We start from the raw sequence: 71,641 nt of genomic DNA, 5'->3' as shown, positions 1-71,641 counted from the left end.
AACTTACCATCCAATGGGCTCACCAAGACTTCCTGATTTTACCTCTGAAATATTTCTGACTCCATTCTCTTTTCTTCTGACTCACGGTCACTGCCCTGGTTGAGCTGTTCATCATCTGTTGATTGAACCACTTGCAGCAGCCTCCTCCTAACTCGTCTCCCTGCCTCCATTCTTGCCCTTGTTTAATTCTATTGCAAATGGATCTAAGCCCGTTTAGCCTCTCACACCGTCAGGTACTTTTCAGCAAACATCAGCAGCTTCCAATGAGTAGAGATAGCTGTGGGTTGCAGTCTTCATCCCCTACAATCTCCATACCAGGTGGTATGTTCCACTAAAAACAGGACTTCGACCCAATTCTGCCAAGCGTACATTTATTAGCAGTTAGACATAGTCCTGCAGCCTGTCCTCAGAAGATCTGTTAAGCCCTACTCAGGAAAGGTTCACTTGGAGCACATTTAGCAATTCTCCAGCCATAGCATTTTAGCTAAACTTCTGGTCAGATCAGGCAACAGACTCATCCATTAAGTGTGAAGAGGCAGGACCTAATGGATGCCTAGACCTAGGATGCCACTCTGGGATCACCAGTGTTGTAGGCCCCATTCATGCAAGGGCAGACAAGAGTGTCAGTCCATAAATCTGGAACGCTATTTATTTAGCCAGTGAAAGTGTATTTCTAACATCCCTTACAGAAATGAGCAAACCCTCTTGTGTAGATTTAGGTAGATTGGTTGAAGCTTTCCAGTAGCTGCCTATGGAGTGTGGACTCATCATTAGTCTTCCAGATGCAAACTAAGCACTGCTTCAGTTGTGTTCCTCTTTGAGGTGCTTCAGATACTAACTGTCCCTAGAGTATATATTCATGTACACGTATAGGTGTGTGTGTAACTTGCACTGTCTGTGCTGAGTTCTTGTCTGTTTTTGTTTGGCCACATCGCATGCAGAATCTTAGTTCCCTGACCAGGGATCAAACCTTCACCCCCTGCAGTGGAAGCACGGAGTCTTAACCACTGGACCGCCAGGGAAGTCCCTGTGCTGAGTTTCTTAAAAGTAAATTTTAGGCTGTATAACAAATCTGCCCTCCCATGTACATCTGTCCATGTTGTTCTCCTGCATAAAACCCTTCCCTTTCATGGTTCCCTGTTGCCTATAAAATCAAGTCCACACTCCTTCAAGTGACATACAAGGCCTTGCCAGACCTTCCCGTTACCACTTTCTTTTCTGCACTTTACACTCTAGTCTAGAATTACCAAGCTGCTGGTAGTGTAGCCCCACCGATGATTCTCTCCCCACCTGCCTAGCCCACTTTTCCCACTTTCCTTCACCTGGCTAACTCTTGCTTATCCTCTATGACTCAGTTCAGGCATCAGCCCTTTCAAGAAGCCTTCCCTGGAACCCTATTCAGAGTTAAGCTTGTTTATTTTATTTAACATATAAATAGCACTTATGTGCCAGGAACTATTCTAAGCACTTTTCATCCTCATGACAACTCTATGAATTAGGTTCTATTATTATCCCTCTTTTCAGATGAGGAAGTTGAGGCATATAGAAGGTTAACTTGTCCAAGTTCACATAATTGATAAGTGACAAAGTCACACTTCAAACCCAGGCTGTCTGGCTCCAGCATCTGTGCTTATAGAAATCCATATGCCATACTCTGTATTTCCATAGCACGGTACGCATACCTCTATCTCATCATTTAGCATAATAGTTTGAAATTCTTTCTTTGAGTATGTCTTTGCTGCTTCACCGTCAGGGTCTTAAAGCTTAATAGTCTCTGAGTTACGGTATAGTGGTTAGATGATGAAGTTTGGAATTAGACATAGCAGGGGTTAAGTCCCACCTCTGTTCTGTACTAGCTGTGTAACCTTAGGCAAATTATTTACCCTTCCTATGCTTCCTTTTCCTTATGTGTAAAGTGGGAATAAGAATACCTCACAGGCCAATGGAAAGAATGAAATGAGATGAGATATCTAAAGCACCTCTAGCAGAGGGTCTGACATAGTAAAAACAAAACAAAACAAAACAAAAAAACCCCAAAAACTCTTGGTAATGCTTCACTATTACAACTAGTTATTATTACCTCTGCATCTGTAGCAACTAGCACAGTGCCTGGAAAATAGACATTTGAGAAATACTTGTTGAACTGAACTATTGTGGAAATCTGTAGACTGCCATGGATGTATAAAGATATCTTAGTGTGTACGACTTCAGAAATGGTCCCCTGCTGTTAAGCAGGATATGCCACCTCATTTTGCTAGGGCACCCATGAGTTTTACCTCTAAAGGATAGATAGCCCTGGAGCTCTCCAGTCACATAACTAATAAGCATATGATTCTGGTCCTTGCAACCACTAGTTTTATTGTAGCTGAAGCTCAAATAGGATAGCTCATCACTTTGAAGTGTGTCTTGTTATCCTAAGTCATCTTATCATCCTTCAAAATGTAAGAGAACGCTATTTCATTTCCTTTTCTTAGAACAAGGGCTTCAGAATTCCCTAAGGCCATCCATTCTCTTCGGATCTCTGACCTTTCGGTCAGAGATGCAAATTTCTTTCCCAGTATCCCAGAGCTTTGAGCCCTTCTGTTATAAATTTCACTTGTCAAATGAATGAAAAATGCAGTTATCAGGCATGCCCAAATCACCTTTGGATAGTGTTGTGACAGAAAATGTCCCAGGTATCAATTACGTACCCATCTTCCTGCACCCAAGAGCAGTAGAAGATGCTACTTGAAAAGCTGAAATAGGCATATATATCACATCCAGATAATATTACAGCCCCCTAGAATACTAGGGGAATGGAAGCTCCTAAGGCAGAATCTTTTGATTAACTTAGGGCTAAGGAGAAACCTCATTTGGGTTCAGGTGGCCAATCTTTCTACAATATCTGAATCCATTTTCCTCCATAAAGGAGGACAGCTTAATGACCACTGATTCTTCCATGCGGATCTTGCAAGATCTCTAGGCTAATCACTTTTCAGAATTTTAAGTAGGGAGACAAAGTGGAAGAAATGGAACTGAATTTTTATTGTTGATGAAAAAAATCAATAGTCAGTCTATGAAAGGGATGGAAAATTTTATTCAGGCCAACGTGAGGATTAAAGCCTGGGACACAGTCTCTCAGAGAGCTCTGAGAACTGTTCTGCCCATTAGAGGTCAAAGCACAGTTATATCCATTTTTAGGACAAAGGGTTATACGTCAAATGTATTGATGGTTTGCACAGATCAGATCTGCACGTACAAAGTAGTGGGTCATTGTGACCCATTATAGGATTAAGAAGGAATGTTACCCCCTAAGGAGTTATCAAGTAATGTGTCACTGTGACCTCTTACAAGATTAAGAAGGAATGTTGTCTCCTAAGAAGTGATCTTGCTGGCACCAGGAGAACAATGCTCTTTATGGTTGAGCAGGTATCTCTGCCATTGGGGAGGTCTGGTTTGTGCAGAATGCAGGTACACAGTGCACACTAGAGGGGAGGGAGGAGGCCAGAGGGCAGAGGAAAATTTTATGTTTACATTTTTCTTGACTTGCCTTAAAATGTGAATTTTTATTTCATCAGTATTGATCCTGGTCATAGCCTAAAATCTGGCAGTTTGATTAAACCTCTGATTGTTATGTTGTCATTTTTCTCTTTTTTCAGAAAAACCCCACCACCTAACACACAAAGAATATCCAACTAACTGAGGGTTCTGGATTCTCAGGTGCTAAGGGAATAATGACAGGAGTGTGAGTTTTGTGGGGAGAGGCTGCCCAGAGAAGGTCTGCAGCCGGATGGTGAAGGGTTGGTAGACTTTCGATGGAAAGGGCTTCCCAAGTTGAGGAAGAGGGCTTGGGCCAGAGCACACAGCACATATAATAAGCTAGAGGCAAGGCTCATGGTTTTTTTTTTTTTTTTTTGGGCACACGGGCTTAGTTGCTCCGCAGCATGTGGGATCTTCCTGGAGCTGGGATCGAACCCGTGACCTCTGCATTGGCAGGCGGATTCTTAACCACTGCGCCACCTAGGAAGCCCTAGGCTCATGGTTTTATGCTTAGAGCAAAACCGGGGATTCCCCTCTTTTTCTGTCCAGATGGTCAAAAATAAACCACAGAGGTTCCAGAAACAGAGAGATCGGAAATGTTCACTCTAGGAAAGTGCAGTGGGCCAGAAGTGAGGAGATATGATCTCTGATCCTGGTTCTACCATCGATTTATCCCACAATGGTGGGCAAGTCGTATAAACCTTATTTAGACCTTTTCTTGCCAGTTAGATAGAGATAGATATATGATCAGGCTACCACACAGAGCTGGTGGGAGGATTCAGTGAAAGCTTACAAATATATATCAGATATAAGTTACTGAGATACTGTTATTAAAATGTATACACCAGGCTTCCTAGGTGGTGCAGTGGTTAAGAATCCGCCTGCCAAGGCAGGGGACACGGGTTCGATCCCTGCTCCAGGAAGATCCCACATGCCGTGGAGCAACTAAGCCCGTGCACCACAACTATTGAGCTTGCGCTTTAGAACCCGTGAGTCACAATTATTGAGCCCATGTGCTGCAGCTACTGAAGCCCAGGCGCCTAGAGCTTGTGCTCCACAACAAGAGAAGCCACGGCAATGAGGAGCCCGCGCACCGCAACAAAGAGTAGCCCCCACTCACCGCAACTAAAGAAAGCCCGTGCACAGCAAAAAAAGACCCAACACAGCCAAATAAATAAATAAATAAATAAATAAATTTATTTTTTTAAATGTATATACCACAGAAAAAGAAACCATGTTCAACCTTGTCAGCTTGCATGTTATTGGATGATAAATGCCGGCTGCTCAGAGGTTCCAAGAAATAGGTGTTGGGCGCAGAGAAGAGAAAGGATTTTTTTTTTTTAACGAATGAAGAAACCAAAGTTCAGAGAGCTTCAGTCAATCACTCCCCAGTTATTGAGCAGGGACTGTGCTAAAGCCAAATGTGAACTGTTGTACTTCACTGCTTTGCTCCAAGAGCCTCGGAACCTAGTTGGATCCCTTTGGAAGGCCCTTTAAGAATGAGAATTGGTGAGAATTTCAGGAATAGTGGAAAGCTACTGAGGGCAGTATTTCGGAGGTTGGCAGCTGATCTCAGATACAAGTGGTTTAATCTCTTTGTGTGCCTTAACCCACTCTGACCTCTAGTACTTATGAACTATATGTCACTCCTTTTGAGCCTCACTTGGAAGAGGGAACTGAGAGTTGGTAACACTGAAAAGGGAGGTAACGTCTCTTTAAATTAGTATTTCCTAAGTGAGGTCTTGACAGAGAGAAAGCAAGTGAAAGGAAAGCGAGGGGTGAAGATCTGCACTCCAGTGGATCAGTGAGCAGAGTGAGAATTCAGGTCGATATAAGAGGGCCTGTTCATGGGCACTGGTGCAGAGAGAGAGAGACACACACAGAGACAGAGAGACCGAAACATCTTCACTGTCCAAAACATCTGTCCCCTGGGAAGTAGAGTTGTGAAGTCCCAGAAGACCTTCCAGCCGCTCTGCTGAGACACTAGTACAGTTCTTCCTTCCATTCTCTTTGGCCTCTTTAGCCAACACTCAACATGAATTTCACGAGAGGCTGTTGGTTGCTTTTCTAAAACATATTTAACCAGTTTCTTCATGGTCTTCCAAAATTTAAAGGTAGAAATCCTAAACTTTATAACAATCTAAAAAGGAATTTAAGTCAATCTTATGACCCTGTTGTGGAGATTCCAGCCTTCCTTTCCCAAGTTTTAGTAATCACAACCTCTTCTCTACCCCCAACCCACCCCCACCCCAGCCTAAGCGTGATAGCTGCTTCTTGCAGTTTTTACATTTGTGATACCTTAGAGCAGCACTATCCAATAAAAATATAATGTGAATACTAGTTTTTAATTTTCTAGTAGCTGCATTAAAAAAAAGTGGTGAAACTAATTTTCATGATATATTGTGTATAACCTAATCTGATCTGCTTTCATTTCAGCATATGATCACTATAAAAATTATTGAGATATTTTTATATGAAGTCTTTGAAATCTGGTGTGTATTTTACACTTACAGCACATTTCAATTTGGAGGATAAATTTCACCAGAAGTACTTGATCTGTACTTAGATTTCATAAAATTTACAGTTGAAAATATAGATTCACCAGCTCACATTGTTCCAAACATAAAAGTTTTCTAATGACTGAATTGAGTATCAGTTTGTAACTTTTTTTTTTTGGAAATAATTGTGTACTCACAAGCAGTTGCAAAAAATACTACAGAGAGGTTCCATGTACCCACCATCCAGCTTCCCCCATTAGTGACATCTTCCATAATTACAGTCATTGTCAAAACCAGAAAATTAATTGACACAATATAATTAAGTAGATTACAGACTGTAATCAGATTTCCCCAGTTTTTACATGCACTTATTTTTTGGTATGTCTTTGTGGTTATATGGCATTTTATTGCTTGTACAGGTTTGTATAACCACTTCACCACCACAATCAAGAGACAGAACTGTTCCATCACCACAAAGGAAATTTCTCATGCTACCCCTTTACTGTTACTTCTCCCCTCCCCTACACCGAGCCCCTGGCAACCAGTTATATGTTTTCCATCTCTATAATTTTGTCCCAGAGTAATGGAAATAAAAATAAACAAATGGGACCTAATTAAACTCAGAATCTTTTGCACAGCAAAGGAAACCATAAACAAAACGAAAAGACAACCCACAGATTGGGAGAAAATATTTGCAGATGATGTGACCAACAAGGGATTAGTCTCCAAAATTTACAAACAGCTCATGCAGCTTAATATCATCAAAACAACCCAATCAAAAAATGGGCAGAAGACCTAAATAGACATTTCTCCAAAGAGGACATGCAGATGGCCAAGAGGCACATGAAAAGATGTTCGACATCGCTAATTATTAGAGAAATGCAAATCAAAACTACAAGGACAAGTCAAAGATTATCTGCACTCTGGCTGTAGAATTCATAGAAGTTTTACTTCAACCAGAGTGCGGATAATTTTTGACTCACCCTCACACAATGAGATATCACCTCAGACCAGTCAAGATGGCCATCATCAAAAAATCCACGAACAATAAATGTTGGAGAGGGTGTGGAGGAAAGGGAACCCTCCAGCACTGTTGGTGGGAATGTAAATTGGTGCAGCCACAATGGAGAACAATATGGAGGTTCCTTAAAAAAACAAAAATAGAGCTACCATATCATCCTGAAATCCCACTCCTGGGCATATACCCAGAGAAAACCATAATCCAAAAAGAATCATGTACCATAATGTTTATTGCAGCACTGTTTACAATAGCCAAGGCATGGAAGCAACCTAAATGTCCTTTGACAGAGGAATGGATAAAGAGGATGTGGCACATATATATATAATGGAATACTACTCAGTCATAAAAAAGAATGAAATAATGCCATTTGCAGCAACATGGATGGACCTAGAGATTGTCATACTGAGTGAAGTAAGTCAGACAGAGAAAGACAAATATCATATGATATCACTTATAAGCAGAATCTAAAAAGAAATGATACGAACGAACTTACAAAACAGAAACAGACTCACAGACTTAGAGAAGGAACTTATGGTCACCGGGGGGAAGGGTGGGGAGGAGGGATAGTTAGGGAATTTGGGATTGACATGTACACACTGCTATATTTAAAATGGATAACCAACAAGGACCTAGTGTATAGCACAGGGAAGTCTGCTCAATATTATGTAACAACCTAAATGGGAAAGGAATTTGGAAAAGAGTAGATACATGTATATGTATAACTGCATGACTTTGCTGTACACCTGAAACTCACACATTGTTAATCAACTATATGCCAATATAAAATTTAAAAAATCATTCCTTAAAAAAAAGAATGTTATATAAATGCCATCCTATAGTATGTAATGTTTTGAAATTGGCTCCCCCCCCAACTCAGTATAATTCCCTTAGGAGCCAACCAAGTTGTTGGATATATCAATGGTTTGTTCCTTTTTATGGCCGCGTAATATTCCATAGTGTGGATGCACCACAGTGGGTTTGACCATTCACCTGTTAAAGGACATTTGGTTTATTTTCAGGTCTCAAGCTGTACAAATAAAAGCTGTATGAGCATTTGAGTACAGGTTTTTGTGTGAGCATAAGTTTTCATTTCTCTGGGATAAATGCCCAGGAGTGGGACTGCTGGATCATAGGATAACTCTATGTTTAATTGTCAGAGTGATTTCCAGAGTGGCTGTACCACGTTTCATTCTGACCAGCAATGAAAGCGAGATCCAGTATATTGGCATCCCTATCAACATTTGGTGTTATCAGTGTTTCATTTTAACCATTTGAATAGGTATGTAGTCGCATCTCATTGTGGTTCTTATTTGAGTTTGCCTAATGACTAGTGATGTTGGACATCTTTTCGTGCATTTATTTGCCATCGTATATCATCTTTGGTGAAGTGTCTGTTCAAGTCTTTTCCCATTAAAAAATTGGGTGGTTGGTTTCTTACAGTTGAGTTTGAAGAGTTCTTGATATATTCTGTATACAAATCCTTTGTTAGAGATGTGATTTGCAAATATATTCTCCCAGTCCATAGCTTGTCTTTTCATCTTCTTAACAGGGTCTTTCACAGAGCAAATTTTTTTCATTTTAAGGAAGTTCAATGTATTGATTTTTTTTTCTTTTATGTATTGTGCTTTTAGAGTCATGTGTAAGAATTCTTCACCTAGCCCTAGGTCATGAATATTTCCTGCTATATTTTCTTCTAAAATTTTATAATTTTACATTTAAATCTGTGATCCAATTTGAGTTAATTTTTATGTAAGTTATGAGGTTTAGGTCTAGGTTTATTACATTATACTTTTGCCTATGGATGTGCAGTTTCCCCAGCACCACTTATTGAAAAACAATAACCACGTTTCTGGGGTTCAATAACCATCCAGCTTCAGTGGTTCGCTGGATGGACTCACAAGACTCATTAGCAGGCTTTACTCACAGCTGAGGTTTATTACAGGCAAGGCTACAGACCAAAAGTGATAGGAAAAATATACGCATTCAATAGAGTTCAGAGGCGTCATCTGAACCATCTGAAGCCACACAGGGATGTGCTTTCTCTGTATCAGTGCACTACAGGTGTGGAATAACTTTGCCTGTTCAAGACAGGATCTGCAGCTTTTCTGTGTAGGGGAACAGCTCTGTCATGGCAGTCTGGTGACATTGGTCACATAGGCAAAGGCTTGACCTGCAGTTTATCTGAGTCTTAGCAGAACTCCTTGTGATCCACTCAGAACACGAGAGGATGGGAGGCACTTCTTGTTTTGCGGTCACCGCCTTTTTGGTATGTAGGACAGGAAGCACGGGTTGCTGGTACATGTGGCTACTCTTCCTTTCGTTTTCCACGTAAGTAATAATCTGAATCCAAGAAGGGCTCGTTGTGTTTTTATTGGCTGTAGGTGTCAGACCTTAGCCTTTCCTCACACTCCACTGAATTGCTTTTTCACCTTTATAAAAAAATCAGTGGGTATATTTATGTGTCAGTTCTTTTCAACAGCTTTATTGGGGTATAACTGACATACAATAAATTGCACATGTTCAAAGCATACAATTAAGTTTTGACATATGTATATACCTATGAAACCATCAGCACAGTCAAGATAATGAACATACCACAAAGTTCCCAAGTGCCCTTGGTAAGCCCTCTTTCCCTTCTGTCTCCAGGCAATCAGTGATCTGCTTTCTGACACATTATATTAGTCTGCGTTTTTTAGAGTTTATATATTTTGAATCATACATTGAATCGTATATCTTTTTTTCTGGCTTTCTTCGTTGAGCATAATTAGTTTGAGATTCACCCATGTTTGAGATTCAATAGTTCATTCCTGTTTTTTTTTTTTTTTTGCTGAGTAATATTTCACTGTGTGGTTATATATACAACTAATTGTTTATCCGTACACCTGTTGATGAATGTTTGGGTTTCCAGTTTTTAGCTATTGCAAATAAAGCTTCTATGAACATTTGTGTAGAAGACTTTCTATGGATAATGTTTTCTTTTCTCTTGGGTAAATATATATGAGAGGAGTGGCTGAATCATTTCATGGGTGTATGTTAAACTTTTAAAAAAAACTACCAAACTGTTTTCCAAAGTGGTACCATTTATATTGCCACCAGCCGTGTAGTAGACTTCTAGTTTATTGGCATCCTCAGCAACACTTGGTATGGCCATTCTTTTTAATTTTACTCATTCAAATTGATGTGTAGTGTTATTTTGGTTTTAACGTGCATTTACCTAGTGATCAATGATGCTGAACCGCTTTTCATGTGCTTATTTGCCACCTGTATATCTTCTTTGGTGAAGTGTCTATTCAAATCTTTTGCCCATTTTATATTGTCTGGGTTGTCTATTTTCTTATTTTTGAGTTTTTAGAGTACTTTATATCTTATGGATACAAGTCCTTTATCAGATGTATGCTTTGCAAACATTTTCTTCCAGTCATTTTCTTCCATTTTCCTCCAGTCTATTGTCATTCTCATTATCTTAACTATTTTTCAAAGAGCAAAAGTTTTAATTTTTATGAAGTCTAATTTATCTATATGTTTTTAATGGCTTAGGCTTTTGGTGTCATATCTAAGAAATCATTGCCTAACCCAAGGTCATGAGATTTTTCTCCTAAATTTTCTTCAAGAAATTTTGCAGTTTTAGTTTTTATACTTAATGCTGTGATCCATTTTGTATATGGTACAAGGGTGAATCCAAGTTATTTTTTGCATATGAATATCTTGTACTTCCAGGACCATTTATTGAAAAGGTTATTCTTTTTCTAATGAACTGCCTTTACACCTTTGTAAAAAAAATCAGTTATCTATATTTGTGTGAGTATATTTCTGGGCTCTCTGTTCTGTTCCATTAATATATTTTTCTCTTTGGACATCAATCCCACATTGTCTTGATTATAGTGTAACTTTATAACATATCTTTGGTTTTGTTTTCTTTTTGGCTGTGCCGTGCAGTTTGTGGGATCTTAGTTCCCTGACCAGGGATCAAACCCGGGCCCTGGCAGTGAAAGCACCGAGTCCTAACCACTGGACCACCAGGGAATTCCCTATAATACATCTTAAAATCAGGTAGTGTTAACTTTCCAAATGTGTTCTTTTCTTAAAGTATCTTTGACAATTCTAGGTCATTTGCATTTACATATGGATTTTAGAATCAGCTTGTCATTTTCTATAAAAATTCCTGCTGGGAATTTGAAAGGGATTATATTGAATCTATAAATCAATTTGGGAAGAATGATCATCTCAACAATATTGAGTCTTCTGACCCATGAACAAGGTATAAATCACTATTTAACTTTTCAATAGTTTCTCCCAGCGAAGCTTTATAGTTTTCAGCATACAGGTTTTGCACATCTTTTCTTACCCAAATGCTTTGGCCAGAACCTCTAGTATAGTGCTGCTTGAGGGCAGGAACTGTATTACTTGCTTTTCTGTAGCTCCTTCAGCTATCTCTCACAGTTCTTTAAACATCTCATGTGCTAAATGAGTAAATAAACAGTAGGTGGGCAGATATGTTTTTCTTCCTACCATCTCTTGCCCCTTGCTTTTTTAAAAAAAATTATTTATTTATTGGCTGCATTGGGTCTTCGTTGCTGCGCACAGGCTTTCTCTAGTTGCAGTTAGTGGGGGCTACTCTTCGTTGTGGTGCATGGGCTTCTCAGTGCAGTGGCTTCTCTTGTTGCAGAGCACAGGCTCTAGGTGCGCTGGCTTCAGTAGTTGTGGTGAACCAGCTTTGTTGCTGTGCGGCATGTGGGATCTTCCCAGCCCAGGGATCGAACCCGTGTCCCCTGCATTGGCAGGCAGATTCTTAACCACTGTGCGACCAGGGAAGCCCACCCTTTGCTTTTTGAGCTCACTGGGCCGGACTCTAGACAGACTTGTGAAGCAGATGAAGTTTGTCTTTGGTGCCCGTTGGCCACCACATGTTCCTGTCTCCTGAGTGCCCAGTGTGTCCTCCTACTCACTATCGTTTCACTCTAAATCCGAGAAAGGCCTGCTCTTCCCAGGCAGCATCCTATGCCTCATCCCAGCTTCCTCATTATGTGTCCTATGTCTTGCTTTCTTTAACGATTCCATGGAGTTAGGGTCAGGCCACCTAGCAGATGAGGATTACAGAGAAGAGAGCCTTCAAACTCTTGCCTGAGCGTGCATCTAGGGTATTGATAGCACTTTCCTCCATCTCTCATCATCTCTAAGTACCTCACCCACCCATGGTGGACAGTACTTACCTGCCTCCCAAGCTCCCTTTCCCCTCTCTGAAGAAAGTTTTGTGTGATCCTGGGGTTGTTTGGTTTTTAAGGGCGGATAAGCCACAGAAATAGAGCAAGCCCGTCTTGGATCACCATATCTCCCACTGCTCATGGTTGCAAGTTACTGTTTTCCAAGTTGATATATTGAGAAAAGTATAAGCTTCTGCCAGAGTAGCCATTTCTCCCCATGTGTGGGTTATCCTATCCTACCTTGGCTAACTGGAAATAAAGGAAACAAACTATTTTGTTTCACTTAGGGAGAATCAGTATTAAGGATTTAGTCCTTACTTCATTTGTTATACAGATCATCATCATGTGCCCACTGTATACAAGTAGATTATGATAACAGGGACTTCCTTAGATATTGGTTTGTTTTCTGTTTATTCCATCAGCAGAATTCTTCAGGGAAACTTGAAGAACCGTAAATGGCTCAGTAACAAAAGCAAACAACACTCAAACATATTTAAAATTAGGCAACTTTCAAACTATCCTCGACACATGTTTCCAGCTCTCATTTAAAAACAAAAACAACTTGAGTACCAGGTGTGAACTTAAAGTAATAAGATTATTATCTTCTAAAAACAAACCTGAGAAGGTGTACCCATCCAAAGACATAATCTCCCAGTTAGTATAGCCACCTTGAGAGTCCAGGCCCTTGTTTTATTGGTGTCTTTTGGGACTAAAATTAGACCTCCTTGTCTTTTGGGACTAAAATTAGACCTCATCTCCTCCTTCAGGAAGCTGGCCCTCACCCCCAAGTCTGGGTTTGCTGCTCTTCTGCTGGACTCCCTGAGCATCCTGTGCTTACATCTGTCACAGCACTTGTCACACTGGGTTGTATGTCGCCCTTATCTGAAGGTAGGGAAGATGACTTGTCTGACTTTGTATCCCAGGGGCCAAGCAGTTGCTCAGTAAATGTTTGTTAATTGAAAAATGTCTCTGCGTCATATTTTTGGACCATCTTCAATGATAGCAAATCTTTCTTCTTTTACTGGAGAATGTGATTTTTGGCAAACAGATGTTATTCGGAAACATGTTGGGCAAGTAAGGTATTCATCAAACTGAATAACACTGTCTTTATTTAAAGATGAGCTGTGATCACAATGTATTGACTACTTTTCTTCTGCGATTCATAAACTGGCTCTGAAAACAATTCCAAGGAAGGAATTACAAAAGGTTTTGAGCAATAGAAGGTTCCCAGGGCAGTATCTTTGAAAGACTATGTTCATTTATATGTTTAAGGTGGAATATGTGTTTAGAAAGAAATCAAACAAATATTTGTCCTGAAAATGATCGAACACCTACTCTAGGGAGCAGAGCATGCCATTTAGAGGTTAAGAGCGTTACTCTGGAGCTGGACTGCTTGGCTTCCAGTCCTGCCTCTGCAGCTAAGTTAGCTGTATACTCTTGGACGAGTTACTCAACCTGTTGTTCCTCATTTGTAAAATGGGGATAGTACCTCCCACATAGGGTCGTTGTGAGGATTAGTTGAGTTAATCACACAAAGTGCTTAGAATACAAGGCCTGGTCCATAGTAAGTGTTATCATCATAACAATGTTTGAGGCACTGTGTTAGAAAATGCTAAACATAATACTTAAAAAAAAAGGCACATCCCTACCCTCAGGAAGTTCGCAGTCTAATGGGAAATATAGACCGTAATTTACGTTGTAATACAACTTGATGGGTGCTCTCAGAAATGCCAGCTGTCACGATGGCAGGAACAGCTGACACGGGGAGGAGTCTAATATCAAGAGCATCTCAGTACAGTTCTATAAGCACCAAATGCCCTCCACTCCATTCAGAATATTCTGTCCTGAGAATAGAAGTGTCAGTACGACCAGATGCTTGATATTCATGGTAGTGATGAGAACAGAAGGACCTGAGAGTAGAGATCCCACTTTTTTACTAAAATACTTCCTTTTTTTTTTTAAAAAACAAAGAAATGGTATGTGGTGTCAGTTCCTGTGAAAGTATTCAGTGCTCCTTACTTCACTCCGAATAGAAACCCGTCTGGACAGAGAATTCATAGACTCTATCATCAATATGTCTGTCTGTTTAAAAAAAAATTGGCTCCAGTTTCAAAAACTAAGATACAGTGTTGCTCTGATCCTGAAAGAATGGAATAATCTGAAAGGATTTGCCATTTTACCAAGAGTGTTTAGAGGTTTACTATGGATTAGAATTGCATCCAAATTTAAGCATAGTAACATTAAATAATGATATAATTTACACTTGGGGGTGCATTGTTTCATTGATGTATCATTTCTTTTACTGTGCAGAAATTAGTTTTTTCAATTAAAATATTGGTTGCCTTTTTTGAAACCAGAGTTTCCCTGTCTCAGAAATAGTTATGAAGATGACAATTTATGTTGCAATCAGTTATTTTGTATGATTCACGAAGAAACACTTTAAAAATAACTTTGTAATAAAGACAGAAAACTGTTTCTTCACGATTGTGAGTCATCATAATTATTTTTGAACATTTGGTAAATCCTATTTCTGGGAATTTTTAAAAAGTACTTTAAAACTCTTTCAGAGCCTAAGGCCCTCCTTTATGAATTCTGCAAAAACTTCACTTTGTGAAGAAAATGGGCTTGAGGTAATAAACATAATGTGAGACAATGTGGTTATATGTGTTTCTTCCCTTTCCTCATCTTTTCAGTTTCTCCTCTGAGAAGTTGAAAGTCAAGGGATTATTTTGGGGGAATTAAAGTAATTGCAAAGTGAGACAGCATCGGCCTGCAGCCTTTCCAACATGGCATGTTCTATGCTTCTGGGCCCAAGGGGCAAAGCAGGGGGTGGGGTGTGGACCGAAAGGTTTCTTTTTCTCGAGAGAAAAAGGTGAGGTTACCATGCCAATTCTTAAGAGATCTGTGGCAGAGCCACAGACGTGTTTTCTTAAGAAAGGGAGAGAGAATATGGCAGTGGTAACTGGAACTGCCTGCTATACTTGGCATTTGTTCCAGGTTTGCTTAGTTGAACTGAGTTTCCTGCTTAAAGTTTGTAATTACCATTTGGGGAATGGACAAGATACCTTCGGTGTTGTATAGCACGAGCACACAGCTGTCATTTTCATTTTCCCCCAAAGGCTATTAACAGTTGGTCCTAAAGTGAAGGATTTTATTCTGTTACCTGGGTCATGAGTAGAGTGATCATAAAGTGTGTTGATGTTGGGAAGAGCTGCATTCTGAGCATGCATATGATTAAGACCCTTATTGGACACTAATGATGCCGAAAGTTTCCAGCCTCACCTGGAACTTCCTAACGCTTATGGATGAAGTTTTCACTGCTACAGCTATTATAATCCCTGGCGCCCTTCTTTTTTTTTTTTTTAAGCTCTTTATTGGAATATAATTACTTTACACTCTTGTACCCGTTTTTGAGGTACACCAAAGTCAATCAGCTGTATTTATACACATATCCCCATATCCCCTCCCTCCTGCGACTCCCCCCCACCCTCCCCGTCCCGGTCCTCTAAGGCATCACCTATCATCGAGTTGATCTCCCTTTGTTGTACACTTCTTTTAAAAAAAAAATCATTTATTTAACTATACTTGATCTGCAATATTGTGTTAGTTTCAGGTGTACAGCTTCAGATTCTTTTCTATTATAGGTTATTACAAGATATTGAATATAGTTCCCTGTGCTACACAGTAAATCTTTGTTGTTTATTTTATATACAGTGATGTGTATCTGCTAATCCCACACTCCTAATTTATGCCTCCCCTTTCCCTTTCCCCTTTGGTAACCAGAAGTTTGTTTTCTATGTCTTCGAGTCTGGTTCTGTTTCGTAAATAAATTGATTTGTATTATTTTTTTAGATTCTACATGTAAGTAATATTATATAACATTTGTCTTTCTCTGCCTGACTTCTTTCACTTAGTATGATAATCTCTAGGTCCATCCATGTTGCTGCAAATGGCATTATTTCATTCTTTCTTATGCCTGAGTAATGTTCCATTATATGTGTGTGTGTGTGTGTGTGTGTGTGTGTGTATGTGTGTTTGTATACACATATATACCACATCTTCTTTATCCATTCAGCTGTCGATGAACATTTAGGTGTCCATGTCTTTGCTATTGTGAATAGTGCTGCTATAAACATTGGGCTGCATGTATCTTTTCGAATTAGAGTTTTGCTCTTTTCCAGACATATGCCCGGTAATGGGATTTCAGGATCATATGGTAACTCTATTTTTAGATTTTTAAGGAACCTCCAGACTGTTTTCCATAGTGGCTGCACCAGTTTACATTCCCACCAACAGTGTAAGAGGGTTGCCTTTTCTCCACACCCTCTCCAGCATTTATTATTTATAGACTTTTTGATGATGGCCATTCTGACCAATGTGAGGTGATACCTCATTGTGGTTTTGATTTGCATTTCTCTAATAATTAGTGATGTTGAGCATCTTTTCATGTGCCTGTTGGCCATCTGTGTGTCTTCTTTGGAGAAATCTCTATTTAAGTTGGACTTAGTGACTTGATTCTAATGTATAGAATATGACAAATGTGATGGGATGGCACTTCTGTGATTAGGTTACAAAAGACTTCCATCCTGCTGGCACTCTCTCTTGCCCTCTTACTTACTCTGATGAAGCTTGAGGCCGTGTTGCGAGATGCTCTATGGGGAGACCCACATGCCAGAGACTCAAGGAGGCCTGCAGCCAACAGCTTATGAGAAACTGAATCCTTTGTCCAACAGTCTGTGAAAAACGGAATCCTGCCGACAACTATGTGACTGAACTTGGAAGCAGATCCTTCTCAGTAGAGCCATCAGTTGAAGTGGCATCCCTGGCCAACACCTTGATTGCAGGCTTGTGAGAGGCCCTGAAGCAGAAGACCCAGCTAACTCATGCCTGGATTCCTGAAAGTGTGTTTTAAGCAGCTAAGTTTTGGGGGTAATTGGTTTTACTGCTCAGTGACTAGTACACCTCCCAAGAGTTAACCACTGTCCTAAATGTGTGCTGTCATTCCCATACGTGTCTTTATATATATGCTACATTTGGATGTATCATTCCCATGTATGCCTACGCACACACTCACACACACGTACAATTACTATATATACATATGTATTGTATTGTATTCAATTACAATAATTATATATATATATAGTAATTGTGTTGCATGTTCTTAAAATCCATATAAATGATATTATAATATTTGTATCCTTCTGGAATTGGAGTTTCCCTTATTCATTTTTCCACTGCCACCATTCCATCTGTGCCTCTCTAGGTCTTTCTCTGTGTCTCAGCCTCTGTGAGTTCTAATCTCCACCCCAGCCCAACCCTTTCTGTCCTGTTCTGTTTACCTGCAGTAGTCCCAAACTGGTGACTTAAGCCTGGTCCACCTTAGGTGAAGCCCAGCTTCTTCCCATATGGCTCTCTAAACCAAAATCTAGGCCTTGCTCTTCAACATTACATGGGCCTCTAGGCAAACCTGGATGATCGCTTGGGTTTCCTTTGATAATGGTGCTTTCTAGAGCAGTATGCATCTAAAAGTTTTATGTGCATAGGAGTTGCCTGGGAACCTCGTTAAAATGTGATTATGAGGGTCCGGGGAGGGCCCGAGAGTCTGCATAGCTACAAAGCTTTCAGGTATTGCTGTTGCTGTTGATAAATGGACCCCATATATAGTAACAAGGTGCTAGAGGCTAGATGTCTATCTGTCTCTTTACAAAACTTGTTTTAACATCCATTTTAATTTATATTAGATAGCAATAAAGGAATTCAAACTAGGTTTACCCAATGACAGAAGGTGATGGCTTTCAAAGGAAGTAAGGTGGGCCAAAACAAAATCAAATAATGTAAGGAAAGACTTTACTCGGTGTTATTTACCTAAAAAGAAATCTGTTCATACTCGAGCTCTTTTACGGAAAACAAGCTTTTATTTTTAACTTGAACAAATGCTGACAAATATATATGTAGAAGGGAGGATAAAAGTCAGATATCAGTGGCTATCACTTTTGGGGGGATGAACTTTGAAGTGATATCAGTGTTGATAAAATTCCCTTGGGCTTCTAGAAAACAAAAAACCTAAAGAGTGAAGAACAGATTCTTTCTTTTTTCCTCCATCCTTTTCTTCCTACTCCTCCTAACTACAGAATAAAATAAGAGAAAATTAACAATTATACAACATTAACCTGCACCGGTGACTTTCTAAATCTAAGAAAATAGTTTTATGTGTGTATACACTATATCTCAATAAGTGTGTATATACTATATCTCATGTGTCTTATCACATAAGTCTTATGTGTATCACATAAGTCTTATGTGCATATATACTATGTCTCAATAAGGAAAGAAGAACAGTACATTTTCTTCTTGTAACTTGGAACCCTGTGTATCTGATGGCTTCTACCACCTGATGACCACACCAGCCTTGTCTCTGTTGCCCACCAACACAAATGCTTGCCCCACCCCTCCTTCACTCCTCTCCTGCTCTCTTTCTTTCTTTCTGGAGAGGCCATTCTGAAATTTAAGTAAAGCTTTCTATTAATACTTACTAAGACTTTGCACAATTTCCACTTTGACCAAGTAACAGGGACTGGATTTACCCTCTCACTTTAAACAACCAAAACAAAAGCAAACAAACAAACCCAAAACAAACCAGGACAGAATGTGTAAGCACTACCTGACTTGGCTCCCTGAACTCTCAGATCAGTGTCTACACCCCAGGGAGTCTTCCGAGCTTTGCCTCAGCTCCCCTTCCCCACGTTCTATCCTGGAAACTTTATGAAGGATTCGATCAAATCTTCCACCTTAAGACACTGGGGAAAGAAGGGCAAACTAAACCTCAAGCAAGCCAGAAGGAAATCATAAAGATCAGAGTGGAAATTACTGGACTAGATAATAGAAAAAGACAATCAAGAAAAATCAGTGAAACCAAAAGCTGGTTCTTTGAAAAGATCAACAAAATTGATAAAACTTTAGATTGACCAAGAAAAAAAGAAGACTCAAATTTCTAGAATCAGAAATGAAAGGGGATAGTATTACTACTGACTTCACAGAAATAAAAAGGATTATATGGGAATTCTATGAACAATTATATACCAATAAATTAGATGAAGTGGACAAATTCCTAGAGACATAAACTACTGAAACTGACTCAAGAAGAAAAAAACAATATGAATAGACCTATAACAAGTGACAAGACTGAATTAGTAATTTTTTTTAAAACTGCCGACAAAGAAAACCCCAGACCCAGATGATTCACCACTGAATTCTAACAAACATTTAAATAACTAATACTAACTCTTCACAAACTCTTCCAAAAATAGAAGAGGCTGGAACACTTCCCAGTTCATTCTATGGGGTGAATATTACCCTCATACCAAAACCAAAGACATCACAAGGAAAGAAAACTACAGATTATTATCTCTTATGAATATAGGTGCAAAAATCCTCAACAAAATGCTAGCAAACTGAATCCAACAATATATAAAAAGAATTATACACTATGAAAAGTGGGATTTATCCTAGGAATATACAGTTGGTTTAACATCTGAAAATAAATTAATATAATACATCATAATAATTAAATGAAAAACAAAATCACATGATCATCGCAATAGATGCAAAAAAGCATTTGACAAAAGTCAACAACCTTTCATGATAGAAACACTTAACAAACTAGGCATAGAAGAGAACTTCCTCAACTTGAGAAAGGACTTCTATGAAAAACTAACATCATACTTAATGGTGAAAGCATAGATGCTTCCTACCCTTAAAATTAGGAACAAAGCAATGTCTGCAGCTCAAAATTTTATTGGAGTTCTATCCAGGGCAATTAGGCCAAAAAAAGAAATAAAGGGCATCCACGTTGGAAAGGGAAAAGTAAAGTTATTTTATTTGCCGATGACATGATCTTGTATGTAGAAAATCTAAAGGAATCCACAAAGAAAACGAAACCCCTATCATAACGAATTACAAAGTTCAGCAAGGTTGCAGAATACAGGATCAATATACAATAATCAATTGTGTATCTATACACTTACAGTGAACAATCCAAGAAGATTACAAAAACAATTCCATTTACAGTACCATCAAAAAGAATAAAATACTTAGGAATAAAGCTAAGAGAAGGAATGTAAAACTTATACTCTGAAAATTATCAGACACTGTTGAAATTAATTAATGATCTAAATAAATGGGAATACATTCCATGCTCGTGGATTGGAAGACTTAATATTGTTAACATGGTGGTACTTCCCAAATTGATCTATGGATTTGATGCAGTCCGTATAAGAATCTCAGCTAGCTTCTCTTTAGAAAATGGCAAGCTGATTATAAAATTCATGTGGAATTGCAAGAGACCCAGAATAACCAAAGCAATCTTAAAAAAGAAGAACAAAGCAGGAGGATTCACATTTCCCAATTTCAAAGTTTACTACAAAGCAATGATGATCAAGACAGTGTGGAACTGGCATAGAGACAGACATATAAGTCAATGGAATAAAATTGAGACTCCAGAAATAAACCTGTGTGTCTATGGTCAACTGATTTTTGACAAGACTGACAAGTTCATTCAATGGTGAAGGAATAGTTTTTTCAAAAAATAATGCTGAGACAACTGGATAGCCACATGTAAAAGAATGAAGTTGGACCATGCCCCATACCATATACAAAAATCAACTTTAAATGGATCAAAAACTTAAATATAAGATCTAAAACTATAAAACTCTTATAAGAAAGCATAGGGGTAAACCTTTATGACCTTAGACTTGGCAAAGGATTCTTATTTATTGCACCAAAAGGATGAACAAGAAAAGAAAAAAATAGATAAATTGGACATCATCAAAATAAAAAACATTTGTGCTTCAAAGGACACTCATGAAAGTGCAAAGACAGCCCACAGAATGGGAGAAAGTATTTGCAAATCATTAATCTGATGAGGGGGTTGTATCTAGACTATATACAGAATTTTTACAACTCAATAATAAAAACATAAATAACCCAATTTAAAAAATGGGCAAAGGATATGAAATGATTATTTCCCTGAGGAAGATATACAAATGGCCAATAAGCATATGAACAGTTGCTCAACATTGTGAGGGAAATGCAAATCAAAACCACAATGAACTGCAAACCACTGTTGATGGGTGTGTAAAATGCCACTTTGGAAAACAGTCTGGTAGTTCCTGAAAAGTTTAAACATAGAGTTACCATATAATCCAACAATTCTCTTCCAAGAATTGAAGAATATCTTCCTTCTAAGAGAAAGGAAAATATACGTCCACCAAAAAAAAAAAAGTGTTATTGCAGCATTATTCATAATAACCAAAAGGTGAAAACAACCCAAATGTGCCTCAACTGATGAACGTATAAGTACAATATGCTGTATCCATACAATGGAATGTTATTTGGCCATAAAATGAGCAAAGTGCTTACAGATACATGCTACGGCATGATGCATGTTGGAAAACAGTATACTGAGTCAGAGAAGCCAGTTATAAAAGACCACGTATTATACGGTTCCATTTATTTGAAATGTCCAGAATAAGGAACTCTATAGACAGAAAGTAGATTATTGGTTACTTACGGCTGGAGGGAATAGGGAATAGAAAACTAAAGGGTATGAGACTTCTTTCTGAGGTGATGAAAATGTTCTAAAATTGGTGATGGTCGCATATGTCTGTGAATATACTAAAAACCATTTAATTGTACACTTGAAATGGATGAATGTGAATTATAATTGTTATAATGTGTGTGGTATGTGAATTAGATCTCAATAAAGCTGTTTTAAAAATAAGCTGGTCATTCACAGGGCTCATCTTGTTTGCTTTCTATCTCTCTGGGATCACTGTCCTTTGTTGCCTAATATATAGTGTCTTGAAAATTGTTGCTTCATATTGTCTGACTTTATTTTTTTGGTTGTTTCATGCAGGAGGGTACATACAATTCCTACCACATCATCTTAGAAGTAGCAGTCTCCTATTTTTTTAATTGGGGAAACCGAGGCCAAAAGCAGCCGGCTTACCAAAGTTCATGCTAGTTAGTGGCAGAGTCAGGTCTATAACCAGGATTTCCTGATCACTAATCTGAGGTTGGAACAGGATTGCTTCTTGCCTATGCAGCTTCTGGGGCAACTTGAGAGCTGAAGATTAGTTGAGTCATAGCCGCAGTGAATGTCTGGGGCTTGAGGATCCTTGAAAGGTCCAGATTGGTTCTCTGCCTTCTCCCAATCAGCAAGTATTTACTGCACAACTCTGTGCATTACCTTTTGGGAGACATTCCTGGGGACAGAAAAGCAGGTGCTACCGTCTCTGGCAACAAGAGGCTCACCATCTATTTGGGAGAAAAGGCTGCACATGAAATATCTCTATGACTCAAGCATGTTTATCTATAATATAATGAATGACTCATTCAACTGTGCAACCAGGAGAGGCAGGAGGGGTCACAATATGTAGGCTTTTCTCAGGAAAGGCTTCCAAGAGGAGAGAGAACTTGAGTTTCAAAAGACAGCAGCATCCCCTGACAATGGGGCAGTAAAGGCAGGATGTTGTCTTCATAGGGAGTGTGTTAAAGTGCACATGAGGCCTCAGAGAGTCCTTGGCAATAAGAAAAGTCTGAGTCTTGGGGTGGGGGAAGGAAGGGGGTGTTGTCCTGGCCAGAGGGCAGACCTGGGGGATTTGATGGAAGTCATGTGGTGAAAAGGGTGACTAACAGCGCAGCTCCTTTGCCTACTGCAAAATCCAATGCTCCCAGGCAGATATTTTTTAATGAGAAAACAAGTGTCTTCTTGGGTCATGAAAAGCTGGGTTGTCCACTTGAAGTTACAGGACAAATGTTCCAGACCCTAGCTATTCAACCATTCACTGAGCATGTACTGAGCACCTACTATATACTGGGAGTTGTGCTAGGGGCTGGGGATTGACAGGTGCCCAAGACTTGTGGCTTGCCCTAGTTCATGGTCTAGAGGCAAAGACACTTGGACAACGATGACAGATTTCCTGGAGGAAAGGTGTTCTCTTTTCCCCACGCCACTCCCTGTTAGTCAATAGAAGTGGCCACGTCTTTTCCCTTTGCAGATCCATCATCAGGGTCAGGGCAGGGAGGAACAGGGAAAGGACCCAAGGCCACAACAGCTGGAAGGGGTTTCCGCTTCCTGTCGGGCATGGCAGGGCACACTCCTTGAAGACCAGTCCAGAGCTCTCCTTTACATCCCGGCCCCAAACTCGCTGCCTCGGGAAGCCTTCTCTTCTGTATCTGTTCCCCCTGCTACCCCCACGGGCTCTCCTGGTTGCACTGAGGTGTGCAGACATTGTTTGGCTCTCCTTGAAAAGCACAGGCCCTATAGGGGGACAGTCCAGATCTTCTTCAAGTTTGCGACCCCCATGGTGCCTGTACAGGTAGGTGTTTGTTGACTGAATCATGAGGGCTTTGGAATCACTCTCACCGTCAATGGTGCTTCGCTTCTACCTGCCCAGGGCCTGACTGTCTACAGAGGGCCTTCCCATCCTCCTCCTGTCTTTTCTTGGCTCCTCTGCAGGGCCTCCAGGGAGGTTTCTGCTCTTGTGGCTGGGTGTGATGCTTATGGTGCTGTGATGGCTACAATGAGGGACTGCACCCCCAGGTGAGGCTCCATGCCACCCCCCCCCCTGCCCACACACACACAGGGAGTGACTTGTCCTGTCCCTGGCCTCCTAGACCAGTATGTCACAGCCAGACCGGGCTGTGGGTGCTCACCGAACAGAAGCACCCACACAGGGGTGCTATCTCCCTTTAGGAGCCAAAAGCACTGGGGTAAGGAGCACAGGGTCCTCAAGCCCAGCACCCCCTGCTGTTCGTGGAAGCCACAGGAGAGGCAGGGGACTGACAGGAGTGCCGGAGTCTCAGGACTTGACCTTGCGGGTCACTGCCCAGGCCTGTGACCTGGAGCCCAGCCCCTGGGAGTGGGGTGAAGTGTCAGGACCCCATCCTTCCTGTTGAGCAGGAGCTGCAACCCTGCCGGGCCCTGGTCCTGGCCAAGTTGGCACCGACAAAGGCCCCTTGTCACTCACAGGCTCGCCCAGCTTGTGGGGTTTGAAGCAAGAATAATTTTGTCATCTCACAGTCCAGGTGCAGGGCCCTGCCACTCACAGGTACTGCTCTTTTCCCGTCTCCTCCATGCCTCAGGATAGGCAGAGTGCGTGGTGGGCTTTTTCCATAAACCGTAAATTCACCTTCTTCATTCATTTTGCCTCTTCCTGCTGGTTTTATAACAGAGAATTGCACCTCCCCCCACCAAAAAAAGAAAAAATCTTACCAGGACAAGTGTCTGAGAGAAAACCAAACATACCCATGCATCTTGGTCGGCAGTTTAAGTCTGATAACACCGTGCTCAGCAACTACAGAGCAGGGACATACTCCCTGGTGAGCAAACAGTTGAGTGTCAGGGAAAATCCCTAACACCTATGAGTGTCGTATGCAGTCAGAAACTCACTTTACCAAACAGATTCATGAGAAAGTGGCTTTTCACAATTTGAAGGTATACTTATTTTAAGAGATTCTAAAAGTATTGAATCCGAGTGACTATGCATTTGTTTGTTCTCTTCCCCTGGGTTTTCGGATAGGAGTCTGTAGAAAGTGACTCATTCTATCCCACAGCTAATTAGTGACCAACCTAGGACTTGGGCTCACTCTTTCAGAGCCCCGGACTCTTCTTTTGAGCCTCCCTGGCATGGAAGGGTTTGCTTCTGGGCTGCTGTTTAAACACTAAGTACAATGGAAGGAAAAGAATGTCTTGAAGCTCAAAGATGTGAAGCCTTAGGACACTGACAACCAATTAAAAACTCAGATAAAGTGCCTCAGAAAGGATTACATGCTGCAAAGCAGTCAATGGGGAAACAGGACTTGAATTCCTGAAAGGGGATTTACACATAAAGATCTAGGAACTCGTCTAACAGCATATTCAGGAAGAGTGAACAGGAGATGTCAGGGTGGAAAGACAGAGTCCTGATCAGATTCTTTCCAGCTCTGGGACCTTGTACAAATCATTTAACCATCTTCAGCCTCTGTTGCTCATCTCAAATGAAGGAATGATGCTAATACCTGAGTTGTTCCCACACAGTCAACTGAGGTCATCCAATCAGTCCCCATATCTGCTCCATTGTATCCTAAATGTCTCTTGAACCCTCCACTTATCTCTGTCCTCATAGTTCCTTCCTTAGTTCATTGTTCTACCTGGTCTGCCCCATGCTGTGTCCTTTTCATTCCACTCTACAAACTGTAGCCAAAGAGATCTTTCTAAAAGGCAAAGCCGGTTACATGGCGAATCTTAAAACCCTTCAATGGCTTCTTTAAAAAAATAAATAAATTTACTTATTTTTTTATTTTTGGCTGTGTTGGGTTTTTGCTGCTGTGCGTGGGCTTTCCCTAGTTGCGGCGAGCAGAGGCTACTCTTCGTTGTGGTGCACAGGCTTCTCATTGCAATGGCTTCTCTTGTTGTGGAGCACGGGCTCTAGGTGTGCAGACTTCAGTAGTTGCGGCACGCGGGCTCGGTAGTTGTGGCACACAGGCTTAGTTGCTCTGCAGAGTGTGGGATCTTTCCCAACCAGGGCTCAAACCCATGTCCCCTGCATTGGCAGGCGGATTCTTAACTACTGCACCACCAGGGAAGCCCCTTCAATAGCTTCTTATTACTCTCAGGATAAGATCTAAGCCCTTGCCCTGGTCTGCAAGGCCTTTCATGGTCTGGCACCTGTCTGCCTCTCCAGGTTTATCTCACACTACTCCTCTCTGTTAAGTTCCAGCCTCCAGCCATAATAAACTAATAGCTGTTCCCCAATAAGCCAGCCTCTCTCACCTCCAGCCTTTGCAGTAGCTTTTTCCTCTGGAACACTCAGTGCCTTCCCACACCCCATCCTCCCCCTAACCCTGTAATCCTGTAGAATCCGGTATCCATACCACCCACCTGGGAAGTCCTCCCCCAGCCTGACCTGCTCCTCCTCTGTGCACCCCAGCATCCCATGCTTCTGACTTCTTAGCAATCATCGCCCTGATTGAAACGGCCTTTTGCCTTGTTGGTTTCTCCCACTCAGTTCTGCAGAACTGTCTCTTACTCATTATGTTTCCAGCAGAGTCTATTGAATGAATGATGCATGTTTAAATGCTTTGTAAACTGCAACTTGCTACACCAGTGTTAATAAGTATTATGTAATATTACTGTGTTCAGATTGGTTACTTAATACTGTTGGCCTACTCACCCATTTCATAATAACTAATATCATATTTCAGTTACATCATTCTATTTCCTTTTTATGCCCAATACTAATAAAGGCTACCACTTATTGAGCATTTAACCTGGGCTAGATTCTGTGGTGAGATTTTAGATGTGTGATCTCATTTATTCCTTATTATGGCAAGCTAAGCACTATTATAAGCATTATTCCCATTTTTCAGATGAAAAAATTAAGGCAAGCTCAAAGAGGTTAATTAGCTTTCCCAATATCAAATAGCCAGATTTTGAATCCAGATACTTTGAGTTCATGATCCAAACCCTGATTCTAATCATTTCCCAGTTCTGCCAAAGTCTTCAGATAAGGACACAGAATGGGAGAAAATATTAGCAAATCACATATCTGATAGGGGATTAATATCCAGAATATATAGAGAGCTCTTAAAACTCAACAACAAAACAACAACCTGATTTTTTTTCATTTTTATTTTTTATTGAGTTATAGTTGATGTACAATATTATATAAGTTACAGATGTACAATATAGTGATTCACAATTTTTCAAGGTTATTCTCCATTTATAGTTATTTAAAGAATTGGCTATACTCCCTGTGTTGTACAATATATGTCCTTGTAGCTAATTTTATACGTAATAGTTTGTGCCTCTTAATCTCCTATCCCTATGTTACCCCTCCCCCCTCCCCTCTCCCCACTGGTAATCACTAGTTTGTTCTCTATATTTGTGAGTCTGCTTTTTTATGTTATAGTCACTAATTTGTTATATATTTTTTAGATTCCACATATAAGTGAGATCATACAGTACTTGTTTTTCTCTGACTTATTTCACATATACCTTCCAAGTCCATCCCTGTTGTTGCAAATGGCAAAATTTCATTCAGCCACAAACAAGCCTATTTTTACATGGGCAAAAGACTTAGACATTTCTCCTAAGAAGATATACAAGTAGCCAATAAGCACATGAAAAGATGCTCAAATCACTAATCATTAGGTAAATGCAAATCAAAACAACAATGGTATGCCACCTCACACCCATCAGGATGGCTATTATTAAAAAGAAAACAACAGAAAACAAGTGTTGGCAAGGATATGGAGCAACTGGAATGCATGCATTGCTGGTAGGAGTGTAAAATGGTGCAGCCTCTATGGAAAACAGGATGGTGGTTCCTCAAAAATATTAAAAATAGACTTACCATATATCCAGCAATTCCACTTCTGGGTATATACCCAAAGGAAGTAAAAACAGGGTCTGGAAGAGGTATTTGTATACTCATGTTTATAGCAGTATTATTTACAACAGCCAAAACCTGGAAGCAATTCGAGTGTCCACTGATGGATAAATGGATATACATACAACAGAAAATTATTCGACCTCTAAAAGGAAGGAAATGTTGACACATGCTACAACATGAATGAACACTGAAGTCATTACACTAAGTGAAATAAGCCAGTCACAAAAGGACAATACCATATGATTGCACTTATTTGAGATACCGAGAGTTGTCAAATTCACAGAGACAGAAAGTAGAATGGTGGTTGCCAGGGCTGGGGGGAGTGGGGAATGGGGAGTTGGTTTTTAATGGGTACAGAATTTCAGTTTTGCCAAATGAAAAGAAGTTCTGGAGATGGGTGGTGGTAACGGTTGCATAATAACGTGAATTAATACTAAACTGTACACCTAAAAATAGCTACAATGGTAAATTTTCCATTCTCTATATTTTACCACAGTTTATAAAAGAAGATCCAAGCCTTGATTTTAACCATTCCCCAGTCCTGCCAATGTCTTCAGATAATCTCCTTCTGACGAATGTTTGCTGCTTTCCCTCCAGATAACCTGCCTTTTCTTTCTTTTTCCCCCAAAGACCCGTCTGCTCTCTGCCAGGATCTCTAGAGCCTCACATTGGTCAGTGCCCCCGAAGAGGGCAGAGTCCAGCCTCAGGCCTCTAGCCCACCCTCTTCCTGGGAAGAAAATGCCTCTACTCCGAAGGCAGCCAGCACATATTTTACTCACAACAGTCGGCAGACTGTTGAGCAACTGTGGACCCCTTCTGTTCCCAGGAATCACATTGGGACTAACTGCGCTGTGCATTTTCCATCACTGGTAGCTATCCCAGCAGTGACGTGGGCCATCGTTATTAATAGGTGAAGGACAAAGAGAGAGGGGAAGTGGCTTGGGCTGAGTCACACAGCAAAGTTAGAACTCCCAGCTCCCAGCGACTAACCTCCCCCTGGGCTCTGTCCCACACACCTGGCAGCTCCAGAGACTTGCTCCTTTTTGTACTCTGGGCAACGAACTCTCTGGCTAACCAAGCGGGTCTGACTTGTCTTACAGAGAAATGAAGCAAAATCTTCCTCGGGATGGTATATTGTGATCTTTCTGTTTCTACTGGTTGTCAGGAAACCGAGTCCCCGCTACTTACTGAATGACCTTGAGCACGCCACCGAAAGTCTCTGGACCCTCAGTTTTCCCTTCAGTAAAATGTAGACAAGAATTATCGCGCCCACCCCCAGGGAAACTGGATGAGCTATGGAGAGGATTGGGGTGCCCTTATCCAATCTGTTCTGCATTACCCTTTACACAGGTGAACTCCAAACCTGGCTGAGCATGATAATCACATGGGTGGCCTTTAAAAATACAAATTCTTGCGCCTTGACCAGCCTGGCCTACTTGGATTTCTTCTCCTTTCTCCCGGCCAAGTGGCCCCCAGTGTGAAGAGAACCCCCTTGGTTTGAGCAGCAGGGTGGTCTTTAACTTTTCTATTTAAATCCTCTCCAACTCAGCGTAAAGGAACCTTCACTACGAGACGGAAAGCATTGCATTCTGGCTCCTTTGAGCTCTCCCTTGGACTCGCTGTTCCCCCAATTTTGGCACTTCTCACATACTGCTTGTTATTTTTACTTAACTGTTTCAAATCTTTGCCTTTTGTTTCCTCAGTTAGCTACTGGAGGATAAAAGCTGTGTCCTACCCTTCTCTTCTTGCCCCACGGATGCCTGCTCCATTAGCACCTAGTATCTCTTCAATAAATACTTGTTGAATGGCAAATCTTGTAATTTGGAAATCTGAAATGATTTCTTACTTATTTGGGAGACGTTCTGTGTCCTTTGGAAGCTTTCTAGTCACATGGAAAGAACTTTCAACAAAGAGGCAAGAGCCCTAGCTTCCAATCTTGGCTCTGTCACAAACTCCCATTATGACCTGCAGCAAGTCGCTTGCCTTCTCTATGCCTCAATTCCCTCATTTGTGAAACCGGGGCTGATCTGTAAAGCTTCTTTTAGCTCTGGATTTTTTGGCTACTCTAGATAGTAAGGGGCAGCCTTTTTCATGTCAGTGTCTTTAATGCCCACCAGGCCTTATTTTTCCCTGTAAGGACTACATACTTGATGGGTCACCCCTCAGTTTATAAAATGAGAAACTCAAGTAGAGAACAAGTAAATGCTTTGGCCAAGCTTCCATCCATAGCGTGAGAGAGAGAGAGAGAGAGAGAGAGAGAGAGTGGGGGGGGGGGGAGAGAGAGAGGGAGCGAGCGGTCACTCATTCCTCACTGCAGCTCCCTGTCTTTGACTGGATTCTTCCATCCCAGAGCTGTTACCAGTCCTTCCCAAGTGTAGGACTGTTAACCCTTAATTATCTGCATGCCCACTCTCTCTGTGAACAACCCGGGGCAAAGGTATGACATACTCCAGCTGGGTTTCCTCTTGTCCCTCTGCACACTCCCAGGGTCAGAATGTCCACTGCAGTACAATCTGATCAAATACCATCCCCCAAGGAGGAGAGGAAAGACATAACATACTAGTCCTTGCCCTCTAGTCGGCCTGGGAGGCCGGGACAAGAATGTATGGGGAAAAGCTGTGCTACCCTTTGTAAGGGAGGGCCTGGGAGCCAAGTTCTGCTTTGATAAAATACATGACCTAGAACAGTACATAGAAGATGCTCCACAAATATGTTAAAAGAGGTGAAAATTGCCACCGTTTTCAAACTTTTTAATTTTAAGGAAGGGCAAGCCTTTCTTCAGTGAAATCAGCCCCAAAGCTCATTAGGTGAAACAGCTGGATGCAAGGCTGCCCTGGCTGAGGGCAGCTAGAGTTGAGCCCTGCCTGTTGTCTCCTCTGGGCCCTGGAGAGGATCCTCAGAGCCCAGTTGGAAAACTTGCTGTAAATCAGTTGAAAAGGAGGGGCAGATCAACTCTTGCCCTTTTTCGGGTTAACCTTAGCCAGGAAAGGATCCTAGCAAAATAAATGGAGGTTTGAAGGACCCAGCCCTCTAAAGGGAACATTTGCATCTGAAAAAGCATCGTCAATTTCTCCTCTCCCCTCATGTCAAGTTCTAGAGAACTTCAATGTTTAAGGGCAGAGAAGTTTTGAGCAGATTTGTGAGTCGGTCCACAAATGAATACCAATGGAATGTTTGTTTAAAAAAAGAAGGAAAGACAAGCACTGTGGTAATGTTCTCCAGTATTCAATAGAAACCCATTGGGTGTTATCCTACAGGCAGTCCTGATTTGAAAATGCAATGTAAAACTCTCCTGTGGTCTGGTCAGTGAGTGGATGGTGCTGCCTTTTGCACCATTGCACCCTGCATCCCCCTGACAGCTTTTAACATTCTTAAGTTCCTGGTTAGCCATGGCACCCACAGCTGCCCAGAGGCACTACCTGATGAGAGCATCTCTACTCCAAGTCTGTAGCACTGAGTGAAACCCACTGCCTGACTTGGCCTTCTCACTGCCTCCTTGCCATGACAGGTAAGGGAGGGAAGCCAAGTCTGGGGATGCTTACTTGTCAAGGTGGTTCAGGGAGCAAGGCACATCCCAAATCTGCACCTGGAAGACAATTTTGGATAACCGATATCTATTTTTAAAACCTATCAAAGGGATAAAATTCTTGAATTAAGAGGTTTTCATCATTATCCATCTCATGGCCCTTTCATATACATCTCCTTACCTGTCCCACAGATTATCCCTCCTCACAGGTGCCAGAAGGGACAGGCAGAGAATTAATGCTGGGAACCCTGCTACCGACTGTGTCCCTCACCGAAATTCATATGTTGAAACAGTCCCTAATGTGATGGTATTTGGAGGTGGGGCCTTTGGGAGGTGATTTAGTCATGAGGACTCCCTCATGAATGGGATTCATGCCCTTATATAAAAGACTCACAAAGATCCCTTGCCCCTGTCCACCATGTGAGGCTACAGCAAAAAGACAGCTGTCTTGAGCCAGGAAGAGGGTTCTTACCAGACACTGGATCTGCTAGCACTTTGATCTTGGACTTCCCAGCCTCCAGAAATAAATTTCTCTGTAAGAAATAAGTGTTTGTTGTTTATAAGCCACCCAGACTATTATATTTTGTTGTAACAGCCTGAACCGACTAAGATAGACCCCATTCAATAACAGGGGAAACTGAAAGGTGAAAGGAGCTCCCCTTAGACAGCAAGTCAGCAGGAGCCCCAGCTTCTTCCCAACTGCCTGGCCTAGCCCTCTCCTCCACGTCTTGGCCAGTCTCCTGACTTCCCTAGCTTCAAAATCGTGCTCAGGCCTGACCTTGAAGAAGAGGACAGCCGTCTAGCTACCCCTGCCCTTCTACTACTGCTGACTTCACCCCCTTGTCCAAGCTGCCACCTCCCACAGCATCTGGACTAGTCTTTTGCACTTAAGTAGTTGAGTTGGGTATCATGACATCTAGTCTTAGGATAGAAGTCGCTCAAGGTTCAAGCTGGAGGGAACCTTGGACATCAGGACAAGACCCTGTCAAACTAAGACCTTGTTGGGAGGACTCTCCCAAAATCTCACAGCAAGTTATGACAAAGCCAGAACTGCAAGCGCAGTTTTCTTATATGTGCCTTCTTGGCTACATCCTGAGTTCCTCTGTTTCTTTTCTTGGTCCCTTTCTCCCATGTGTCCGTGTCCCTTCTCCCTTCTGACCCCCTGTCCTGTCTCAGAGGGAGGCTCCAAGGATCCCTGCACAGTGCCTGTTCTCTGGGACCTTGGTGTTGACTCAAGGCGGATTAACGACCTAAAGAGACACAGCCGGGATAGAGCCTGTGGTTCCCAGCTCTTAAACATAACTTGTCATCCTTGACACTGGTTCAGAAGCCAAAACGATGGCTCCCAGAGTTTTAGATCACTTGCCCAAGGTCACTCAGCTAAGAACTGACCACAACAGGCGCCTATGGTAGGTCCTCCGGCCTCTGCGGCAGCACTCTGCGCTGGGCACGGCTCCACGCACTACCCGCAGCCAGAGACAAGCGCAGACCCCACCTCCCCGCTTGGAGCCGCGGGACCCTGGGGGAAGTGTGTTACTCCTTTAGGTCTCTAAGCCTGTCCGCTTATTTGTGCGAGTGGCTCCCGTCCGAAGTGTGGGGGTGGGAGGGAGACGTAGTGTGGGCTGTTCACTCTGGCCTTCCGGAAGTAAGCGGGGCGCCCTCGAGGCCCCTAACCACTGTGAGCCAAGCGCCGCAGCTCGTGCGCAGCCCCCCATTGTGACGCGCCTGTGCCGGAACTCTCCGCTCCCCTCCCGGGCGGCAAACCGGCAGGCAGCCGGGCCGGCCGCAGGAGGCGAGGAAGCGGGCTGCTCTGGGGCCTCCCGCGGGCCCGAGCCGACGAGCGCATCTTCTCCGCACGTCCCTCTCCGCTCAGCGAGCGCCGCCAAACTGCTGAGCCCGCCGGGCCCGCTGCTCCGAGTCGCTCCGGCACAGGAGACCAAGCGCCCTCGGATAACTGCACTCACTACCTTTGGGGGACTCCCCGGGGAAGGGGGCCAGGGACGCCGGATGTGAGGGGCCGGGACCGGGTGGGGGGCTGCCCAGGGACCCTCCCAACACGCTTCCTTTCGCAGACAGCCGCCGTCGCCCCTGAGAAGGCAAGCCTCCGGTGTCCCCAAAGACCTGGCGGACTGCGCGCCTCGAGGTACCGGCCTCTTGAGGGGAGGAGGGGCCGCTAGCGAGCGGCTGGCAGAGGGGACCTGTTTGCTGACGGGTTTGGAGGTGGGATGGGGTAGGGTTTGCAGACCGAGAAGCCCAGGAGAAGACTCTAGGTTTTTTTTTTTTTCCCTCCCCCTCTTCCCAAAAGGAACCACACTGCTAGGGGGAAATAAGACAGAGTGTAAACACAAACAACGGCAAAAAGAAGCCAAGAAGAGCGAAGCCAAAAGAAGCAAGCGCAACACTGTTACAAAACTGTCTGGTTTTGTAACAATCGCCCCGCCGCCGGCCAATGAGCGGCGTGGCGGCACGTCACGTGGTGCCGTTTTATATAACACTTTGCTGAGACAAGACAGTTATTAGGCGGCGCGGGGCAGCCGGCATGGAGCTCGCGGAGGCGCGGCAGGGACCGGCGCGCGGCAGAACGGCGGCCGTGGCAGCCCCGGTTCTCTCCAGCCGCCGCTCCCTGCTCCGCGTCCCCGGCCCCTAAACGCCTCTTCGCCACGCGTATCATTCTCCTTATGGATTCATTTCAGGCCGAACAGATGCTTAGCTTGCCCGCCGAGCTCAGCAGCAACAACTTAGAGCTGGCGGAGCCGGCGGCATCAGCGGCCCGCGGAGACACGGGCCCCCGGCCGGAGGCGGCTGCGGAAGGCCCCGCACCTCTTCCGACTCAGCCGCCGGAGCAGGAGCAACCTCCGAGGACCTCGACGCCGGAGTGCAAAGTCCTGCTCACGCAGGCCGACGCCCTGGCGTCTGGGGGGCGCCTCCGGGAAGCCCTCGAGGTGTACCGACAGCTCTCGGAGCGGCAGCAGCTGGTGGCCGAGCAGCTGGAGCAGCTGGTGCGCTGCCTGGCCGAGAACGTCCCGCAAGGCGAGGATCCGGCGCCGGGGCCCCCGGACGGTAGCCGCGGGGCCAGCTGCGCGTTGGCGGCGGAAGAGGCAGGGGCGGCCGTCGCCGCCCAGGCCACCGAGGTGTGGGACGGCTTCAAGTGCCGGAAGTGCCATGGGTTTCTCTCAGACCCCGTGTCCTTGTCCTGCGGCCACACCTTTTGCAAACTGTGCCTGGAACGCGGGCGGGCAGCCGACCGGCGCTGTGCGCTGTGCGGGGTCAAACTCTCCGCGTTGATGGTGGCCACCGGGCGGGCGCGCGGAGCCCGGCGGACTGGACAGCAGGCGCCGCCGCCGCTGCGGGTCAACGTGGTGCTCAGCGGCCTCCTCGGCAAGTTGTTCCCGGGCCCGGCACGGGCGTCGCAGCTCCGGCACGAGGGCAACCGGCTGTACCGCGAGCGTCAGGTGGAGGCGGCGCTGCTCAAGTACAACGAGGCAGTCAGGCTGGGTGAGCCCACCGTACTGCCGGGGCCGGGGCGGGCGGGGGCACGAGCCCGGCGGGGTGCTGGGGGGTGGCCCCGGGCGGAGGAGGGCGCGCGGACCGTGGGATGCACCGCGACCGGAGTCGGGGAGGGGGGCTCCGGAGTTCCGCCTCCGACTTTTTCTCCGTCTCTCCCGGCTCGTCGCCCTTTCTCCGGGTCTCCGGCTATCTCCCTGCTCTTTGTCTTTTCCTGTGTCTCCGGTTAGCGTGTGTGTTTCTGCGTGTCTCAGTCCCTGCTTCTGTTTGTGTCAATCCGTTTCTCTTTTTTCTTTCTCTTCGCATCTTTGTCACTCTGGCTCTTTGCTCGGTGTCACCGTCTCTGTTTCTCGGGCTCGCCTTCTCCTGCCTCCGCGCGCCCGGGGCCCCTCTTACACCTGCCCGCATCTTGCGGGCCAGGAGGGGAACTTCGCACCCTTCCCACTCGCGCGCCGGGGCCTCTGGGCTCCCGCCCGCCGGGGATGTTCGGTCGGCGCCTGCGTCTGCCGCTCCCGCCCGGCCCGGGGCCGCCGCGGCGGCCGGGAGTTGTCCCTTCCGGGGCCGCGGCTCCCGGTGGGGTGGGTCCGGCGTGGAATTAGGTCAGGAGAGCACTGGTTGCATAAGGGCCGCGAGCGGCCCGGGCCGGGCGGCCCCTCCTCCGCGCGGGCGGGATTGTGTAACGGCTGAGGTAACCAAAGTGGGCCACTGCTCGCCTCGGAAACCATCCCGCGAGCGTGTGCGGGCGGGGCGGGGGGGAGCGCTCGCGCCCCGCTGCCCTGTGACTCATTGTCACCGCTTCCTATCACACGATCCTCAGCTGAAATAGATGCTCCCCCGCCCGCCCTCCCGCAGCCTGCGCTCTCGCCTAGAACCCCAGCCCGAGAGCCCCAGAGGGCGACCCGCCAGGCGACGGCTCAGGGATCCCCGGGGACCGTGGGCTGGCTGCCACGGAGGCAACCTCTGTCCCGATTTCCCGTGCCGCCCGAGGAGGGATGGGTGGGCTTTGCGGCCTCAAGGGCGAGGTGGGCAGTCCCGCGCCTCTGGCCGCACTAGGGCGCACTAGTCGTTCCCTAGTGAATGACTCCCCACTCCCCGACCCCCCACGTCCGGACCCAGGAAGTGGCCGCCGAGCCATGGGTATTGCCTAGCTCGGGCCGGGTGCCAGGAGCTGGGCGGCGGGGCGCGGTGTCTGGCGAAGCGTGCCGGGGAGGAGGCGACAGGGCTGGGCAGACAAGGCTCTGGGATCCCAGGGTGCCCCCTGCCCCACTTGGATGGGTGGAGGAGGGGGTGGGCTGGAGTCTCCACGTGTTGACTCTCCACCCGAGCTTGCGACAGCTAATGGGGGAGGGGGAGGAAAAAGGGGGGACTGGGGAATAGTGGCACGACCCCCACCCCCACCCCGTGTGCCCAAGCAATGCAGTGTGAGCTGCCACCGAGCTGGCGTGTGCTGCAGGAAAGGGACAGAGGAGACTGTAAACTCTTGACTGATGTCTTAAGAACAAGTAATGGGCACCTAAGTGAACCCTCTGCACACCCCTTGGGGAAAAAGACCAACAAAGCCTCTTCCCGCAGCAGAAGCTAGAGCCCAGTCCCTCTGGAACGAGCAGGGTGGTATGAAGGAGAGAGGTGGAGGTGCTTAAGCCCAGGTCTCCAAGGGAGGTTCCATTCCTTTCCGCCAACCCCCAAGAGCCAGGAAAGCCCCTTCCTGACCTCCTCCTCCTCCCCCTTTGTTGCCATCACCTCTTTTCTCTGGGGGTTCTTCCTTGCACCGCCAGTAGAGTCAGGGTGAAAAATGTCCACCTCTTCACCCTTCTAAGAGGAAAGGGGCCTCCCCAGCAAAGAGTATCTTTGTGCTGGCAGATGGCCAGTCTCTCTTCCTTACTATTCTAAGTACTACACTCCCCTTCAAAAAAAACAAAAAAAAAAGGGACCTGTCTCCCACCCGAGATTCAGGGTCTGGCAAGTTAGCAACCAGTATGGCCGGCTAGCTAGACTTTGAGCAGATGCCTTCCCCTCTCTGGGCTTGACTTTCCTTGAAGAATGGGTTGACTGAGCCAAATGATCTCTAAAGGCCTTTCCAGCCCTGACATCTAGTGGTTCAGAGTATTGATGAGAGCCAACTTCGCTTTATTCCCAGAAGTCTTGTCCATTCACATCTGCCCATCTGTAATGAGGCAATGAAGGCTTGCAAATGCATTTCTCTTTTCTTCAGAAGAACTTCCTATGTGCTGGGGTTTGTAGACAGAGACATTGCTGACATCACTGGGAGACTAACTTGGACTTGTCTTCCTGGTGGCAAGGATGGGGGTCACCTCTGGCCATCCCCTTCTCCCTCCTCCCTGGCCTGTTTCCTTCTGAGCAATACCTCACCCAGAAGCCAGGCTGCCAGTTGCTAGCCACGGCCATGAAGCAGGGCACTAGCGTTTCCTCTATGTCAAAGTTGCTAATGCACCACTGACGCCACAGGCCCTCTGAGGAACTGCTTGAGAGAGGGGAAAAAATGACTTCTTTACAGTTGGGGAAGCTCAGACCCAGAGTGGCTGGGGGTGGGCACGGGTGGGGGGTGGAAGGCAGGGCAATATTAGGGCTGGAGATTGAGCTTACCCCTTTGGGTCCCTAGTAGAAAAGTCATAGATAACTTGCCATTTTGCTCAAGGGTTTTTTTTTTCTTCTCATTTTGGCAGCTCCAAATGACCACTTGCTTTACAGCAACCGGTCTCAAATTTATTTCACCTTGGAATCTCATGAGGACGCACTGCATGATGCAGAAATAGCATGTAAGCTCCGCCCCATGGGGTTTAAGGTGAGTGTGGGATGGGAGGGATGGGAAGGAATTATACTGTAGACAGGAATTGGCAGGAAGGACTGCCTCCCTCACTCGGAGCAGGGAGAAGGCTCTGCAGCGGAGCTGGGGGGTCCCTTGACAAAGGGTGACTTAGAGGTCTGCAAGGGAGCTGGATTCCTCCCCAATTTGATCTGCGACTGATGACCTGCAGAGCAGCCTGGGCTTTGTGCTTCTCCTGAGCATGGACTTGGGAGCCAGACTGCCTGAGTTTATGTCCCAGCTCTGCTACTTTTACTAGCTGTGTGGCCTTGGGCAAATTACCCAACCTCCCTGTGCCTCATCTCCTCATCTGTAAATTGAGGATATTCAAAGCATCTACTTAGCAGGGTTTGTTGTGACGATTACATGAGCTAATACATGCAGATACTTAGAACAATGCCTGGCATATAGCGTTATATGTGTTTGCTGCCACCACCATCATCATCATTTTCCCAGGACAGTAGAAGGAGGAGGGTGAGAGAAGTATTGCTGGCTGGTTCTGCCATCTCAAGTCCTTAATGTAGTCAGCCAGCCTGCCGCTTTCCCTAAACATGTAGGTCACATGGAGGGGTGGGGAGAAAGACAGGTTCAGCATCTCTCAAGATGCTAGGATGCAAAGTGTCACTTTCTGCATCTCTGTCAGGCCTCAGGACTGGCCCTCAGCCACATGTCGATATTTTGCTTAGAAGATTAGATTTGAGCCTGGGTTCTACTACCTGCAAGCTAAGTGACCATGGAGAAGTCACTCCACCCTCTGAACCCTAGGTGTCCTAGTTTGCAAAACGAATATCTTGCTATCTGCCCTGATCACCTCACAGGGATGCAGTGAGGGTTACAAGTGAGCGTGGCCAAGAGGCTGTTCTGTGAGCTGTGATGCTGGCTTTTGGTGTAGGGCTCTCTCTAACACACCCAGCTCATCCAAGGCCAGGTCCATGATCCCTTATCTGAATCCCATGGGGCCAGATATGTTCAGAATCCAGAATGTTTCCAGTTTCATGAAGACCAGGTATTAGCTCTGGACAGCACCCCGTAGTCAAACACACTATTTCCGCAGCACATTACATGAAAATTCATACTAAGAGGGACAAAGACTGTAACACACATCATTTTAGGGCAAATTTTGCCACCTAATGACATTTGATGTCAAGCTTATGAAAATATTGGATTATCAGACTTTTTTTTTGGATCTGGGAACTTCAGATAAAACATTGTGGAGCTGCATACTGGGCCATTAATGTCAGGGTGAGTCTCGTATGTTCTTATGAGAAGGTTTTCATGAGTGATGATGGATTAGTACATTTTCTTTCCCAAGGAATGCAATTAAAGTTTATTCAAAGTCACCAGAGTCTTAATCCAAAGGAGCTTCAGGGGGAGCATTTCAGGCCTTGTAGCAGTGCAGGCCAGTGAGCTGCCTGGGGGTAAGAGGACTTCTCTTGCAACGCTTTCTGTTCCCATCCTATATCCAGGCCCAAAGGGTGGGGGCCTCGATAGTGCAGTGGGAAACAAGGCTAAGTAAGCAGGGGACCATTTTGGATGAAATGGGAAAAGGACTTCTCCAGTGAAGGAAAAGTTGGTGGAAATATTAAACAGTTCATTTCCCCAAAGTGCTGGAGTGAGCAGAGAGGCAGTGATGAGAGAACTCTACTGACTTGGGGGTTGAGAGGAGACTTGAACTGATGCTTCTGATTTGAAACCATCTCACACCCCGATTTGCGTATTTCCCACCATTTCTATATGAAATGCCCCTATGGGAGGAGTTCACCTCGTGCAGCCCCATTCCAGCCACCCAGCCAGGGCTCAGTGGTTCTCAGACTCTCCTGCAGGTGGTAGAGCTCCCAGTGGGATTTGCTGGCTGCCCTGAGCAGGTGGAGTACATGGGTTGCTACCTGGAATGATTGGTCAGATCCCAAAAGCCTCTCCAGTCTCCCAGCACGTATCCCCTCTAGCCGCTCTGAAATGTCATGCAAGCTGTTCTCCTGAGGGCCCCTGGCAAGCACTGCTGGGAGACACAACAAGCCATCAGCATCTGGCTCCAGAAGGAGGGAGGATTTGGGGGGAGGCCGCCAAGAAGCTTGGAGCAGGTGCCACTCCTCAAGAAGGCAGATCCCAGCTGGCCCCTGTAGCCAGGCCCGAGCTGGAGGGCACTGGGGCCTGTAGAGCCGTGTTGGAAGGGGAGGCCCCGCATATTAGAGTGCCCAGCAGCTGCACCCTGGGTTGTTTCCTTCACTAAGTTAGACTTGGGGTCAGCCGTGGAGGCAAGAGAGTGGGGAGCAGGCCCCTGAGGGGCAGCCTCCAAGCCAAGCTGCCAGGACCACCCGTCCTAAGGCGAGGAGAGAATGCAGCCCTCTTCCCACCTCTTTCCTTTTTCTTCCCTCTTCCCCAGGATGCTTCTCTTCTATCCCTTAGGGTTTCTCTCCCAGGGCAGTTGGGCTTGGACCCTGAGGAGCCCTAAAACTTCTTATACTATTTCAAGATGTGATGAGGGAGCAGATGTGAGCTGAGCCCACTGGAACCAAAGCGTTTGTGCAGCCCCTGATTGGCCCTCCGAAGGGCGGTCTGCTTTGCGGGGAAGGGCACAGTTCTGGTTCCAGCTTTGCCACTAGCTACCTTTGAGGTCTTGGAGAGATCACGTGCCTTGGCTTACTTGGGCCTCTTCTGATAAATGATGAGTGACTGTGGGTGGTCACTCAGCCAGTAACATGGACTAGGTCTCTGCTTGACAGACTAAATAACAGGAAGGCCTATCTGGGCAGGTCCTGAAAGCTGGTTAGTATGTGCTCAAATGGGGGTTCTTGTTACATTTGGTACCTCCTCTAATACAACGGTGGGGCGGGATGGGAGGGAGGCGGTGAGGGAGGTAGTATGGCATGGTGGTTGAGAATTTGGGCTTTGGTATCAGTCGATCCCAGGCTCAAAACCTGACTCCACAGTTTACCACCCGGGTTACTTTGAGCGAGTCACTTACCTGGGTCTCAGTTTTATCTCCTTGACAATGGGTTTCAGAACAGTTGCCTACATAATAGGGCTGTAGATAAGATAGTCTTTTTAAAATCCATCACACGACAGTGAACATCCACGAAGTATTTAGCTGGTGTTGCGAATGAGAGCAGCGTCAAGAGGTGGCTAAGAATGGGGTTGAATGCTCATATTTCCTTCCAGGCACACTTCAGGAAAGCACAAGCCTTAGCCACCCTAGGCAAGGTGGAGGAAGCACTAAGGGAGTTTCTATACTGTGTGTCCCTCGATGGAAAGAACAAACGAGCAAGAGCTGAAGCCCAAAGGGTGAGTTGAGATGACGTCAGGTCCAGCTGCCCAGTGGGCTCCCACCCCTCTGTCTTCTCCGCGAGTTGGGGGAGTGAGGGAACTGCCCTTCCTAGGATTGGGGGTCCTGAGTGGGTGGCTCCCTGGGTTGAGGGGACAGCAGCAAGACACAAGTGCCGATTGATGGCCCGGAAGCACCATCCTTTTGGCATGTACAATCAGATTGAGTAGTTCCTGCATTTCTGTAGAAGCCTGTGAGGAATGTTCTTGCTTCTTTGACTCAGGGTCTGGGTTGTCAGTGGGAAGACAGACAAAACAAAGTAAAACCAAACAAGTTAACATGGGGATGGAGGCCCACTGAGGAGATTCTGGCTGTTGCCAAGAGGTCCTGGGTGTGAGGCTGCCTGCAGTTGTAGAAGTTTTCTTTGGCTGAGTCACATCTTCACCAGCCACACAGGGCAGCCACCCCTCAGAAGGGGTGTTGGGTCCCATCTGCCCTGCCATATGCAGAACACCAGCCTTCAGCTCCTTGGCTAGAAATAAAACACATACACCATATAAATCGGGGACCATTGCAATATAATCCAAACAGTCATTCCAGCTCTTGAGTCCTGGGAGAATGTGGTTGTTACTTTTTCAAATTGTATGAAATATTGGGCGCATTAGTGAAGGCTCAAGCATCCTCAGTGCGTGGGCTTTGTTGCTTACTCTTCTGCAGTGTGCTCTCGTGGTGTCTGGCTAATTGGCCTGGAAGTTGGATGCTGACAGTCAGTGGTGGCCTCTGCTCTCCCACTCCCTATTCATCACCACTCCCCAAGTGCCTCTGTCCCAATGCAGTTTGGCGGAGCAGTGGATGAAGAAAGGGAGCAAGAGACAGGACTGGTTTCTGAAGGCTCCAGAAAGGAATCTCTAGCAAAATCAATGAACTAGGGGAAGCTGAGCTCTGGAGGTTCTGCCTCTCACAGAAGGTTTCTTTTCTGGGAAGTTGCTTTGGCCTGGTTAGTAGGAGCACTGGTGGCAGAGAATTGCTCCAAGCTGTGGACCCTTTCCCAAATCTTAACCGTACTCCATAGTGTGAGTAATAATAACGATACGAGCTAACACTTATTGAGCGTTTCCTGCGCACCAGGCACTGTGCTGTGGGCTTTATGGGGAAGATATAATTTAATCCCCACAACGTCGCTATGAAGGTAGACACTGTTATTTATCCCATGTTACAGATGAGACAGATGAGGAAGCTGAGGCTTGGTGACTTTCCTGAGGTCACGCACCTAGTGATTGGTGGAAGAGTAGTCAAACCCACCTCCACCTGCTTCCAGAGTCTGCCTTGTGAGTGGCTCCACCATCCCGCTGTCCCAGCAGGCCGCGTCAGGAGTCTCAGCATCCAGCGCTGGGGCTGGTGGCGAGGGGAGCAGCAATAGAGTGATGCAGGTCTGGGATGGAGGGACAGAGGCGATTACAAGAGCCTTGACTTTGGGGGACAGTGTGTGCAAAGGCCAAAAGGGGCAGGTGTTGGGCCCGGGAGCAGGTGGTTTCTTTATACTCGTTTGTCCATTTCCCAGGTGGCCTGAGATGCTCTGCTATCGTTAGTTGGGTTGATCCCTCTTTCCAGCCCGATGTCACAGACCACCTAGTGTCGTTTCCACAGCCGCCTTAACGGGGCTGGGCAAGACGTTGTGCTAGGCTCCGGAGACCCAAAGCGGCATAAGCCACAGTGTCAGTCCCCCAGGACCTTACAACCTTGCACTTGTTATGTAATGTAATATAAATGGCAGACAATACAAGGGTGCATTTGCCTGTGGCGAGTGTTCCAGGGTTCTGAAGCTAGGGTGAGAATTTCGAGGCGAATTTCCACTGAGTGTGGTGAGGGCATGGCAGTTACTTAAGAACACTGAGGACCCTCTGCTGTGCTTATTTACTGGATCGTTCCCGTTCCAGGGCTAAAGATCCGGCAGAGATGGTCCAGGTTCACTTGGGATTAACTGGCTGCCTTAGCCACTCACAGGCCTGGGTTTCTTTTTAACGTTTGTTTTTACGTCAGATTCTTTTTTGCCCTCTTGACCCATTTGGGCCCTTCAAAGGCTGATGCTGAAGTGGAATTGACCTCCATTCGTGTGTGGAATGCTCATTGCCACTGAGAGTTGACCCCAACATTTGTTTTAACAAAGCCACTGAGAAGGCCTGGGATGAGATCTTAGGTAGTGAAGAAAGAAGCTCAGTGCTGCTGTTACTTCGTCTTTGTGTCCTTCGAGTTTCCCTCGCTGCCTCTCTTCCCCTCCCACCACGCTCTGCCCTTTTATCCTTATACCTTGGGATGCCCTGTGGCTGGCGCTGCTCTTTTTCAGAGAATTCCAGGGAGACTGCTTCAGAAGTGGGTTGGTCCTGGTGGGCCACTCAGGAGGGCTTTGGAGAGCCAGCTTGGGCTCCCGTAGAGGAGGAGCCTCTGAAAGCTGGCATTTATGGCCCTGGGCACTGTGAGTACCTCCCCACCTCACTTCGTTCCCAACTTAGAGCTGGGAGGAAACAGAAGCATCTGTCTGAGGACTTTGGGCCTGAACCCTAGGCCTCTCCCTGAGCCCTGGGATGGCTAGTGTCTTAATTCAGTTCCATCCGGTGTGATGAGTATTTATTGGACATCTGTCATGTGCCCTCCAGAAGCTGACCATCTGGTTAGAGAGAAAGACTGACATCTGTGACGCAATTTGAGGCTAACACAAGACTGTGTAGTATAAGGTGCTGTCTTATGGTGCAGTCGAGAACACGGAAGGACAGGAGACATCAGGGAGGCTGGGGGAGTAGGGGAAGGTCGCGCTAGAGCTGAGCCTTGAGGGATGAGCAGGGCTTGACTATGTGGAAAGTGCTGGCATCAGAAGGAACGTCATGAAGTGACTGCTGGGGGGCAGTGAAAGAACAAATCAAACCAGAGAGAGTTGGCTCAGAGTTTCGGTCAGATTTTCCTGATCAATTAATACCCTGTTACCCAGAGCAAGGGGTGGAACGCCCTTCAGTGCGTCTCAGCGGTAAACGTGTGAATGTGTTTCAGAAGAGTGAGACCTGCCTTCCCGTGTTATGTGTTACGTACAATAGATACATACGTATATTGATAATTGGCGCTTTCACAGGGGAGCATTGAAGCAAGGATGTGGGCAGCTGATTTGCAGCCTCCACCCAACCACACATCTTTTAACTCCCAGTCCCTTCTGGGTCTCCTACGTGCCCCCGCCCCACTGCCCTCAGCTTATCAATTGCAAAGGAAGCCAGCCATCGACTGGAACCGGCCTGCCCCCAGTCCTTGAAGTTACCTGACATTCTCTGGAAAGCGAAGGCCAGAAAGGGGGAGGAGAGGCTGGGAGAAGAGGGAGGAAGGTCGAGTTCTACTTTTCCTAACACTTCACTGCTGAAGTGATTCACGATCCAGGGCAGAGGGAGCATAATGGGCCGGCAGGGAGGAAAGAAACATCGAGGAACCTCGATGACATTTGTCACCTTCTACCCATGGGGGTGTCCCGGACACGACTGCAGGTCCCCCAGCTGACATTTCTCTGCCGCCCGCACCTCTGCCTCTTTCCTCCTGCGTAGGTTTTGAAATCCCTCTGCCGAGATTTCTGTGGAATGGTAGCAGGTACAAATGGTGGTTTGTGCCTCCGGCTAGGGTGACAAAGGCATCTGTAGTGCCTTTTCAAAGTCCAGATTCTCGGGCCACACTTCAGACCTGGGGGAGCCAGGCATGGGAACTTGGAGTTTTCCTAAGCCCCACTGTGGCGGGGTCTCTGGTCCAAGCTTTCCTCCCCAGAGTTTGGCCCCGCAAGCTGTGCCCTTTGCCCCTTCCTCCCCTCCCGCCCTTCACCTGAGCACCTGTAGAAACTTAAGTAGTGAAGTCTTCTGTTTTATGTCACAGCTTCTCCTTAGTTTCTTTTCACCATCATTCCCGGGGGCTTCTCAGGAACATTCTCCCGATATCCTGAAGTTGTTGGCACCTCACCCTAGATTAAAGGAACATGTAGAATCATTGGCTACTGAAGGCACCAGCCATAATCTACCAGAGTTGTCACAGGTAAAACTCCACTCACCCAGCTCGCTCGTGACGCTTCGTTTGGCTGTTTTGTGGGCAAACGTGGGGAGTGAGCCCTCACCCTTCTACTTCATTCGGTTCCTGAGAAAGAAGACATGGAGTTACTAGTGGCTGCATTCTTTGCTAGACAGCTATTTCTTAAAGATAAAAACTGGATTTGAGGCAGGGGCCCGGGGTTGATGATTTATTATGTTCAGTTTTCAGTTCTTGGTCAGATCCAGCTGAGAGAGAGAGTCCACAGAACTAGAAAGGAACTGGCCCACTTCCCCTGGAGCCATTCGGTCGGGGTGGCTTTATCAGCTTAGGGGCGGAGCCTGGGAAGAGGGCCTGACAGCCCCTCCTTTCCTGCTTTTTGTTTGTGCAAGCTGCTGGTCTTTGAGCACCAGCTGAGTTCCTTGTGCAAAGACAACTCCATTTGATCCCCAAGTGGAGGTAATTTCATATTCCTGCACCGTGTCTTACACGTAAGTAGCCTTCCAGTACATATTTGGAGCCGGGGAGAGGGAAGCGACTTAGGAAGTGTTAAGTTCCTGGGAGGAAGACAGGTATTTGAGTCTTTGAAAATGATGGTCTTCAGGCCATGGCTTTCCCAGCAGAGGGCAAGTGGGCAAAAGCTGGGGCACAGAAGCACAGACGTGAAGGCAGAGTTGAGCTCTGAAGATCTAGGCACCTCGGGGCATCTGCCTGCCCTCCATCTGTGCCCTGTGTCCCGCCCCTGTATGTGAGCCCTGGGGTCTCTGTGGCTTCTTGGGTTCTCTGACAGGTGAGAATCTTGCATTTCCCTGGCTTCTTTCCCTGCTCTGGAGAATGAAGAAAATGCAGGTGTGCCTGACTCAGAAAGGGGGGGCGGGGCAGGACTTAGAGTATCCCCTGAAGTCAAAGCACCCCTAGTGTATTTCAGTACTTGTTTGAGATCATTATTATAAGTTTGAAAACCTTAGTTATGAACTGAAGTGCCTAGAGTGGCTTCTAATTGCAGCTCAATCTGAAGTGAAGGAAAATAGCACTCCTGGCTTTCCCATGTGAGCCAGCTGGGGAGCAGGGATTGGGTTTCCACCCAAACTTTGCCTTGCAAAGCAGTGGACCATGTAGACTGTGCCTGGGGCTCACGGAAAGCTGAGGAAGCTGCAGTGGCATAGCGCTGAGGAAACCCTGAACTCCCCAGGTCAGAGACTCAGAAAAACCCATGTCCTTTTTCTCCTCACCTCATCATTTTCTCCCAGCTGTGCGCTCCCCAGTTTTCATCTATCTATCAATTTATTTTTGGTTGGAGCTGGAGGGCAGAAAAAAGCATGAGCATTTTGACCCATGTGCTGTGGATGTGGAGGAAGAGGGGTTCTCCAGGTAAACCTGCATAGACACCTTGTCATTGGATTTTTTTTCTAGGTCCATTTTCTAGATCCTTCGCTTGGACAAGAATTCTTTAAAAAGCTAGAGACATTATTGATTGTTTTGCCAAATGATCTTGTCTCTTTTTCAGGCTTTTCACCCAAAATCTAGTGAAAGGACTACCTCGTCCCTAGTTTGTTTGACCAGTATAACACATAGCTCTGGAGTGTGAGGGCACTTGGCAGGCCTGTGAGCACATCTGTGCCACAGCCTTCCCGAAAGTTCTTTGGGAGCTGGGTGTGGGGCTCGAGGATGGCCCGGAATGGCAGTGAAGGTGAGAGGAAGTGCTGAGTGGCAGAATCTACCCTCGCTGTCCTGCATGCCTTGGTTTCCCTCAGGTGGTGACTGGGGACTGATTTGGAGAGGAGCGGGGACTGGCGCTGCATTCGTCATTCTCGCCTTCATCGCGGCCCAAGGACTCTCTCCCCACATGCCTTTCAGTCCTTGCCTCAGACGGAAGTTCCTCGGCTCCGCCCCATCTGGGGCTGCCTGTGCCCTGTGACTGCCCCTCAGTTCAGCTGTGTGTGCTCTAGATGATTGGGACTGTGCGGTATTTTCTCGGTGTCCCCTTGGGGAGAAACATCAGAGGACCATGTGAGTCGTTAGTAGATTCTGACGTTTGGCTCTTTGTTCCTCCAGGAAACACCGGAGCGCCCACATTGTTCTAGTCAGGAGGTGGCAGCTGCCAGGGGGCACGGAGGCAGCCCGATGCACCCAGTAACAGTGAAAGGATATGGACAGCAAGACCACGCGGAAGACCAGGATGGAGCCGAGGAGAAGGAGGAGGAGGAGGGGACCACTGCCTCTCCCCAAGCTGCCTCCAGCAAGACTGGCAAATGCCAGGAGAAGAAAAGGAAGCACTGCAAAACCGCACCCCAAGACCCAGAGGTGCCTAAGAAAGTCTTTAAGCCAGGTGCGGACTCTGCCCGGGAAACACGGGGTTTGGAGGAGGGCCCGGGCTTACCAGTATATGGAGGTTCCTCACCTTCCATGTGAGGGCTCTGCGGCTCTGCAAGGGGGCCCGGCTCTCAGCTCGGCCGCCTCCAGGGTGGCCGTGGGGTTTCTGTGAGAGCAAGCACAGTTCCTAGCATCCTGCCGGGGCTCGATACAAATTAGGAGGGAAATCCAGGGCTTATGGTCAAGCACAGCATCAAGTAATGACATCTCATGCCCTCGATGGTGTCACTTCCTTCCAGGCCAACCTCCCCCTACCCCCATCCCCATTCTGGGAAGGTAAGACCAGGGCAGTGTGATCAGGCCTCACTCCGCTCATTCTGTAGGCATCTGAGAAGCAGCAGCTGCAGCTTGATATCTTTCCAAGAGCGGCTAGCAGTGCCAAGATCCAGTGTCAGCTTTGAAGGCCTGGCTAAGTCCACTGAGTTGCTGCTGCTGCTGCTGCTGCTGTTTGTTGAGGGACTGTTGCATTTGAATGAAGCCCCCAGGGCTCCTGGGTGGTCCCTGACTTACATGTCTCTTCCTATGGGGCTGCTGGAAGCCTGCGAGCGCCTGTTTCCGGGTACCCCATTCTCAATGGCTCACGCAGCCACTAAATCAACTCTCTGGCAGACTGAAAAAATAATTGGGTTCTTTTGCCTCAGAAGTGCTGTTTGGGAAACCAAGGTTGGTTCACCTCTAACTTCTGCCCTCTAAACCGCAGATCCTCACACTGATCCAGGGACCATACCCGCTCTCAGTGCTCCGCTCACATCTTTTGACGCCTCTGACCTTGAATGCTCCCTCTGTATGAGGTATGTGATGTGTACTGTCACTTACCACCTGCGTGTTCTTCCCCTCTGATGTCTAGACTTGTCTGCTAGTGACCTACTGCTCGGTTGATGAGCATGGAAGTGCGTGGTTCTAACAAAATGGAAATCACGACGTTAACTGTCACACGGGCTAGCTTGTGTCCCTGGTTTACAGATTGCATTCCCCGCACTCCTAACTTGGAAATTCCTAGAGAGTGGGAAGGAAACGGTCTATTCAGAGGGCACAAACTGATGGCCCACAGGCTGGATGTCTTTTGTTTGGCCTTCATGGGATTTGGGGGCTTGTTAAAGGTGAATGTTTTGAGACAGGACACACACTGCAGTTGGTCACAACCCCCCGCCCGTGGCCACCGCCTTCCACCAGCCTTCCTCTCACATTTGCATTGCTTTCCTGGCCCCTTGTAGGTGTTTAAGTTTGTGGCCCTGGAACTAATCTCAACCGGCTACTCGATCAAGATCTCAAAGCTCAAGGGCCAATGTCAGCACCATAGACCTGTTCTTTGGAAGCCGAGGAGAGGGCCTGACTAGGTTTTGTTCTGTGCCCTACGCATTAGTCAGTAGTGGGCAGGTACTGCTTGGCCAAGCATCCCTCCTCCACCCGCTGCCACATCACCTCTACTTTCTCAGGTCTCTGGAGACACAAATTATCCACATGTGTGTCCACCCTCCAACATACACAAAAAGGAAACTGCTACAGTTGTGGTCCGTGCAGAAAAATTACTTTCACTCGTTTCATTTCACAGCCATGGCTTTGTGGCTAAGAGGAGCTGCTCAGTAAAATAGAGAACAGTAGTACCTGCTCTAGGGGGTTGTTATGATTAACCGAGAAAATCTATTTAAGACACTTAGAGTAGTGCCTGACATATAATAAGTACTCAATAAATGTTAACTTTTTTCCCAGACACAGAGGTTCTTTAACTTTAGGTCCTTGGACCCCTGAGGGGGTTCTGTGTATGGATTCTAATAGATCTAGGAATTCCCTGAAGTTATATGTAAAAGTGTGTGTGTGTGTGAGTTTTCCAGGACAAGGTCCACAGCTTTCAGTACATTCTCAAATGTGACCTTTCTCCCCCCAAAAAGAGTTTTAAAAGGAGGCTGAGATATTTGCACAAAAGTTGTTAAGATGGTTGAACGAAAAGAAGAGACGCCAAGAAAAATCTTTTGGTCTGCCACACAGATGGCTGCAGCCAACGGAGGCTCCTCAGATGTTTTCTTGCCCTCTTACAAGCACATATGCCTTCCATGTCAATCCCAGGCACTTGTACTCGGAATGACTTTTCTTGTCCTCCGAATAAAGATGAGTAAGGCAGCACATGCACTTTTTCTTTCTCTTAAGAAAGAGTTGTCAGATTTGCTCATAAGCTCAGACAGACTTGGTAAGGAATGTAGCAGCACTTGAAGAAAGCCTTCCATATACTGTCTTGAGTTTTAGGTGGAGTGGGCGAGGGTAGGATGGGCTGTATAACCGGTTCCCTTTTGCCACCTCCCCCTCCCCATCACAATGTAGCAGGTGGGTCGTGCCAGAGCCAAGGTATGAGATAGACAAACTCTGCTTCCAAGCAGAGAAATGGGCCTCCGGGCCTCCGCAGGTGACGCCACTGTGGCTCCCAGCCCGTGATGTGAGCCATGGTCTTTCAGATGTCAAACTCTGATAGACTTGATTCAGCTCGCTGAGAAAGCCCAGGTCCTTGGTGTACTTATCCTCCTTAACACTCCTCCTGACATCCCTGGGATGCAAAATCAAACACGCAGGCTCATCCTGTTTGTGTTTTCCCTGAGGGCTGAGAATCCTGAGGTTGAAGTTCTTTTGTTCCCTTTCCTCTCCTTTCTCCCTTTCATCTTGTTTGTCCCTGATCTCAACAGGGGGCCTCAGAGAGGGTTAGAAATTTGGTCCAAGAAATAAACACCGAGAGGATAAGACCCCCTTGTAGTTGGCTCGCTCTGAGTTTAAAAAGCCATTATTTTCCTTATCCTGCCCCTCTGTTCTAAATGAGACTTCAAAGCAAAAACCCATCTTTGCCTATTGTATGGGCTGGTAAGTTACAGGGGGCACTCTAGCTGCTTTATGGTGAAAAGAAGGCTTCCAAGTCTAGAGAACATTTCTGATCATAAGGCTCTTTTTTTTTTTAACTTGGTTTTATTGATTTATTTTTTAAGTGTACAATTTGATTTTTTTTTCTTATCACAAGGCTTTTAAAATTGTAGCCCTAGTTCAAAAGCATGTAGTTCCCCTTCCAACAGGGCTCATCTCCAAGTCAGAAATCACATGTTGACAGAGGCCATTTCGAATATATGCTTTAGCTTGAATTATTGCAGTCTTGGAAAAGTTCCTGTTTCTACCTCTCTCTGGTGTTTTTCTTTTTAAAATTGTTATTAGGATTATTATTAGGTTCTGTTATGACCCTCATGTGTCTTTGGTGGAGAGGGCTTAAGGGTAGACATATTTTCAGACAATCTGCCGGGTCATGAAACTAGACATTTGTAGCTCCTGTGCAGGTTTCTAGAAGGAAATCCAGTGCCCTGCTGCTGCATTGGTAGGAGACAAGTTAGAGTGTGAATTTATTTGTTCTGATTCTAGAGAAAAAATCAGGAGCAGCTTATAAATTCCTCGGGGAAAATGGTGGAGAGAGCAAAAGGTACAACGGTTGGAGGAGGAGCTGATGAGAAACTTTCCAGTGTCCGAGTCTCCCTTGTTGGATGGGGAGAGCTCTGCTGGGGGAAGTGGCTCTCTGAATTCCAATACCTCAGAGCTCTGGCCCTCAATCTTTAGTGACTGCAAATCCTCCCCGGGGATTTCCCTGCTCCGGGTACCCTAGCCCTGGGGGCCACCTCGGGGGCTGCTGTGCACCAGCACCTTTGGGGTGACAAGGATATTTTGAGATGTGGAGCAGGAATGTTTGATATTTGAACCAGTTACCCAATGGCCCAGTGACCTCTTTGTCAATTGAAATGAAAAGCTTTATATTTAACCTAGTTTTAGCTATTCAAGTAGCTGAGTGTTAAGGAATCAGTTCATTTCTCTCTTTCTCTCTCTTTCCCTCCCCACCTCCCCCCCCCCCACGCCCCACCGTCTCCCTCCTCCTCGTTCCCTCTTTGCTCTTATTTGATAGCAGCAAAAGAGCACAATACAAGGATGTAACTGGTGGGAAAAGATAGCTATTTCCAGACAAGCCAAACATTTTATCCGGGCTGACATCTAACTGAAAGCATTTATTATTGCTATTGTTTACTCCATCACTGTGACAATGTAAAATGCTTTCTTGTAAGAAAATCTGGCCCTACTCTGATTTATAAATGCCCCCTGAAGTGTTTTCCAAAATCCTTACCTAAACTGGTAAATAGAAGGGAGAGGAGTTTGAGTATATATCTATCTCTAGCCCTATCTAGCTATCATCTATCTATCATCTATCTATCTATCTATCATCCACTTTCTCTCTCTGTCTCTCTTTCTCTCTGTCTGTCTCTCTGTCTCTCTCTCTTTCTCTCTCTCTCTGTGTCTCTCTGTCTGTCTCAGTTTCTCTCTCTCTGGCGGTGGGGGAAGGTAAGGGAGAGAGACAGAGGGAGAGAGAAAAGGATGTGTGAGTGTGTGCACCTATATGTACGTGGATGGTGTTTGTTTTAGATATAGATGAACACACACAGTCGTGGATGTGTCATATAGTGGAGAAAGAAGATGGGCTTGTGAATCACATGTGATTTCACATCCCAAGCCCTGCTACGTACTAGCTAGCTGTGTGACCTTGGGCAAGTTATTTAATTTATCTGAGTCTTAATTTCCTCAATAGGAAAATGGAGCTAATCAAATTATTGCCTATGACTGTACAAAGTTAATGTATATGAAAAACAGTATTGCACACTTCCAGGAATAGCAAGAGAAATATATTCCATCTGTTTCCAGTCACTGTACTCAGTCAGCCTGGGTACAGGATTGGGTTGCGTCTTGAAAGATGATATAGTCTAAGCATCTGAACCTTGAATTATTTCAAAGCAATAATTATGCAGCATCTGTGGCAGCATTCTTGTTTGTGACCACTCACATCAGGAGGACTTTAATCATAGCTCTTGCAAAGAGTTGCTGTATTCTTTTGTGTCTGCTTCATTCATCTACTCATTAAATGTCAGTATTTATTGCAGTTAATTGGCTAGCTGTATCATTATTATGGGGACGTGGATTACATTCTTCAGTGAACAAAAGGATCCATTTTGAAATTCTCAAGAAAAATCGTTTTGCAGACACAGATTCATCAGTCTTCGTCATTAGCGTCATCTAATAATGTATGAAAAGCATTCCGATTCATAGGTCTCACATTACTGAGGAAATGAGATTGTCTGGTTTGGCGGTTTCTAGTAGTTAGATCACAGCAGTAGTTCTCAAAATCAGCCTGCAAATCACAATTTTGAAAAACACTCTAAATTGTGAAATAGACACAGTGGGAAAGTTCATGAAAATATGAATGTGTTCTCTTAACAAAGTATCGTAAAGGAGGATACTCATGCAATCCCTCTCAGCCCAAGAAATAAAACATTACCAGGACTCCAGAAGCTGCCCATGTGCCGCTTCCAAATCACGACCCCTCCCCACTGCCCCTGAAGCCATGTATGTATCTCTAAACAGTGTAATTTCGTTTTTCCTATTTAAAAAAAAAACTTTATGTAAGTTGAATGGTCCAGGGTGTATTCTATTTTTGTGGCTTCTTTTCCTCAGGATGAAGATTTATCCATGTTATTGCGTGTAGGTGAAGTTTGTTCATTTTCATTAGTGTATAGTGTCCCATTGTGTGAATCAACCAAAATCAGTTATATTCTAGATGGATATTTGGATTGTTTCTAGTTTAGGGCTATTAGGAACTTTACTATGAACAGCTTTTTTAAAATGGATTAATTTATTTTTGGCTGTGTTGGGTCTTTGTTGCTGCGCACGGGCTTTCTCTTGTTGCGGAGAGTGGGGGCTACTCTTCGTTGCCGTGCGAGGGCTTCTCAGTGCGGTGGCTTCTCTTGTTGCAGAGCACGTGCTCTAGGCACGTGGGCTCAGTAGTTGTGGCTTGTGGGCTCTAGAGCACAGGCTCAGTAGTTGTGGCGCACGGGCTCAGTTGCTCTGTGTCCTGTGGGATCTTCCTGGACCAGGGCTCGAACTCGTGTCCCCTGCATTGGCAGGTGGATTCTTAACCACTGCACTACCAGGGAAGTCCCTATGAACAGTTTTTATGTCTGTGAGTGCACATGTAACTCTTTGTCCATTTTCGATTGGGTTATCTCTTTTCCTTACTGACTTGTAGGAGCTCTGTGTACATTCTAGATACAAGTCGTTTGTTAGTCACGTGTGCTGCACATATCTTGTCCCTCTCTGGCTTGCCTTTTTGCTCCCTTAATGGAACTTTTTGATGTGCTAACAAGTTCTTAAGTTTAATTCAATAAAAATGATCAATCTTTTCGTTTACAGTTAGTGTCTTTTTGTGTGTATCTTGTTTAAGAAATCTTTTTCCCCCCTGGAGGTCAGAAAGATATTCTGTTTTGTCTTCTAAAAGCTTTACTGTTTGCTTTCACATTTATTTTTACAGCCCACATGGAACTGATTTTTGTGTATGGTGTGAGAGGCAGTCCAACTTCTTTGCCCCCTATGGATAGCCAACTATCCCAAGTAGCACTATTGAGAATGCTATTTATGTATTGAAAATCCTCCCTCTCCTTTGAAGTGCCACACTAGTCATAAATCAAGAATCTGGGTCTCTGTCTATTCCTGGGCTTTCTATTCTATTCCACGGATCTATTTGTCCTTGTGCTACTCTTACTCTGTTTTAATCACTACTGCTTTGTAATAAGTTCTGATACCTGGTAGAGTAAGTCCTCCTACACTGCTGCTCTTCAAAAGTGTCTCGGCTCTTCTTGGCCCTTTGCCTTGCCTTATACAGTTTAGAAATCAACTTGCCAAGTTCCACGAAAAACAAACAAACAAGTGAAATAACCCGTTGGGGTTTTTATTGGGACTTAGTTAGCTCTTCTTTACTTTCTGTCAATGAAATGTTTACAGTTTCTTTCAATAGAGGTCTCATAAACTTTTGTTAAATTTATTTCCGGCCACTTGATTTTCAAAAGCAATTGTAAATGTCACCTTTTAAAAACATGTATTCTCTCATGCTTGTTGCTGGTATATAGAACTACAATTGTGTGTATGTGTTTGTGTGTATTTATCTAGCTTCCTTGCTAATTCAATCAATTCTTATTAATTCTAATAATCATTCTATAGATTCTTTTAGATTTTCAAAGTTCATCATCATGCCATTTGTGAATGAGGACAGATTTGTTTTTTCCCTTTTCAGGCCTCAGACATTTTTTCTCTTTGACTTAGTACACTGGTTAGGACCTCCGTCAAAGATGTTTTTTGAAAATTAATTTTACTTTTTGGCCAATTTAGTAACTAAAATTTATTAACTGAAACAAGTTAACTACTTTTCAAACAGATTGATACATTTAAAAAATAGAAAACAGTAAACATGAAAAATCTCTCTCCTAGTCCAGACTTTCATTGCCTTGTTAAAAATATCAAATCTCTGCTCCTCCCCTTGAATTGTAAACTTTATCCAGTGAGACTTTGCCAGGTCTGTGGTTTTAAAGCTCCTCTGGGGGCTCTGATAATTAGGTTTGGAGACCAATAGGGTAGATTCGCCTATGCAGAGGTTAGTCGGATTGTGTAATACGACGATTCCCAATCCTGGCTGCACATTAAAACCGCTCCAGGAGCTTTAAAAATCCTGATGCCTGGCCCTTACCCTGGACCCACTGATCTGTATCTCTGTAGGTGAGATCCTGGGCCTCTGTAGTTTTTAAAAGTTCCCCAGGTGATGGCAGGGGTGGGGGTGGCCTGGGGAGGAGCAAGAGGGAGGGGCACAAGGAGACATTTGGGGGTGACAAGCGTGTTCCTTATCTTGATTGTGGAGGTGGTTTCATAGGTGTGTACATGTGTCAAATCTTATCTAATTGTACACTTTAAGTATGTCAGTTTATTGCATGTCAATAATACATCTCTAAAGCTATTAAAAGAAAAAGCAACCCACATGATTCTCACCCACAACAATGGTTGAGAATCATTGTTCTAATAGAAAAGACACATGACTGGAAGGGGAAGTTGGAAAGACTTTCATCTGCTAACAGTTGGCTGTGTACTCCTAGATCAGTGACTTCATCCCCTCTGGATCTCAGTTTCATTCTGGTTGGTGGGTTCGATTTTTTTTCTCAAGTACTTTTCAGCTCTGATGTTTTGATTCGTCTGCTCAGCCTGGCTGTGTGGGCCAGGCTGCTGGTGCACCTCCTGGCCACACGAGGGGGCTGTGCAGCCTGCAGCCTCTTCCTCTCAATTGAACACTCTTGTGAGGTCAAAACAGGCTGGTCAGGCGTCTTTCCCTTCTTTCTGTCCTCTTGGTGAGTGCGAGCTCCGCTTCTGAAGCATCATCTTCAGCTGCCCCCGTCCAGTGGTCATGCTGCAGGTGAGCCTTTCTTTAAGCAAAATAAATCCATGAATCTCTGAATGTACAGAACAGCTTTTTAAAAGATCCTCAGATTGCTTTGAAAAAATAGCTCCTGCGAAGCAATTAAAATAGGATCTAATTAAAGTATGTGTATGCATACACATGTATACATGTATGTGTCTGTCTGTCTGTCTGTCTGTCTATCAGTAAGCACATTAATAATGTTACTCTATTGTCCCTAGGAAAATAACCCATCCATATAAAAGGCAGTTTTGTTTGTTACAGGTGCAGTTTTGAGATCCTTCAGGCTGTAAACATTGCTTAGGTGAAAAATGGAATCAACGTTAGCAAATAAGCCTAGTCTTTTCCCATGGTAATATAATATAAAGTGCTTAAATATGGGAGTGTGTGTGTGTATTTATCTGTGTGTTTGTTTATCCATGTGTTTTTACATATATTCAGGTGAACAGGTTGGCTAAGTATTTTAGAATGGAATCTCTTCAGACACTTTGGGGATTCATCTTCATTTTTCTGGGACCTGACAGGGAAAAAAATCTGGATGCCCTGGAAGAGACTGACTAGAACTGTCACAAAATGATCTAGCTATGTCTTAAATTTTAATAAATGCATTATTTAATGCATTTAAATCCAGCTCAGAAATAAAAAACAAATGCTTTTCTGAAGTGCAACAACAGCAGGGATTTTTTTCTTAAAAAGGATAAAGAACCCCCTCCCACCCCCATAGAATTTCCCAAATAATACTATAAAACCTTAACATTGAATAGCTCTGTCTTTTATGTTTGATCTGATTGCAGTTTTCTTCCATTTTGATTCATAAATTTCAGATTATTCTATGAGCCAGTCACAACACCTTGTGGACACACCTTTTGCTTAAAATGCCTTGAAAGATGCCTAGATCACAATGCGAAATGTCCACTGTGCAAAGATGGTCTTTCACAGGTAAAACGTTACTTCTTTCTTGAGTGGGTTAGCTTATTTGGAATTGGGTACGAAGACAGTATCCTATTGGATCCCAAACCACTGCACTGTGCTAGAGCAAAACACCCCCTCAGACCATCTATTTCTCCTGTCTTAGAGCCACCCCTCCCCTCTCCACAAAGTCCTCCAGGGAAATGAGGCAACATCTAGCTTTTTATGAACTGTCAGTAGTGAAATTAATTTGTGTTGGAAACAAAAGTATCAAAATGCTGGTAAACATGGATGAAAATGATGATAAACATGGATCCTGGTTCTAATCCCATCATGGCACCTGATTCACTGTCATGTTTGGTGAACCTTTTGTCCTCCCTGGGCTTGGACTAGATGCGCTCCGATGTCCCCTTATCATCAATGTTTATTCCGTGCTTTGAAGAGATCACTCCCAGGTCCCCAGGAAGACCTCACAGACCTTTATTGTGGTGCTTGCCCCACTCCTCAGCTGCTATTGTACTTATTAGCAGATATTTGGCTGCTTGAAAATCTCTGGGGCTTCCAGGTCCTCTAAAATGAATCACACAAACTGCCACCTTTGTTTTTCAAGTGGGCTTGCTGTAATTTTCTATAGCACAAGAAGATGTGGGAATCCATCTTGTCCCCCCGACTCCTCCCCCCGGGTACTCGTGTGCCATGTTTTACAATCAGTATAAATGTTCCTTGACCCCTGTCATCCCTGAAGAGAGGTTGGAGATGATGCAAGACTATCTCTAGGTGAGTGTAGATCCAGAGAAGTCACGCGTTGAGCTTTCCCAACACCCCAGCATTTAAACTAAGGCAAGGGAGTGAGATAATCATCCTAGATAGCTCTGAGGGTGTGTATTGGGCTGGGGGAGGGGGGGGAGTCAGTGTCATGTATCTGGCTGAGGTAAAGAGGTGGGATATGCTGTCCTGATTGTAGGTGAGAAGCCCATGGTCCTCATACTTAAATAATACATTTGTGTTGTGGTAACACTGCAACATTCAGATTAGCAGAAAGAAGGAAAATCTGCAGTTAAAATGTTAGGATGTGCCTTTCCTGGGTTTTTGTTTTAGCATCAGAGGAGGAGTCACCTCCTTCTTGGATAGGCTACTTCCTGAGTCATTGCTTTTCCCCAAAGACTGGGACTGGGCAAAGCAGCCGATTTTCCTGCAGCCTGGCAGTGGCAGTGGCTGAGAAGGCATCATGGAGGCAGAGGCTGTGGGGTACTGGACTTAGGGATTAGAAGATATTCCCACCTGTCTCTGTGTAGTCACACAGAGTCACACTCGCACCATTTTCCAGAGAGAGAAATATCTTATTCCGATCATGTTCACTGCGGAATAGACAGACGTAGCCCATTCTGGGAAAGGAAAAAATGTCTGAAGCCTGCAGTTTTATACTCAGGAGCTCCCCCTGCTGGGCCTGTGTGGGTAGTTTCCATAGCCAGCAATTCTCTGCAGATGTTTTTATTCCCATTGTCTGGGTCACACAAACACCCACTCCTTACAGATCCCTGGATGTGCATGGGCTAGCGGTGTTTGGGAGGAGAGTAATAGTGACAATTGGCAACTGAGCCCAAGTTAGGTTCTGAAATCAGGGTTTATAACATAAATTCAATGATACCTAGATGGTATAATAAAAAAAAAAGTAGGCAAACGAAATCACCAGTATTTAGCTTTTTTTTTTTTTTAAAAAAACTAAAGTTAGAGGAGATAAAATATATATACTATATAGAATTGAAATATCCAGAAGCCAGGCATTGAGGCGGGGTTGGAAGTGGGCCAGGGCAGGCAAGGGTCGATGATTGAAAATTGCTTTTTACTTCCCTGAACCTTTTGACCATGGACTTTCAGCATATCCCAGATGGAGATCATTTCTGGGAGCTTATAAACACAATAATAAGAAACAGGAAAGGAAAGGCTTTTCTCCCCTTTTTTTAACAAGAACATGATCTCAATTTCAGTGTTTTAGGAAAGCTGTGAGATTTTTAAAACTTCAATGCAGGTCTTTTTCCCTTGTTAAAATATTTTTTCTAAGTATAAAAGTAATTCATTGCATGTGTTTTTTAAGCTAAACTCTAACCTCCAGAGATTATCTACATTATGATAGTATCAGCTGCCAGTGTGTGGGTCTAAATTACTCCAGCATGCAGGTCATTCAGTTGTTCTACTGATTACATCAGAAGTGCTTTGTATTTTTCTGATGACTGCATAATATCTAATTGCCTTGTTCCCCATATAGTGCTTGGCGTCAAGAAAATATAGCAAAAATGTCATAATGGAAGAGCTAATAGCTAAATTCCTTCCAGAAGAACTCAAGGAACGAAGGAGGCTTTATGAAGAGGAAATGGAAGAACTTTCTAAGTATGCATATGCACATTGCTGTTTTCAGTTTCACTCATACCAGGTCATAGAACTGAAAGTGCACATTTCTTCCTAACTCCTCAGTTAGCGATACCATGATATTGGTAACTTGAAATTGGCCACAGCGAGAGTGTTTACACCATGGACACTGGCAAATACTATAACAAGGGCTTCCCCCCCACCCTGCCGAAAGCCAGTTGTCCATTTACCAGCACACCACTGAGGAAACCTAAGCTGAACCACTGACCAGGTCACATATTGGCACTAGTAACTCGGTATCATGGGCAGGAGTAAATTGGAATAACTTAATCAGGGGAACTTAATGAAGTACAGTTGACCCTTAAACAACATGGATTTGAACTGCATGGTTCCACTTATATGTGGATTTTTTTTCAATAGTAAATGCTATAGCACTACACGATTCAATCCGTGGTTGGTTGAATCCACGGATGCAGAACCGCAGATACAGAGGAACAGCGGATCCCGAGGGCTGACTCTAAGTTATATGCTGATTTTCAACTGTGCGGAGGGTCGGTTCCCCTAACCCCTGTGTTGTTCAAGGGTCAGCTGTATCCAGAAGATGGTTTTCAGATACATAAGGAGGTTCTGCAAGGTTAAGAACTTTGATGTCAGCCAGACCTGGGCTTATGATGCAATTTTGCCACAAAGTGAGCATACTTCATGACCCTAGGCGAGTCACTTAACCTCTCTGGGCCTCAGTTTCCTCATCTGCAACTTGGGGATAATAATAGTGCTTACCTCATGGACTTGTTATGAAGATCAAATGAGCTAGTGCATAGTCAGCACTTAATAAAAGTAAGATTGCTGCTTATTACACTTCCTCTTCCATCGCAGGTATTGTGAGAGGTAGAGAGTAGGGCTGGAGATGAAAGTAGGGCTCGAAGCTCTCTGCCTGGCCGGAAGAACAGCTCACTTAGCAGAAAAAGCAGGAGGAAATCACTAATTTCTGTCTCTCATACTGCTGCCCTCCCATCCCCCCATCCCCAGTAGAACTCGTGCAGCATTCTGGGGGCAAAGTTCCCGATGGCAAAAGCTGTTCTGGTTTTATGCCCACCCTGTAGAGAACATTTCTAAACTGCCTCCAGTGTGTTTGTGCCTCTCACTTTGGATAACCTGTTTTGCTGGGGAGCCAGAAATGAAATCGTTCTTTTCTCATTAACATATTAGATCTACTCAAGGCATCTTTATCTTTATTTCTGATTCTTAAGTTCACCTGAGTCTCTCTGAGCCCTCTTTTCAAATATCATTTAATGTCTGATTAACAGACACCAGAATATACTAAAGGGGTTCTCTTTAAAGGAATCCTAAATTGAATCCTTTTGAGATTTGGACAGATGATCTTCTATCTACTGGGAAGTTTAGGTTCAGGTGTCCCTGTATTGGATTTACTAGACAAAAAACAGTGAGCCAAGAGGAGCTGGCCTGGTTGGTGGTTCCCTGTCAGGCCATGTGTCTGAATCTTCGTGTGCACATGTTGAGAGGCAGACTTGTAGGTCTCGATTTCAGAGCTACTACACCAGTGTCTCTGGGAGGGGAGGGGGTGGTGCAGTGACCTGGTTGTCTGTGTTTAAGGGCCTCCAGTGATTCCGATGCACAGGCGCATTTGAGCATCACTGGGCTACATTACTCTTGCCTCTCCTCTGCTCCCTCCTCGTCGCAGCTGGGCCTGCCATGCAGATCCTCTGGGGGCTTTGCAAATGTGTGATGCTCACGGGGATCTTGCAGAGGTTTTCCCACCATTCCTCTGGAGATCTGGGTCCACTTTTACCACCCTTCCCCATAGTGCCAGCAAGACACCTGGGCAGATTGTTCGAAGGGAAGAGCATGAAAGAAAGAAAAATATGAGGTATAACCATCACTGACAAGGTTAAGGTACTAGAGAACTTCATTACCCAAGTTAGAATATGTAGAATGTCAGTTTTAATCATAGCCCTTAGGCTAACCTGTGCACCAGATAATGGGATTCAGCCCACAGCATCAGACACATTTTAGTAGTTTCTATCAGCCATCAGCTTGATGTCTCCTTGCCTTCCTGTGGGGGAACCACATGGTGAAATTTGGCCAACCTTTCTGTGTTCTGCTTCAATGCTGTGAATGCATGTCATTTACTCTTCCTGACAGCTTAAATAAGAATGTGCCTATTTTCGTGTGCACCATGGCCTATCCCACCGTTCCTTGTCCCTTGCACATCTTCGAGCCTTGTTACCGTCTGATGATTCGTAGATGCATTGAGACAGGCACACGACAGTTTGGCATGTGCCTTGGAGATCCTGTCAAAGGGTAAGTGAGGAGCTATGAAAGTAAAGGGAAGTTGGGTGGAAAACGTTTTCTGTTTTACTTTGGGGCCCTCCCGGGAGCATTTGTAAGGATCAGGGTCCCTCCGGCCCCTAGTTTAACACGTGAGAGGCCGCCTTTTTAAAGGAACCCCAGGATCAACCTTTTGTTAAACAGGCGGTATAACTCAAAAACTTGTTTTATAAGAGTATGGTCCCTGGGGTCCAACTGCCTGGGTTCATATTCTGGCTCTAACCTTGGAGCAAGTTTGACTTCAGGCAAGTTACTTAACCTTTTGGTGGCTCAGTTTCCTTATCTGTAAAGTGGGTCCAATAATAGTGGCTACCTCATTGGGTTTGTTGGGAGGATTGATGATTTACTAATGCACAGAAAGTACTGAGCACAGTACAATAAACGGTAGCAGTTAAACATGAAGATTTTTTTTTCACACAGGCACTGCCTGTGCTGTTTTCACGGCTATAGACCCTGGGACAGGCAAGAAGGCAGAAGTCCCTCATGGCACAACATGGGGTTATAGAAATGGGGGTGGGGTACGCAGGCCAGGGAAACAGCTCATCAGGAATTTACTTTCTTGACTCCATCCCCAATAAACAGGTTTGCAGAATACGGGTGCATCCTAGAGATCAGAAATGTCCAGTTCTTTGCTGATGGCCGCTCAGTGGTCGACAGCATAGGCAAGAGGCGCTTCAAGGTCCTCCATCAGGGCCAGCGGGATGGTTACAACACAGCCGACATCGAATACATTGAAGACCAAAAGGTGAGGGTGACCAGTGCCAAGAATCCCGAAGCCAGGCTAGCCCTGTAGCTTGACAGACCCAGATGATTGCAAAAGGATTTCTCGGCACTGATGGGGACCTTGGGATTTCTCCCCGATTGCTGCAGCCACGCTGCATGCTGCCGGCTCACTGTTCAATTGTGGAATGGCAGTGAGCGCACCCACGGTCCGGGCTTTCCTTGCTTAGTTGCTGATTTTTATTCATGCATAAGAGATACCAAGCCAGACCATCCCTGGGGCCCATTCAGCATAGGAGTTAGGTCTCTGCCAGGGATACCAAGATCAGGAGCTGGATCCATACATATGTATTTCATTTTTCAGTTTCTTTCTATTTTAAACCTTTTTCTTTTGAGATAATTGTAGAGTCACATGCATATTTCTATTTTTAACCGTGTAACCTGGCCAAGAGCCCTTCCTAATAATCCATCATCCCATAAGGCAGAGAGATGACACGTCCAGTTAATCCTTGGGTTTTTGAACTAATGGGTAGAAGAAGAGGTAAATAATCCCATAAGCATTTATATTTACATTCACTATATAGTACAAAATTAATAAACATTTGCTCAGCGAATAAATGTATTTGACTTGGAAGATAAAGTTACATACTGAGACAGAGACACATTCATGTCCCTCTTCCCAGGGAGCAGTGGGAAAGTAGATGTAAAAAATGAAAAGGAGAGAGGCGTGAATGGTCACAACCTAGTTTAACAGCACGCCTCCACTCAAGCCAGTTGGCGTCGCTGGTTTTCTATATGTCTGGCTGTTTCAGCTTATTTACCCAGCTGAACCTTTCTGTGTCCTCCACCCTCAGCAGTATTTACACACAGTCCATCATCTGGCTGAGGAGGCTTTCACACACCACACAGGAGAAAGCCAGAAGGGTGAGCCTTCCCATAGGGTGACAGGATGGATGCTCAAAGAGGCAGGTGTCAGAAGGGCCTCTGGGTGTGATGGAGAAGGTACAGAATGCCTCACTTCCACTTTGATACTTTCAGGTTCAAGGAGAGGATTGTGTTGAGCTCCTGGGATTACATAACTGTGTCTATGAGCAAGCATCATCATGGTTTCATTCACTCAAATCATCACTGAAGAATCGGATACTCAACCATTTTGGTCCAATGCCCGAGAAAGATGCTGATCCCCAGGTATATAAAAATGTCTCTGTAATCAGTTGCCCCCACCAGACGAGAGAGCCTAGGGTTTGTGATTAGATGGGTGTGTGGTTTCCATCCAGCACATTTAGTGTAGAGGGGAAGATGGATCCAAATTGGTCTTGTTTGGCTGGACAATGGGCATCATGGGTAAGAACAAAAGGACCCCAAGTCAGAATTGGAGTAACTAAAGTAGAGCAGTAGGAACTTGGATCCAAGACAGGTTTTGAGAGATTAGTTAAGTGAGAGGATGGGAGCACAGGCACCATCAACAGAGAACCTTTAATGGGAGTCCAGATTCACACCATGATAGTGTGTTAGGGTGACAGGCTTAAGAGAAGGATACCTAGGGAGCTGAGACCAAAGGCTGCCATTTCCAGGGGCTTCATAACTCTCCCCCCATTGCTGCAGGAGCGAGGAGTGAGGATCTAGGGCCAGCCACCTTACAGGGTACCAACTGCAAAACCTTAGAAATCTTTCACCCCCAGGTCCCTCCATGCTTAGCCCTGCAGGTCTAGACCCTTGCCATTGTCCTCATCAGGGATGAGCAAGTTTTCCTGAGAAAACTGACCCAATCCTTAAATTTACCCTTGACTGAGTTATACTAGAAAAGAGTTCATTAGATTCTGCTGAATCAGTCTATTTCCTGGAGGGACGGGTCCATTTGAGAGATCAAGCTGCAGATCAGAAGCTCTCCAGGAAAGTGGAGATAGTTAAGTTTCACCAAGCTTTGCTTGTCCGGTGTAAATCAGGGAGTCCTCTCTCTCTAGGACAAGGCTGGAGATATCCTAGTCAAGTATTTTCCCACCATCACCTTTCCACATTCTGACCTGGCTCCTTACATAATCTGCTCCATAACTTCCTTGAGTCTTTCCTTATCCTCATTCCTGACTCTATCACAATAGTAAAATAGAATCTGTATATTCTGACTTCCGTGCCTAAAGACTGGTCCTACTTACCGCTCTAGCTGTGAGACCTTGGGCAAGTCCTTTCTCCTTTCTCGACTTTTTCCCCCATCTCTGAAATGAGAGAGGTAGACGAGAGGTCTCTAAAGTCCCTTCTTCCTTTTGCATTCTGAGGCTGTAAAACACCAGCCTATTCCCTAATGCGCTGAAGCGTCTTGTTTTCTCCAGACCACAAAGGTGGCTCCTTCCACCCCATTCAAAGGCATCGTGAATGTTGGAGGGAGAAAAGCCAGTTAGTGCTTCCTGATGATCCAGCTCCTGGCTCTGGGTCACTGTGACTCAGAACTACGGCAGAGCTCTGAGAAAGCTCACGATCAAGTCGAATGTTCCCCTTCACCTTCTGGACAGCTTTCTCCCCCAAGTCAGGCAGAAGATAGTGATCAGCAGTGGTAACAGCATCTTCCACAGAGTGATTCATCAGGGCTCAGTGACACAGAAAGCAGAAATCTTGGGTTTCATTTCATTTCTTATTAGGATTGTTATGTTGCTTTGCAGTAGCACCAGCAGCAGCAGCAGCAAAAAAAAAAAAAAAAAAAAAAAAAAAAAAATCCCATCCAGTTTGATCCAGTCAATGCTGTAGCCCCAGCAGTCCCATTAATAAGAATGTTCTAAGCCTCTGGAGGATGTTTCTTAGCTTAAACATCTTTGTTAATGATCCTGGGAAATACAGTTCAGGATTTGTCAACCTAACATTCAGAACTGATCATAGGAGGGAGAACATGTTACAGACTGAAGCGATGGACAAGAAGAATCCAAACGAAGCTAGAGGCACAGAGAAGCAAAGAGGCAGTGAGGGTTGGGGGAGAATCGGGTGACCGGTTTGGAGGCAAACAATCCTGCGTGTAGGTGGTTTGACCAGAATGTGGTTCTTGGCAGTCCTAAAGCCAGCCTTCTGAAGAGTGTGGGCAGAAAGCTCATTTGGGGCTTCGTAGGAAAGAAGTCACCAATGTCTACAATGTGTGCCTGGGACGCTGCTGACAAACAGAATTTGGGTGCAGCATTACTGTGGGATAGGAAAGCGCTTTATTAGAGGAAACCTGGGATGGAATATATTTCTATGTGACTGTGTTTTCCAATTGGAATTTTTGCAAAGTGGATTGCTGTGCTTTGGGGCTGTGAATCATAGGCTCTGGTTTTAGGGGAGAAGCTAGCTACAGGCCCATATAGTGACCTGGCATATGTGGACTCTGTTGCCTTCAGTCAGAAACAGAGAAGTGAAGGGAGGTAAGAGACGTGCAAAGCCTAAGGGGTCATAAGGACTGAAAACCCATTTGCTCTATGGATCAGGCCAAAGGGCCTAAACAGAATCTAAAAGGTGGAAGAGGCTGAGTAGTCACCTCTCGGTATCCATGGGGGATTGGTTCCAGGTGGCCCCGTGGATACCAAAATCCCTTCTATAAAATGACATAGTACAGTGAGTACAGTCAGCCCTCCGCAGCTGTAGGTTTCACATCTACAGATTCAACCAACCAATTTTGATCCATAGTGGGTTGAATCCATGGATACAGAGGGCCGACTGTAGTACATAGTTCAGCTTATAAAATCACACTGGCTAGAAGGTATGGTGTGTTGTTAGCAAATTGATGTGTTTGCTTTAACCACTACCAAAAATGACTGTAGCTTAAACTAGATAGAGAGCATAAGTCATGGAGATGGAGGGCCAGGGCAGCCCTGTTGCGTGAGGTCATTCAGAGACCCAGGCTCCTTCCTGACAAAGCTCTACTGTCCTCTGAGTGTTGCCCTCATCCTCCTGATTGAAGAAGGCTGATCATCACCAGGTCCATGTTCTAGCTGGGGAAAGGGAGAGAAAGAAGAAAGTGAGGGCTCGTGCCCCTTTCCCAGAGCATGACCCAGAAGTTACACTTATCACTGCCCTTTACATCTCATCAGCCAGGACTTTGTCTTAGGCCTCACCTAGCTGCAAGGGAGGCTGAGAAATGTAGCCTCCCCCCCACCCCCCCGTGGCTGTATGCCCAGCTAAGACAAAGGGAAATAGATATGGGGGGGGGTGGGGAATTAGCAGTCTCTGCCACACACAGAAGCAGTTCCACTGGGATATTTCCTGGTGGCTTTGGAAGCCTGCAGACTGGGATCACTTCTGCAGGAATGGGATGAACCCATTGTGTTTCTCTGTTGCAGATCAACCCGAATGGCCCGGCCTGGTGCTGGTGGACATTAGCAGTTCTTCCATTGGAAAGTCGAGCTCAGCTCCCGTTCCTAGCAATGAGGTCCCTAAAGGACAGACTGAACGGTATTCGGAGAGTATTGGCCTTTATATCCCGAAACCAAAACTAGTGAGTGGATTGCTGAAAAGGAGATCCCACGCCTCCCCACCGCCATGGGGGAGTCGTCTTGTAAATATATCTAATTGCAATAACATCTTAGAAGGGAGTATCAAACAGAAGTATTGTGCTGCCAGAGAGAAATTAAATAGAAAGACTGAAAGAACGTGGTCTGTTTGAAACTTTCTTTCTTAAGATGCTTCTTGACATGCTGCACAACTACATGCACAGCAGAGGTTGTTTAAGAGCCCAGAAGAAAAAAAAATTTTTTGATTTTGACATAAAATTTTCTCAAAGTTTAAAGTGGTTTTGCTTTAATTTTCTGTCTTTTTCGTAGATGAATGACTGTGTGGTTGAAACGTGATGCCCAGTTACTAATCATATTGCTGCGTTGTTTCACTGACTTTTGAGGTCTCATTCCAAGTGGTTCAGATTTTATACAGCATTGTGTAAAATAATGTTCATACTTCTTTCTGTTTTAATTTATTTTTTTGCACTACAGTATCCTTTTTTTCTATATGTATGTTTGTAACTATTTAAGTGTGCATTACTGAAAAATACTGCTTTATTTATTGATGTGGCTTACCATGTACCTAGGGGGAAGTAACAATACTAGAAATGTGTGATTTTTGCTTTCACCATTTTTGCTACATTTGATCCCAGTTCTTGAACCATTTTCATATCTATCCAATTGGGTGCTTAAAGGAAGTTCACAATCATGCTGAGACCATCTATCTTTACAGAAGAATCTGTAAAGCAAAATCTGAACTTTGCTTTCAATTTGAGTCCAACAATATAAAACACTTAAGGGATTTGGCATAGGTTATGGAATAAGCCAGGGTACAATAAAAATAATCCATTTTCTATGTATTATACAGAGCCAGGATGAAGGAATTATTTTTCTGGAATCAAGAGATGAATTAGAGCAGTGTCTTTTATTACAATCTCTTGTAGGCATTTATTTCAGCCATCCAATTATATCTTAATTTCTCCCCAGTGCAGTTAGGAATGGCATTTTTAGGCAGGATAATGTTTAACCCTTCAGAGGTAGTAGTTTTCAGTCTGGCACGTCACAGCCATGCCCACCTAGCATCCGTACCCCACCTCTTCTCAGGGTTCTGCGGATCAGGGCCTGGCTAGCATGTGTGGAAACACTTGATGAAGGACGGTTCATTGTTAAAAGTGGAAAGAAGCCAGGAAAAAAGGTAGAACCCTTTAAGAAACCCTCAAACTATCTTTTTGGTTTTTAAATCTTTTCAAAGGAGGCAGACAATTAATCCATGATTTTATCTAAACACGGTCTTTCCTCCTCGTTGCGATGGGCCAAAGATTTCAATACAGGGGAAGAATAATGGTAAGGGGGTAAGAGTGAGGTCTTGTTTAGCTAGCTTAGTGCCAGTTTGATTTCTTTAGTGCCAGGACAACCTGAAAACGGGAGTGTTATAATGACAGAGAGAAAAGATTAGGACAGGAAAGAAGTGAGTCGTGTTGTTCCTACCTTCACGCAAATTAGCCTCCCCCCATGTGACTCTGGACAGCTGCAGTACATGACTCACACAGCCCATTCACTCTGTTCCCATGAGAGGTTAATGCCTCAAGTAATCAGGCTGACTTCTTCCATCACCACCTGTGGCCAGAAATAGAAAAGGGGGCATAAGATGATCCAGGCAACAAAAAAGAGATTCACGTAAGCAGAAACCAAATAACCTTTTCTGCACTTTCTTAATGAACACCGTCTTGTCAGAACATTATGTTGGCGGGTTTGATGTTTGGAGCCCAATTGGGCCAGTAAAGAATGGAAGTATAGGCGTGGTTACTGCCCAGGCGGACTCTACAGGGCTCAGGGAGGAGGAAATGAAAGGCTCCCTCTCCACCTGGTGCTCAACGATGTGGTCATAACACAGTCTTAGTACAATAGTTTCCTATTGTCTAGTGTAAATGCAACATAAAGGGCCATAGGTGTTTTGGATTGCTAGATGTGTTACTTTTGTGATTTCACTTTTTCTGAGCACCCGTTTGTCATCTAGCAAATGATGAGGATAAGTACTGCGTGTAGGGTTATTATAACATTAAATGAGATAATATATATACATCACTTAGCATAGTGCCTCGCACATAAGAGTCATTCAACAAATGATAGCTGTGATTAGATTATTCATAGTTATAGAATATCATTGGGGGCGATATTCACATAAAACCCTACCTTTACACACAATACCAATTTCCAATTCCTTTAAACTTGTTTGGGGGAATCCACACCTCTGATTTTCAGACCATAACTTGATGAATTACACGTAATTCTTTTGGGGGTCAAGTCTGTTTGGGAAAGTGAAAAGTTAAAAGAGTAGAAAACAAATGAGAGTCAGAATCCGGTGCCAGCAAATTTTTCCTCATTCAAGAGGGCTGAAAAGTAGCGTTTGGAAGTCTAGACTTTCTGATATAATGGAAGCCTTAAGTTCTAGCTCCATTAGAACAACCAACCCATCACTTCCTGCTCTCCAAAATGTATGAAACTCCACATCATCGAATATTTCACGTTGATAAGTGAGGGTCGAAATCCAGCAAATGTAGATCCTGGCTAGGCAGAACTGCACTTTCCTCTCAGTAGCCTGGATACACATTTGGATTGTTTTACAGCAAGCTTTTGTTTCAGTAGTGGTGGGAGGCAAGGTGCAAGGCTAAGCCTTGGCTTTCTTTGATATGTACTTGAATGGGGTAATCAATTGGACATGACCATTTCACTGCTTGTAAATTGATTTTGCTGCAAAGCTTGGGAATAAAGAGCATACACAAGAAAAACATAATGTTAAATCTAGGCCAGAAGGACAAGACTTCCCCCTTGGTAGTTAGTGCCATTTATTCAGCTAGTTTTCCTGTTTATTGTGATTGACCTAGTCTTTTACCAGTAGGTTATTTGTGTGTGTATGTGTGTGTGTGTGTGTGTGTATGTGTATATAGATGTATATAGATGTGTGTATATATATATATATGCGTGTGTGTATATGTACATGTGTGTATATATATTAGGTATGAAGCAGACATTATGCCTTTCTGCTTTGTACTATACTATTGCTGCTAGCTAATAACCAGCAAAATGTAGAAAATGAAAAACGATAAAACTAATTTTCTGTAGACAACTTGGAGAAAAGAGTGCTTGCCCCTTACTTAGTGGGGTAGAGAAGTGACTATGTCAACAATTTGCCTTTTCTGAAGGCCGACTGCTTCTAGTCCCTTGCTGCTGCAGCATGCTGGGGCTAGTCGAATCACTGCGCGCGTGGCGCTTCCAGTTCTGCCTGTGGAGCCGGACTGGGCTCAGATAGTCCCCTGTGACTGGCTATTGGAGTAGTGAAGCTCTGAGGCTGGTTCACAGCACTCAGAAGTCTCTTACTGTCATTAGATCGAATACTGTTGATGGACTGGAACCTGTTGGGGACTGTGTTTCCCCTCACCAACTCCATTTCCAAGATGGGAGTTTTATTCAGGGACTCATTCCTTGAGTTCCCAACATGTTGACTTTGCATCCATTTCTGTTTCCTAAGGCAGAATCATAGCAGAGGTATGTAATCAAGATGCAAATAGAAGGCAGCCCAAATAAGGGAAAAGGACAGATTTTCAGCCTATTCTTGGGCTTGAGGAATGAGGTTTTGATTTGATCGAAGACAGTTCTGAGAAGCAGCCAGCTGCACGGGCTGCAACTTGTGGCCTTTCCTGAGTGCAGAAAGAAGGAAGAGGAGCCAGGTAAAATGTACACATTTGGTTCCTCTTAGAATGATAGCTCCCACTGTTTGATTATTTAATAATCTGGATTATGCACATCCAGAGGTGAAATGAAGACATTTTCCCTTACAAATGGGTATTTTCAAATGCGCTAAGTTAACCTTGAGAGAGAAGTGCCTGTAATCTCTGTTCCTGGTGTCATTTTAAAGCTTTTGCTTCGTGACCGTGTAGCCATTTAAAACCTTGTCGCAGCAAATGTGATTAACAGAAGTTTACAAAGCAACAGTGTAGCTTATGCATCATTTAAAGTTGCTCGACATTTATCTATAGTCAAAGCAACAATAATAACAACAAAATCAAAGGAGAGCAAATAGTTCAACGTGGCATCATAAGCTTACCTTAGATAAACTAGTTCCGTCGTTTTATGCAGTTCTCAGTAATGCCAGGATTAAAATATCCAGCAAGCCATTTAAACAGTGGCCAATGTGTCTTTGTGTTTGTAATTCCAGTTGTTTGCTAAGCAGCCATTTTACTCTTGCACTGTAATGAACTGAAAGGGGAATGAAGATAACGCTTTCTTTTTTTTCCCGTATTGCTATTCAACTACCTCTATATGCTTGATGTCTCTTTAGGGTCGTCTTTCCTCTAAATCTGTACAAGAGAAGTTTCAGCTCATCTATGTTGTAATAACAATGTGATATATAGACAGTCTCTGTGAAAGCTTGTTGTTCATTAAAAAATGTTTCCTATTGTCTCACTTTGTATCTAACACAACTCTACCCATACTTCAGGGCAAGAATTGCCCAAATAAATTCAGCATCTTTTTGTTGGAAGCTGAATAGGAGGGAAAGCGATCTCAGAACATCTATTTTGTTCTTGTTCCTATTGGTTGTGATACATTTGACCAGAAGATCTTTCAAGGAAATAGACCTGCACTCAGAAAGCAAGCTCTTATGTATGTGACAGTGAGGCAGGTGTGAACTGATTAAACTAATTGTTTAAAAATGCACCAGAAAAGCTTGTTGTCACTAATTTTGTTGAAACTTTTTGCTAATAATCTGCCCCTACTTTGTCAATCCATTCGTACACTCGGTTTGCTTAAAGTAGAGCGCACTACCTACTTTGTTTTCTTTGGCATGATAAAATGTTCATGAAAGCAAATTACACGTTTTTATTTCAATTAAATGGCTTCTCAACAATAGGCTAAAGCTAAGGCCCATAGCTTAAACCCTTTGACAGGAAAATTGGTAAAACTGACTAGGACAATGAGCGATATTGACTGAGCTGACTCCGGCACCGAGAGCTTCAACAACATCTCACCTCCTTTACCATACAGATGTCAGTCTCGTGCCATTGAGGACTTTACACAGGTTCTATTTTACCACTGAAGAAAAAAAGGCATAGGAGTAGAACAATTTTTTAAAAAACTGAAATGATAGAAAACTCCACTTGGGCCTGACCTTGTTCTTTGTAATAGGATCTTTCCGGTCATTGAGAAAAATCAGAACTGCTAACCAGGGCCCAGAGGGAATGCTTGGTTCTGTTCGACTTCGCCCTTCTGTGCCTTATCCGCTACTGTCTGGTTCTCATGAGATAGAGCTCATGCTGGCCAAAGGCACAATCTTCCCTCCAAGGC

General features: G+C 44.8%; 1 protein-coding gene across 2 annotated transcripts; it reads left to right on the top strand.

Moving 5' to 3' along the window:
• The first annotated feature begins 33,531 nt into the window (after window positions 1-33,531).
• LONRF3 (LON peptidase N-terminal domain and ring finger 3) lies at window positions 33,532-71,037 on the top strand. Of its 2 annotated transcripts, XM_057718935.1 has the most exons (11): window positions 33,532-34,697; window positions 37,391-37,509; window positions 40,690-40,812; window positions 46,892-47,165; window positions 47,910-48,000; window positions 56,327-56,441; window positions 58,678-58,799; window positions 60,942-61,100; window positions 61,710-61,872; window positions 62,886-63,035; window positions 66,146-71,037. In XM_057718935.1, exons 1-11 carry the CDS (start codon window positions 33,881-33,883, stop codon window positions 66,299-66,301), a joined length of 2,289 nt encoding a protein of 762 aa, XP_057574918.1. In that variant the 5' UTR covers window positions 33,532-33,880; the 3' UTR covers window positions 66,302-71,037. The 2 variants fall into 2 exon arrangements, with proteins under 2 accessions (XP_057574918.1, XP_057574919.1); XM_057718936.1 differs by lacking the exon at window positions 40,690-40,812.
• Window positions 71,038-71,641: the final 604 nt, after the last annotated feature.

This window comes from Hippopotamus amphibius, chromosome X, assembly GCF_030028045.1.
Source record: "Hippopotamus amphibius kiboko isolate mHipAmp2 chromosome X, mHipAmp2.hap2, whole genome shotgun sequence".
NCBI lineage: Eukaryota > Metazoa > Chordata > Mammalia > Artiodactyla > Hippopotamidae > Hippopotamus > Hippopotamus amphibius.
The sequence above is the reverse complement of the archived record's forward strand: the minus strand, read 5'-3'. Positions and strand labels throughout refer to the sequence as shown.

Bases quoted from the DNA above. Each gene is read 5' to 3' on its own strand.
- LONRF3 (XM_057718935.1), top strand. From the start codon at position 33,881: ATGGATTCATTTCAGGCCGAACAGATGCTTAGCTTGCCCGCCGAGCTC. The intron at 56,442-58,677 runs GTAAAACGTTAC...TTCCCCATATAG, and splicing joins GCAAAGATGGTCTTTCACAG to TGCTTGGCGTCAAGAAAATA. The intron at 61,873-62,885 runs GTGAGGGTGACC...TGATACTTTCAG, and splicing joins AATACATTGAAGACCAAAAG to GTTCAAGGAGAGGATTGTGT.